At 40.9% G+C, this 60,948-nt stretch overlaps 5 protein-coding genes and 1 long non-coding RNA gene across 11 annotated transcripts; 2 read left to right on the forward strand and 4 right to left on the reverse strand.

The window, feature by feature from the left end:
• Positions 1 to 7,582: 7,582 nt before the first annotated feature.
• LOC144703055 (Cytochrome b561/ferric reductase transmembrane protein family) lies at positions 7,583 to 11,267 on the reverse strand. Of its 2 annotated transcripts, none has more exons than XM_078575136.1 (4): positions 10,969 to 11,267; positions 10,401 to 10,468; positions 10,139 to 10,322; positions 7,583 to 8,049 (listed from the first exon to the last, which is right to left on the reverse strand). In XM_078575136.1, exons 1-4 carry the CDS (start codon positions 11,125 to 11,127, stop codon positions 7,726 to 7,728), a joined length of 735 nt encoding a protein of 244 aa, XP_078431262.1. In that variant the 5' UTR covers positions 11,128 to 11,267; the 3' UTR covers positions 7,583 to 7,725. The 2 variants fall into 2 exon arrangements, with proteins under 2 accessions (XP_078431262.1, XP_078431261.1); XM_078575135.1 differs by having other exon boundaries at positions 10,139 to 10,338; positions 10,417 to 10,468; positions 10,969 to 11,259.
• Positions 11,268 to 14,157: 2,890 nt separating this feature from the next.
• LOC144703056 (Adenine nucleotide alpha hydrolases-like superfamily protein) lies at positions 14,158 to 16,522 on the reverse strand. The gene is made up of 4 exons (XM_078575137.1): positions 16,248 to 16,522; positions 14,695 to 14,813; positions 14,443 to 14,568; positions 14,158 to 14,362 (listed from the first exon to the last, which is right to left on the reverse strand). Exons 1-4 carry the CDS (start codon positions 16,464 to 16,466, stop codon positions 14,269 to 14,271), a joined length of 558 nt encoding a protein of 185 aa, XP_078431263.1. The 5' UTR covers positions 16,467 to 16,522; the 3' UTR covers positions 14,158 to 14,268.
• Positions 16,523 to 24,490: 7,968 nt separating this feature from the next.
• On the forward strand, positions 24,491 to 30,277 carry CYP38 (cyclophilin 38). Of its 2 annotated transcripts, none has more exons than XM_078574913.1 (7): positions 24,491 to 24,736; positions 25,515 to 25,793; positions 26,329 to 26,528; positions 27,434 to 27,669; positions 28,741 to 28,883; positions 28,970 to 29,041; positions 29,943 to 30,277. In XM_078574913.1, the coding sequence occupies exons 1-7, from the start codon at positions 24,569 to 24,571 to the stop codon at positions 30,156 to 30,158; spliced, it is 1,314 nt and encodes a 437-aa protein (XP_078431039.1). In that variant the 5' UTR covers positions 24,491 to 24,568; the 3' UTR covers positions 30,159 to 30,277. The 2 variants fall into 2 exon arrangements, with proteins under 2 accessions (XP_078431039.1, XP_078431038.1); XM_078574912.1 differs by having other exon boundaries at positions 24,497 to 24,736; positions 25,512 to 25,793.
• Positions 30,278 to 32,198: 1,921 nt separating this feature from the next.
• LOC144702895 (serine/threonine-protein kinase 52-like) lies at positions 32,199 to 36,400 on the reverse strand. The gene is made up of 7 exons (XM_078574905.1): positions 36,259 to 36,400; positions 35,610 to 36,145; positions 34,950 to 35,071; positions 34,687 to 34,883; positions 33,491 to 33,665; positions 33,288 to 33,422; positions 32,199 to 32,614 (listed from the first exon to the last, which is right to left on the reverse strand). The coding sequence occupies exons 2-7, from the start codon at positions 35,908 to 35,910 to the stop codon at positions 32,405 to 32,407; spliced, it is 1,140 nt and encodes a 379-aa protein (XP_078431031.1). The 5' UTR covers positions 35,911 to 36,145; positions 36,259 to 36,400; the 3' UTR covers positions 32,199 to 32,404.
• LOC144702894 (uncharacterized) lies at positions 36,325 to 45,664 on the reverse strand. Of its 4 annotated transcripts, none has more exons than XM_078574903.1 (19): positions 45,489 to 45,627; positions 39,783 to 39,935; positions 39,592 to 39,629; positions 39,460 to 39,482; positions 39,097 to 39,203; positions 38,967 to 39,018; positions 38,594 to 38,678; positions 38,310 to 38,400; positions 38,203 to 38,241; positions 38,057 to 38,124; positions 37,909 to 37,971; positions 37,767 to 37,822; positions 37,527 to 37,693; positions 37,340 to 37,441; positions 37,174 to 37,254; positions 36,995 to 37,086; positions 36,871 to 36,886; positions 36,677 to 36,787; positions 36,325 to 36,538 (listed from the first exon to the last, which is right to left on the reverse strand). In XM_078574903.1, the coding sequence occupies exons 3-19, from the start codon at positions 39,627 to 39,629 to the stop codon at positions 36,437 to 36,439; spliced, it is 1,293 nt and encodes a 430-aa protein (XP_078431029.1). In that variant the 5' UTR covers positions 39,783 to 39,935; positions 45,489 to 45,627; the 3' UTR covers positions 36,325 to 36,436. The 4 variants fall into 4 exon arrangements, with proteins under 4 accessions (XP_078431029.1, XP_078431027.1, XP_078431026.1 ...); XM_078574901.1 differs by having other exon boundaries at positions 39,783 to 39,929; positions 45,489 to 45,617; XM_078574900.1 differs by lacking the exon at positions 39,783 to 39,935 and having other exon boundaries at positions 45,489 to 45,664.
• An 11,721-nt stretch (positions 45,665 to 57,385) lies between these two features.
• On the forward strand, positions 57,386 to 59,124 carry LOC144703730 (uncharacterized). The gene is made up of 3 exons (XR_013581606.1): positions 57,386 to 57,550; positions 57,666 to 57,784; positions 58,935 to 59,124. It is a non-coding gene; the product is annotated as an uncharacterized LOC144703730 (long non-coding RNA).
• The last annotated feature ends 1,824 nt before the right edge of the window (positions 59,125 to 60,948 follow it).

Genomic DNA, 60,948 nt, shown 5'->3' on the forward strand with positions numbered 1-60,948 from the left:
ACAGGGAACGATGATTAAGGATTTACTTTCTTATACTAGTGATGATGGACGAGAGGATCGACGAAAGCAAGATTTGAGGATGTGAGCTAGTGATATAGATAAAAGAGACGTAATTATAAGCTAATTTAACTTAAAGTAAAGAGTAAGTGATTGTGATGGATATGAGGATGAACGATGGGATAGACGAGGATAGTGGTGGGATATGGAGTGATATGATGGCACGGATGGAGAGATGAGAGAATGGGAACGTATGAAGTGATAAATGAAACGGTGATAATAAAAACTAGAACTATGATAACGATGATGTTGGGAGATAAAAAACGTAAGGCGAAGACACTTACCTTAGATCCTTACGTTCCACCAGGATCACGGCGATTTGCGAGTGCCGGTAAGCTCCCCCTCTTCTCTTTTGTCTTTTCCCACACACCCAAGACACCAAGAACACTCTTGATGGATCTCAAAACTCACTCTCTTTCAATCAGCCCACAAAAGTGGGAAGCAAGTTCAAGATGATTTTTACAATGATCCAGGCCTCTATTTATAGATGAGAGGGTATGGATAGAAAGAGGATGGGAATATCAAAAGTTATGGCTGTTGGAAGTTAAGAAGTCAAAGCACTTGGTGTTCTGTGGCTTTTCATATTCCGTGGCTTTTTGTATTCTGTGGCTTTTCGTATTCCATGGCTTTTTGTATTCCGTGGCTTTTCACATTCCATGGCTTTTCGTATTCCGTGGCTTTTCGCATTCCGTGGCTTTTTGTATTCCATGGCTTTTCGCATTCCATGCCACATGTACATGACAAAAAGACAAAGAACAAAGAAAAAAATATCTTTCACGTCACACTATGCCATAAAAAAAACCAAAATACTTAAAATTTCATATTAAATCAAATAAAAGCCCAAAAAATACGTATAAATATATATTTTGAATCAGAAAAATCATATCTTTCCAAATTTAATATCCAAAAATTCCAGAAAAATCATATTATTTCTCAAAAAATTATATTCTTTTAGAATATACTATTAGAAAAATCCTAAAAATAAATAAAATTCAATAATTTGTTCTAAAAATAGATTTAATCATTTTAAGCTTGATAACATGCAAATATGAGTAATTTAATGCATAAAGACGCATAAATATAATAATATAAGGCACTAAAAATGCATGTTATCAGCAAGCATGAACACCATGTGGACCTTGGCTTCAAAGGTCAGGGATGGGTGTCACCTCTTGTGATGAGTGTGGTGTACATGCTACAAGCTCAGTCTCTTATCCCGAGTCCAAGTATGAGGGCATATCCTAAACAATTATCATGTAGGCATCTACGCATGAATCATGCCTACTTGAGTGATATAGCACAAAGGATGGGTCCTTACTCTATGTCGTGGTGATCTATCAAAAGGATTGCCTCGATAAATATGTAAACATAATTCATATTTACTATCTAGCGTGGGTGATGTGGTGTGAGAAATAGTGCATTGATCTTTGAGTTGGATGATCCAAATGGCTTAGTCGATGATAACAGGAATTTTTAACATGTTGATCTGAAAATATTTAGATACTTATTTGCATAAAATGATTTCATTTGTGTGTTATCAAGCCTCAATTGATTAAATCTATTTTTACAATGATTTTTTTATTTTTATGAATTTTTAAGTATCTTTACAGATTTGTCAAACATTACATTCTGGAAAAAATATTTTTGAATGTGATTTTTTCCTATTTATACATCATATTCATGAAAATATGAATTTTGAATTCATAAGAAACTTTTTTGCATTTACACCCACTTATTTAATTAATATGAATTTATTAATTCATTTTCCAGTTTAATCCTCAATCACACCACTTAGCGTGATCTGACCCATCAAACAGTGATGAATCATTGTTTTCAACAATGATTAAGCCATTAATTGTTGCAAAAAATGCCAAAATGGCATATCAAATTGGGATTACATAACAACTAATCATTACTAACGATATGTAGTCATGACTTAACCAAATTAGAAAAAGCTGTGTCTTAATTTGCAATTAATGCAATTTCAGAAATCAAGAGAGAGGAATAAAATAAGATTTATTTCCTCCTTTGACTAGTCAAAAGTTGTGACACTAACCTAACATATCACAAGGCACATGACACCACGTGTACACGTGGTATCGAGGTGTCCAATAACCGCTTGTACTTAACAAAATTGTGTGGATGTGGCGCATAATGACGCGCCACCATGTCACACACCTCCTCCCTTTCTCTCTTCTTTCCATCCATATCATTTGATCTATAAATTGAAAGAGGAAGATTGAAAGAGAGTGAGGTTTTTGAAGGTCCATCAAGGTTTTTTGGTGTCTTGAGCACTCGAAAAAGGTCCATAGAGAAGGTGAGAGACTGATCTATATAAGGAAATCTCCCTGATCCCAGAGAAATGTTAGACTCTAAGGTTAGTCTCTTGTCTTACATTGTTATTCTCCATCACATAAATTAGTTAGATCCATATCACATTCCTCATCACCTCCACTTCAATCGATCCATCATCACCATCACACATCATCGACATCTTCACGGTCTCGTCGCTTGTTATCTCCTCCATTTAAATCATAAACCTTAAACCACTAGCTTCCTCTATCACCCTTCTCACTCGTCTCTTACATCTGGCATCTTCCCCTTATGTCTTTGCCTTACATAATAGTTCTATGTGCGTCATCCTGCCTCTTCTTCTCTTATTGCCCATCAGGTATTCATTCAATACTTAGTACCTCCCCTCTCATCTAACCATTTCCATCACATCACTACCATTTACCGCAAATGTACCATTCTCATCCTACCCAAAGCACTATCTAGAGATAGTTAAGTCCCTAAGATCCATTCCTTGTGGACATGACCCATAATCATTCACTAGCTAGAATTATTACGTGAGTATTCGTTTAAAAATTTTATTGATTACACTCAAATACAAAGAAATAATTTTAACCCCTAATTTAAGTTTATCAGTCGACTAGTCTAGGCTGAGTTGATAGTGACAAGTCTAAATCTGGCTTGATCGTGTTGCTATGATGTCATGTGCTGATTGTATCAAGAAGATTTATGGGCTGGTATTATGGAAGGCTTCGATAAATTTAACTACATGATCATAACTGCTTGTGACTGCTGGCGGCAATGCAGTCAATGATAGTGAAAATTCATTTAAAGGAACTAAGGTTGGTGACATGTCTGACCCATTAGGTTGAAGATATGGTTAGATAAGTGGTGCAAACTGATCCAACAGAGTTTCAGTTCACAATTGGGTATTGATGAGTTTTCATTTAATGCAGCTAGCGAGGATGAAAAAAGAAATATATTGCATCTTTTTCCACCACATATTGGCCTTCATTGAATATGACATGGACACTCGAACAGAGTCAGAGTCTTCAAGTTGTTCTATGAGTCTGAGTACATTAAATGAAACCATACATATGATACATACAGGATTTCACCTTTAATGATCTTGATATATCCTTTTGTTGAATCTAGCACCACATGGAGCACTATCTCGTCGAACAGGCCATGTAGCTACCCACCTGGGCCATGAAACAGAACTACTCTCATCAGATTTGTGGAAGACTATTCTTCCATGAATATGCGAAATCAAAAATGAGTAAAAACCATAACTCAGTAAGCAAAATATTTCAAAATTCTTATTTATGTATTTTCAGGATTCCTAATAAAGGAATTTATATGAAGAAATCAGTTTTAAAATATAATATGATCAGCATCGACTATTTTATGAGTGTTGTCAATTATGAGGAAAATGCAGATAACAGCACCACTTCAAATGAAAGGAAATTGTTTGTGAATTTTCATCATCCTAATATTTGTGCAAGGGACAATGAACTCAAAATTTCTCAATAACCTTTAAATATAAAAATTTCCATGATAATATTTTGGATGGATAGTCATTAATATTTCCAAGTAACTTGTGACTGATAATATTTTAAAATATTTCTTTATGTTTAATGAAGCTCTATCTCCCTGTTCACCATATCTCCCTGTCTTAGCATGTCTCCCAAAAATTTGCCTAAATTATACCTTCCATTATTTATAATATTTTCATACAAATAGTTGTTCGAATGAGTTATTTATCTTGGAAACTCCATGCAATAAATAAATATCAGAATGTCCTAGTAAGTGCATCAATGAGTGACATTTGTGCCCCTTCATGGTTGGAATTACACTCTAGGGGAGTCTCCCATTGTCAGGACAAGTTTTCTTCTAGTTCATCTTTTTATAATAATCCTTCAGGTCCTCATTCCCATCCATTCCAGCTGTCTCCATCATTCCCATCCATTCCAACCATTTTCCCCTCACTCACACTCCCTCTATTTCACCGTTTATACCCCTTCTCTCTCTTCTTGGGGACTAATTTATCTCTTTAGAATTCAAAATTTATCTCTATAAAATACCAACAAAAGTTATCCACTTCCCCCTTTAAAACTTGAGCGGTGCTTGCCTCCTAGAACTGGCACAGCCACATCCATCTCTGCAATTGACCATGGGAAAACCCCATGAGTCTGTTTCCTGCCTTGGCTTGTAGAACATGCCAGTAGCGTGCCGGCCATCAGCCACATGATCTCCAACTACCTGACTATCTCTCCCCTTCCCGCACACCGATTTCTCTGACCACCAATGGAAACCAACCCTGATACTTTGTATTATTTATTTGAATTAAAATATGAAATAATTTATTATGAGTATTTTTAAATATTACAAATCCTAATTCTTCTTGAATAGTCACTCATAAATTTAAATAAAAATCCTTTAAATTCAAAAATATATATCTTTCTCTTTTATGTATTGTTGTTAAATATTTACAAACTTTGACAAATTAAAAAGTTGAAGTCCTACCTCCCTATGGATGGTCCCCTTTATTTCCCACGGTACACATTTGCATTTGTATTGTTGGCTATCAGAATTAAAGGAGAACTTGTCAGTCTCTTAATCACACTTATGAACCTTAGAGTATGCTGTAGAGACAGCTGCACAGCTAAATGTTTATTCCTTTATGTGAGAATGCCTTACACTACATGAACGAATATGTCATTCGAGGCATGATGAGAAGACAAACTCCATATTACCTCATTGACATGAATTCATTTAAAAATATTAATGTAATATCAAAAAAGTTCAAATCAAAGGATTTGATTATTAATCGCATTAAATATTCACCCACGACATATTGGATGCTGGTCTTCAAGATAGATAATCTCAAAATTCATATAAAAACCTTTTCTAGAGTAATCTCTCTCTCTCTCTCTCTTGCTCTTCATCTGCCTCTCTCTCTTTCTTGATTTTCATCTGCCTCTCGCTCTCTCTCTAGCTCTTCATTTGCCTCATTCTGTCTCTCTTTCTTGATCTTCATCTGCCTCTCGCGTAAAGAATCTTCGATAGAGGTAGAAGGAAGAAGACAGAAGAAGTAAGAAGAGAGAAGATGAGAAGAAGGACACCAAGAAAAGAGGTGCGAGGTTGGACCGTTGTTATTCCCCAAGAATTGAAGATCTACATTAGATTAGTTTTTATAATGTGTATAGGTGATAAAGAATAGTAAATTTCCGTTATTGAGATATATCCGTTGTAACGGTTTACAACGGACATATTTCATTTAAATGCAGATTGAATCTGCACCGTTATAATTCAAAAGGGTACACCGATCATGACCGTTGATCAGTGTCGTGGGCCCTTTCCTTATAACGTTGAACAGATTAGATCTGAACCATTATAACTAAATGGGTGCTTTAGACCCATAATAATCCTGACCGTTATAATCCTATCTAGATTTTATCCTGGCCGTCTAGATTTAATCCTGTTCTATATTTGAACCTATATTTAATCCTAACATCTAAACCTCTAACGAGTATAGTATATGTGTTGATTTTTAATATCCAATCTTGATTAGGTCCTAGCTGAAGATCGCCTCGCATGTTCTTTGACTTGGCAAGTTGGCGCACTGTTCGTCTGGTGCTGACTCGTTAACATCTCGCTCTTTCTCTTGCTCTTCATCTCTCTCTCTCTCTCTCTCTCTCTCTCTCTCTCTCTCTCTCTCTCTCTCTCTCTCTCTCTCTCTCTCTCTCTTGATCTTCATCTGCCTCTGACGCAGCCTCTCGCTCTCTCTCTTTCTTGATCTTTATCTGCCTTTCGCTCTCTCTCTTTCTTGATCTTTATCTGCCTTTCGCTCTCTCTCTTTCTTGATCTTTATCTGCCTTTCGCTCTCTCTGTAGCTCTTCATCTCCCTCTCTCTCTCTGTCTATCTTTCTTGATCTCCATCTGCCTCTCTCTCTCTCTCTTGATCTTCATCTACCTCTCTCTCTCTCTTTCTTGATCTTCATCTGCCTCTCGTTCTCTCTCTTGCTCTTCATCTACCTCTCTCTCTCTCTCTCTCTCTCTCTCTCTTCATCTGTCTCTTGCTCTCTCTCTTTCTCTTCATCTGCCTCTTTCTGTCCCCCTCTCTCTTCATCTGTCCCTCTCTCTCCCTCTCTCTCTTGGAGAACATCCTGCAGTGCGGTCCAAACGTCGCACACCTATGTGGGAATTTGCCTTGCACGTCGCACAAATTCTCACGAATGATTGCCAGAGAGAGTGAGTAAGAGAGAAAAGAGCGATAAAGAAGAGAGGCTGAAGAGTGTGTGTGAGAGATAGAGAATAACAACCGAGAGAGAGAGAGAGAGAGGAACGAGCAACATAGAGAGAGAGAGAGAAGCGAGCAAGAGAGAAGAGTGGTAGAGAGAGAGAGAGATGGTGTGAACGAGAGAGAAGAGCGATAGAGAGAGGGAGAGGGAGAGAGAGAGAGAGATGGTGTGAACGAGAGAGAAGAGCGATAGAGAGAGAGAGAGGGAGAGAGAGGAGAATGATAGAGACAGCGTAGAGAGGGATAGAGAGAGAGGGGAGAAATGAACAAGCGAGAGAGAAGACAAATTTTCCCATTCACACAGCACAAGGCTGTGTGCGATGTGTAGCGCAATTTACCTTCGAGGTGTTTGATGTGCAGTCCGAAATTTGAATTAGACCCCACGCACAGTTTATGCACCAGTTACCCTTCTCTCTCTCTCTCTCTCTCTCTCTCTCTCTCTCTCTCTCTCTCTCTCTCTCTCTCTCTCTCTCTCTCTCTCTCTCTCTCTCTCTTTCTTGCTCACTCTCTCTATCTAACTCTCTCTCTCTTTCTTGCTCACTCTCTCTATCTAACTCTCTCTCTCTCTCTTTCTTGCTCACTCTCTCTATCTAACTCTCTCTCTCTTTCTTGCTCACTCTCTCTATCTAACTCTCTCTCTCTCTCTTTCTTGCTCACTCTCTCTATTTACCTCTCTCTCTCTCTCTTTCTTGCTCACTCTCTCTCTCTCCCTCTCTCTCTCTCTCTCTCTTTCTTGCTCACTCTCTCTCTTACTCTCTATCTACCTCTCTCACACTCTTTCTTGCTCTATATCTCTCTCTTTCTTGCTCTCTCTCTCCCTCTTTCTCTCCTCCTATCCCTCTCTCCCTCTCCCTATCACTCTCTCCCTCCCCCGCTCTCTTTCCTCTCTCTCTCTCTCTATCTCAATTTCTTTGATTTCTGAAGCCTAACTTGAGCGAACAGGGAAACGATGAATGAACCCACCAAATGGGAGAGACCAATGAGATAACAAAGAAAGGATAACGGAGTAAGGAGAGCACTTTCTCTCTCGGTCTATTATTTCTCCATGCGGAAAGGCATCTGACGATGATACCTCACCGATTAACCGGCGCAACGGCCGATATCTTCTTCCCTGCTCGGCCGCTCTTCGGCGAGACGGCAGCGAGAACGACGACGCCGCCGAGTAGCGCCAACGCCACGCCAAGAGCGTTAACGAGGACGGGCTCCGTCGAACGGCGCCGGGCCGCCCCGCCGCGCGCCGCTTGTAAGAAGATGAGCTTCTCGAGAAGGCCAGTCTCGGCGGTGGCCACGGCGAGGCCATACGTGTACAGGCCCAAGAAGACGTGCCAGGGGAGCACCCCTGCTCTCGTCGTTCTCCCCTCCCCTCTGTGCCAGAAGTTGACGAAGCCTGCCACCCACTGCCGCCCGAGAGGATGAGAGAGAGAGAGAGAGAGATAGGGATGGGAAAAAAGGATAAATGATGTGTGAGAATGTTTGGGGAGGAGAGACTGAGAGTGGGGTGAAACAGAGGGATGTTTAGAGAGAGAGAGAGAGAGATCAAAATTTGAGTCTTGGTTCCTCCGGAGTTGGGGAGGAGAGATTGAGTGTGGGTGGAACATAGGGATGTTTAGAGAGAGAGGGTGGGAGGGAGGGAGGGATAGAGAGATGGAGATAGATAGTTATATAGTTTTTGAATCGCAGTTCCTTCGGTGTTGGGGAGGAGAGACTGAGAGTGGATGAAACATAGTGATGTTTAGAGAGAGAGATAGATAGATAGATAGATACAGAGACAGAGTTTGAATCTAAGTTCCTCTTGTGTTGGGGACGAGAGACAGAGTGGGTGAAACATATTGATGTTTAAAGAGGATATAGAAATATATTTACATATATATTTATAATATTTTGAATCCCAGTTCCTCCTGTGTTGGGGAGGAGAGACTGAGAGTGGGGTGAAACATAGGGATGTTTAGAGAGAGATATAGAGAAATAGAGATATATATAATTTTGAATCAAGATATATATATAAAGAAAGAGTATCCGTTTATCTAAGTTATTGCAGCATTATAATAAGATAGTGTTGGCCTAATGATCCATCATACTGAGGCGGAAAATTGATAAATAATGTGTGAGAATGAAAGGGGGATATATATATACTTAAAGAAAGAGTATTCGTTTATCTAAGTTATTGCAGCATTATAATAAGATACTGTTGGCCTAATGATCCATCATACTGAGGCGGAAAATTGATAAATAATATGTGAGAATGAGAGGGAGAAAATGATGCATGCTAGGAGGCCAGAGACGGTGATAGAGATCTGGCTATCGGAGGAAAGAAGTGTAATGAAAAATGGAGATAGAGATTGAACATAGATGATTATTGTGTAAGAACGACGGGGACGGCGAGAGTAAGTGGAATAAATAGAGATGTGAGAGCGAGGGATGATTCTGAGACGAAAGGCAGATGTGGAGAGATTGAGATCAAATCAAGAGAGAGAGATGGGCATCATGGGACAGTATGGAGTGAAACTAGGGTATTTGTTGCAACAGGAGCCTGGGATAAAAGTGGAAACATGACAAATCTAGAGGAGCGAGCATATGGTGTGATGAGAAACTCAGAGGTCAAGATATAGGGGGATGTTTAGAGAGAGAGATGCGCTTGCCAGGGAAACTGAGATTAAAAACAGGGACGGAGAGACTGGCATCAGACTGAAGAAGGGAGATGGAGACGGAGGAATAGGGATGGACAGAGAGAAATAGAGAGAGAGAAATACAGATAAACAGATAAAGAGAGAGAGTTTTTTATATAGAGAGAGAGAGAGATAGAGATACAGATAAATAGATAAAGAGAAAGAGTTAAATATATATAGAGAGAGATAGAGAGATATAAATAGAGATGGATAGATATAGAGAGATAAATAGAGAGATAGGGAGAGAGAGATAGATATAGAGAGAGGGGGATAAAGATAGAGAGATGGAGAGAGAGTGATAGAGATAGAGAGATAAATAGAGAGAGATAGGGAGAGAGTGATAGAGATTGAGAGAGAGGGATAAAGATAGATAGAGATATGGAGAGAGTGATAGAGATAGAGAGAGAAATAGAGAGAGATAGGGAGAGTGTGATAGAGATAGAGAGAGGCGGGTAAAGATAGAGAGAGGGATTTAAATAGAGAGAGGGGGGATAAAGATAGAGAGAGGTATATAGAGAGAGAGATAAATAGAGAGAGGGATGGAGATAGAGAGAGAAAGAGCGATAGAGAGAGATAAATAGAGAGAGTGGGATAAAGAGAGATAAATGAGAGATAGAGAGAGGGATATAATAGAGAGAGATAGGAAGAGAGGGATAGAGATAGAGAGAGTGAGATAAATAGAGAGAGAGGGATAGAGATAGAGAGAGAGATAGAGAGAGTGAGATAAATAGAGAGAGAGAGAGAGGGATAGAAAGAGTGAGGTAAATCGAGAGAAATAAATAGAGAGAGATAAAAAGAGAGAGGGCAAGAGAGAGGGAACCTGGGCGCCGAAGAGAGAGAGGCAGAGAAGCCCCATCCAGGAGTGGAGGCTGAGGAAGTTGGCGAGGAGCCCTTCACTGGCTCGAAACTTGGCCCAAATGCCGAACACGCCGAAGCTAAAAGCCGCTGCCTGAAGAGCCAAATGGGCTGCCTTTCGCGTCCCCCTCGACCAACTTTCCATCGTCCTGTGCACCAGAATCGCTGCCGATCACAACCCCCTGCGTAAATCCCCGCCTCCCCCATAACCAGAAATCAACGCTCACGTCGGCCGCCTCTTACCTTCTCCGGTCAGCAGGATGAACCCGATTACCATCAGCAGCGGGTGAAGAACCTGCATTGTACATAGACATCACGCGATTGGCAATACACTTCGAGATTGAGATATCGACATATTGATAAAGATAGATACACAGAGAGATGGACAGTTTAATGGATAGAATGATTGATAGATACATAGATTCAGAGAGAAAGATACATCGATACTAAGAGAGAGAGAGAGATAGGTAGATACATAGATAAATTGAAAGAGACAGATGGATACATGGATACATAGAAAGTGATAGATAGGTAGATACATAGATAAATTGAGAGAGAGATGGATACATGGATACATAGAGATAGAGAGAGATGGATATATAGATACAGAGAGAGAGAGATGGATACATTGGTACATGGAGATAGATAGATAGGTAGATACATAGATAAATTGAGAGAGAGAGAGATAAAGAGAGGGATAGATTGATAGGTACATAGATAGATGGATCGATAGATAGATAGATAGAGAGGTACAAACATAGAGAGAGAGAGAGAGGAAGTTTGGGGGTTTCTTACGGAGTAGATGTAGTCGAGCTGGAGAGTGTATGAAGAGAAGGCAGAGGAGGTGGCAGCGGCGGGGAGGAAGCTGCCGGGGAAGTTGAAGGCCCAAAATAAGACGAGCCCCGCCGCCGACGCCGCGGTAATCCTCGCCGCCCCCACCAGCAGCGCCGCCATTGGAGATCCACCGTCGCCCAATATCTCTCTCTCTCTCTCACTACACTGGTAGTGAGTGCCTTGTAGGTGGGGAAGAGAGAGACCCCATTACGTGGCCGAAGAGGATACAGCCAGGTTTTTCAAGATCGACGGTCTCTCTCTCTCTCTCTCTCTCTCTCTCTCTCTCTCTCTCTCTCTCTCTCTCTCTCTCTCTCTCTCTCTCTCTCTCTCTCTCTCTCTCTCTCTCTTGTTAGATCTCGCGCACAGGCTGTCTGTACCTCTCTAAAGATCTCTTACTGAGTGTTCTTTCTATCGTGCATGTGGGGTCGTATTTACTGTATATTCCGGTGGGGGAAATCTTGGAGAGTTGAACTGGTTTAGCGCTCTTCATCCCAAATACGCAGGACTGTTTCTTAAATGAGGTCAGTTACTTTTTACTCTTTCTCTCTCTCTTGCTCTTCATCTGCCTCTCTCAATCTCTTTCTCTCTCTCTCTCTCGTGTTCTTCATCTGCCTCTCTTTATCTCTTTCTCTCTCTCGTGTTCTTCATCTGCCTCTCTCTATCTCTTTCTCTCTCTCTCTCGTGTTCTTCATCTGCCTCGCTCTATCTCTTTCTCTCTCTCTCTCGTGTTCTTCATCTGCCTCGCTCTATCTCTTTCTCTCTCTCTCTCGTGTTCTTCATCTGCCTCTCTGTCTCTTTCTCTCTCTCTCTCTCGTGTTCTTCATCTGCCTCTCTCTATCTCTTTCTCTCTCTCTCTCTCGTGTTCTTCATCTGTCTCTCTCTCTCCATCTGCCTCTCTCTCTCTCCATCTGCCTCTCTCTCTCTTCATCTGTCTCCCTCCCTCTCTCTTTATCTCTGTTCATCTGCCTCTCTCTCTCTCTCTTCATCTGTCTCCCTCCCTCTCTCTTTATCTCTCTCTTCATTTGCCGCTCTCTCTGTCTCTCTCTGCCTCTGTCTCTCTCTTCATCTCTTTCTCTCGCCCCCTCTCTTTCTTTCTCTCTCACTCCCTCTCTCTCTTTCTCTTTCTCTCTCGCCCCCTCTCTTTCTTTCTCCTCACTCCCTCTCTCTTTTTCTCTTTCTCTCTCGCCCCGCTCTCTCTCTTTCTCTCTCTCTTTCTTTCTCGCCTCCTCTCTTTCTTTCTCTCTCTCTCTCTCTCTCTCTCTCTCTCTCTCTCTCTCTCTCTCTCTCTCTCTCTCTCTCTCTCTCTCTCTCTTTCTCTCTCTTTCTCTCTCGCCTCCTCTCTTTCTTTCTCTCACTCTCTCTCTCTCTTTCTCTTTCTCTCTCGCCTCCTCTCTTTCTTTCTCTCACTCTCTCTCTCTCTTTCTCTTTCTCTCTCGCCCCCTCTCTTTCTTTCTCCTCACTCCCTTTCTCTCTCTCTCTCTCTCTCTCTCTCTCTCTCTCTCTCTCTCTCTCTCTCTCTCTCTCTCTCTCTCTCTCTCTCTCTCTCTCTCTCTCTCTCTCTCTCTCTCTCTCTCTCCCGCCCCCTCTCTTTCTTTCTCTCTCCCTCTCTCCCGCCCCCTCTCTTTCTTTCTCTCTCTCCCTCTCCCCCCCTCTCTCTGTCTCTCTCTCATAATATGTCAGTCTCTCTTTTCATTCGTCTGTATGTTTCTCTTTTTCTCTTCTTCATCTGTCTCTCTTTCTCTCTCTATCTCTCTATCTCTCTCTCCTCTCTCATGGAAAACCAGTTTTTTCCTTGTTCGTTGTGTCTGGTAATATTTTTCTAATTGGAGTGAAGTACAAAGCAGGCTCGAGCGTAAAGAATAACATGGTCCGACCATAATGAATATTTTTTTACAAGTAAAACCAAAATTATATAGAAATTTAAGATCATCGATTCCCTTTTTTTTGGGGAGGGGTTAAGATTTGTGGTCCAACAGAATAGGACTGCATATAAATTTTCCTTTTCTCTCCCTTTTCTCTCTCCTCAGAATTCAGTGTAAAACAAGGAGAACAACCTGTCTCTTTTTGTCCACTTTTACCAGATGTAACCGTTTCTATGACATTTTTTTTCACTGTAAAAAAACAAGAAAAACTCTTCCTAACATTATTTTCTTTATTTTCCTAAAATTTGGATAAACAAAGTGACCAGCTACCCCAGATACACATTCTCATTTCCACTATCATAATATTATCATTCTCTATAAATCTAAATCCCACATGCCATGGCTCAATCTACCTAGTATTCTAATTTGTCTTTTAATGTTCATCTTTCCCAAATTTATCATAATGATATGATTGTTGATGTATCTCGTATCAGGGAAAGGGGCGAGACGATAAGAGTGGGTGTTCTTGGGGTTGAACGAGATGAACGAGAGTGACTCTAGTAAAGGTCAATTTGGGAAACATGGGGACGAGGCAGGGATCAAGCAGGGACGAACCACTTGAAAAGATGGGGAGGTAGAGATGATCACGAGGGACGGGGATTGCAGAGTGAAAGAGGGAACTTAGACATCAAGAGGAGAGACAAGTGACCTTCCTTCATTCTACTTTTCTTGTACCTAGAGGGAGGGTTGCCGTTTTAGATGACTAAAATGCCCTTGAGTGCTAACAGGACAAGACTACCCCTAGATAGGATGAACATCGTATCATAGTAAGAATTTCAATTCATAATAACTCAAATATTGATGACTAATCATAGTTTAATTTTTTTCACACTGATTTACATTACTCTTGCCTCCACCTTGGACTAATTCTCTCACTCCATCTTTCTCTCCAAATTATCATACTCTTTCCTCATTTGCTCCCCATTGATACCCAATTCAGTACCTTGGATCTCCTTATTAATTCACTTTCACTCTCTTTCTACAACACCTTTTCTCTTAATCACTCTTCGTTGCTTCCCAACAATAACTTGAATCTCCTAATTCATTTTCAATCTGTTTCTCTAATCCTCCCTTATTAACCATCTCTCTCCATTAATTCCCAATTGAGTACGTTGAATCATCTGATTCATTGTCAATATACACACAACTATTCTCTCCATTCCATTGAATTAACTTCCCTAATCATCCTTTCACAGTCATCCTCTCATCGCTCTCTCCAATTGATCACTGTGCATTAACTTTCTGACATTTGCATTCTTTTAACTCTAAATTTGACTTTGATTATGACATTGTCGAGTATGATCAAAATTGTAGATGTCGGTCCCAAGGTCTTTTTCTTCTAGCTTCTTCTAGCTATCATCTTCTTCCCCGACTTGCTCTGGAAACAGACTGGCAAGATCCTGAATGGGATCTTCTGTGGTTTAACGTCGCGCCTGCGCAGAGCGACTAAGACGACAATGGAAGGACAGACGACAGATGACGGATGACAGATGATGGATTCTACGAGACTCACCATAGCCTGGTGACCTCCACCTGGGAGAACTCCAGGCCATGAATCTCATCGCTGTTTGCCGTCTGATTCTTGATGGCAAGGATCCGGCAGTCGAGATTCCTCATCACAGATTGTGATGTGGAAATTCTGCAGATAGAAGCAGGACAAAATTTGCAAAATTCGAAATTCTTGGAAAGAGAGGTAGTTCTAGCACTTTTTTTTCTCTGATAGTGATTGCATAGAATTCTGATTTGGAGCAGAAGAGGGAAAAACCTGTACAAGAAGCTGTTGTCATGGAGACCAAGGAGGAGTGTAGAAGCATGGATCTCATCGACCAGTGCCGCTACTGCTATCTCCGTCTCGCCTTCCTTGACAACAATCTCCACTTTCGCCTGCAAGACCGATATCAAAATCAAAAGGGGATTTTGTATTTTCAGTATTTTAGCGCAATAAGTGCTTGATTTTAATAACTTTGTCATCCAAAAGTATTGTCATTGCATGGTGTGGGTGAAAATTTTGAATTGGCCGTCGCATAGCCCGCTGACCATTCCTCCCCCCTATTGAACTGGGCCTGGGTCTGAGCAAATGGACAGTTTTAATTGGTTATTTTTGGAAAAAATTTAATAAATGACTCGTGCAGGTGATTGGTTAACAGGATCAGTTTGCCAAAATCCTGTTCAAATAGTAATTTTGGCCTGAAATTAAGTGCATTTTTTTTCATCAGTGGGAACTCTGACATGGGCACCCACACCCAACTATGTCTTATTGTTTGGTCATCACTCCCAGGCCGGGCACCGGCACCAATAATAGTCCTGTAGTAGGCCGGTTTCGGCCTTAATCACTTTCTAAGATAATTGATTACCTTAATTCACCATCCCGAGAAGAAAGGCACGACTTTAGGAGCGTGGATAAATATCTGTCCATTTGGCCGAATGTTACTCAGGGCATTCAATGCGTTTTCTTCTTAACCCGCTCATAAACTCGCCAATTTACCACACAATAAGTATCAATTCTTCATGACTTAAAGGAAGTCATGACAGATGTTGACGCCACAATCGATTTGGCCGAAGCTTACTCAAGGCATTCAATACATTTTCTTCTTAACCCGCTCGTAAACTCGCCCATTCACCACCCAAAGGGCTTGGGGAGGTGGGACATTTGACCACTTCTCAAATCTCCATAAATAAATTGTTCATCAGTCTCCACCAAGGAATGACAGATGATGATGATGAGAATTACGTCATCATCATCGTCATCGGACGTCTGATGTTAACGACCGTTTGATCTTTAGTGGATGCAGCGTCAACACGGAGGACGGTGGATGACGCTACCGTTGACGCCAGAATCGATCAAACAGCCACTGTTCATCAAGATCACAGAGTTGATGCACTGAACTTCCCCAAAAAAAAGCGTAATTGGGCGTTATTGGGCGTAATAAACATGGAAGAATCGCTAAAATTCGCCAAAAAGAAGCGTAATTGGGAGTCATAAACATGGAAGAATCACTAAAATTCGCCAAAAAAAGCGTAATTGGGCGTAATAAACATGGAAGAATCACTAAAATTCGCCAAAAAAAGCGTAATTGGGAGTATTAAACATGGAAGAATCGCTAAAATTCGCCAAAAAAAGCGTAACTGGGAGTATTAAACATGGAAGAATCACTAAAATTCGCCACAAAAGGCGTAATTGGGCCTAATAAACATGGAAGAATCGCTAAAATTTGCCGGAAAAAAAAGCGGAATTGGGCGGAGGTCAAACCCTCGTTTTCTGAGAAATTCGCCATGAAATAGAAGAAATAATCGATGAATCGAGATAGATGGGGCTACCTCGGGGACGTAATTGCAGAGATCTTTGAAGGAGAGAGCCAATTGAAATCCGCGAAGACGGAGGAGGCGCTTCCTGTTCCGCGATCTCGTGGAGGGAAAGGCGTGGAAGAGAGTGATCCAGTCGCCGCGGCGGAGGAAATTGGTCACGGCCCACCGCAGCGCTTCCATGGCCGCCTCCCCCTCCTCCACCACCACCACCACCACTCTCTGCTCCGCCATCGCTCCTCGCCCCAAGCTTCCCTTCTTCTTCTTCTTCTTCTTCTTCTTCTTCTTCTTCTTCTTCTTCTTCTTCTTCTTACTATCGCGAGTTTTATTTATAGAAGATGACGTGGCGGTCGGTGATTGGCCAGGAAGCGTCTGCGGAACGCATCGCGTGTCTGCCACGTCATCTCATCCCTTGTTCTTCATCTATCTACTGCCTTTGACCTACTCTGGAGTGCTGCTCTCTTATGTTTGTATATTTCTCAATTTTAAAAAAAAATAATGTAAATGATGGTGGTGTTCAAGAATCTTATATGATTGCTTCAATGTTGCTATGAGATGTTGAAGAATTGGATTTTGATCTGCATCCTATCTCTCACATCCCTTCTTTTGTATCTATCTATCTTTGACCTACTCTGGAGTATGCTCTTCCATATTCATATATTTTTCAATAGTTTTTTTCAATAATGTAAATCATGGTGGTGTTCAACAATCTCATTAGAAAGCTTCATTAGTCATATTTTAAAAAAGCTGTATTTGATGTTGAAGAATTGGATTTTGATCTGAATCATACCTCAAATCAGAACATCTTGTCAGGATCTGGTTTCGATTAAATTCCTATTTCCATCAGTTTTAGGTTATGAACAGTTATCTGATCTGATCTGATCAATACTCAACACTGATAGTACTTTTGATCGGGGTCATATTGATATCTGCATTTGATCCAAATCATAGATTTGGATCAGAAGTTGATCATGATCAGTGATCAGATTCTGCTTCTAATCAGTGATAAATTCTAATCGTAATCAAGTTCTTGTAAAATATCCAATTTGATCAGGAACATATTGATATTTGTATTTGATCATGATCATATATATTTAGGTCAAAAGTGGAATCCAATGAATGATCAGGTTCTTATTTCGATTGGAGTCAAGTTTTGATCACATATCTAATTAGATCAGAATCTGATTTTATCGGAATTTGAGCACGATCATAATGAAAATCAGATCAAAATACAACATTTTGGTTACGATCAAATTATGATTAGCATTTGACAAGGATTACTATCATTGATAAGATTTTGAATTCATATCAATATTATGGTCAGATGTACAATATGATGAAAATCCAATTTCTATTTATGATAACATGGAAATAAATATGTTATCCTAATCATTTAACAGATGAAAAATTTGACCAGTATTAAATTCTAATTAAAGTCCACTTTGTTCAGACATCCAATCCAAACAAAGTCTCATCACCAATAGAACGCAGGCAGATGTATTAATTGTCTATCTTCTGTTCACTACACAAATATTCATCATAATTTAATATTTGTCAGTTTTAATGAGTATTGATGTCTATTAAAACTTGTTTCATTCCAATAGTTGCATACTTTTAGTTTTTAATTAATTTGTTCCATCTTAACCTGAATTATTTTAACATTAATCATTTGAGGAATAGAAATCGGATCTCAAGTTGATGTTGATCTATAGTATGTCTACATAAGCGAGTATGTCCCACCCTAAACAATGCTTGGGGTGACCCTCGCTCCAAACGAGAAATCCAATAATAAAAAAAACCAATTAGAGAATAGCCTAGCTGTGGTAAAAAAAAATATTTTATTACCTTACTTCACACCCACATGTAGTGCGTAGTACACACTTGCTGTTTGTCACTTAAAGAGCACATACACAAAAGAGCATAAATGTCTTATGGAGACATGTCAAGGCTTTTCATTGTAAAACAAACTATGAACTGAAGGGTATTATTGATAGTGAGTATCCTTCATCAGTTGTTTCCTACATAGTATGCCGTTGGGAGTGGCAACACAATGTGGTGCTTTGGGGGCCATGCTCGAGGGGTGACAAAATATGTCATTACACATTCTGTGTGCATTACAGACTCTCTCTAATGTATCATTGAGAAAATCATTTAGAATGTGGCATTTAAGGAGCTGTGACAACATGTGATATAGGTTGATTTAGTCCCTCCTACCGCAAAGGTTATTAAGTGGTTGAAAATACTAATGCATGGTAATGAAAGGGATATGATGAAGTGTCAATCACTAGAGATGAGTGGCGTATGTCGTATAGTATGTGCATGTTCCACGTATCTTCCATTGAGTGGACATGAAGTGGGAGTTTTTTGAGTGAGTGCTTGTCATTCGGGAGATTTTTGGCAATCACAGAGGCAGAAAATGGCAGCACTCATACTCCAGATGTTAGATGATTTGCTCTAGGGTAAAATGCTTATTTCATGCTATATTGGGATGAATCATTTGTAGCTAGAAATTTGGTGTAAGAATCATCTTTTTGGTAGGTCATGCCATGGTGACAAATAATGTCACAAAAAATGGGAGGATGTTGGTAGTATTTGTGAAGGAATTACAAAGTGTAATCCCATTATTTATCACCTAGTGACATGTGACTAGACTGACTGATTAGTACATAATTGATGAAGAGAATACCAATGGCGAAGTATAAGTATGACCAATTATAATGGCTCAATAGGGCACTCCATGTGCCCAAGTAATATCATGCATGACAAAGGCATGGGCAGAGATCAGTGACAGCTGGAGCTCCACATAATGATGACAAGAGTTTATGAAGGTGTGCATGAACAGCCCCAAAGTTGACATTAAAGCTAATATTAAAATACTTTTCTACCCAAATGGACACCATGAAGAAAAAATTAATATTTTTCTTTAAATTTAATATTTCATTCATATTGATGCATATGTTAAAACATTAATTTTATTATGGTTAAATTTTATTATGTTATGCATGACTTGGAATTTCCATAATGATACGATGAGATTATGATACGATGATCACTAAACCTTAAACATGTGTAGTAAATATTCATATTTAAAGAATATTCAAGATGGACATAAAAAAATCCAGATAGAGTGCCATTCTTCAGACCAGATAATATGATGAGTACAACCGATCCCATAGCTATTAGTGTGTAGATACGTAGGATAGATGGTGGGTGCCATTGATAACACATAATAAGAATAGGTTAATATATTTACTTATATTTGCATTAAATTAGTTATATATGTGTATTATTAAGCCTAAAATGATTACTTGTTCTTCAAGCCAACCAACCAGTTATTATGGTAAATGATTGGCCTCGGCCAATCATTAAAAGCAAACTGTTATGGCATCACGATTAGAGATTACATAATGGCATTTAGTACTAACAGGTATCTTTGTCTCATTCACCACTTAACTCTTACTTCCACCACCTTCATCAACATGTCTCATCCCATTTTCTTTATCCCGTCTCGCTTTCAAACCCTCCTATCTTTTGTTAAAACCTAATTTGTTAAACCCTAAATCAAATATTTCTTATTATCATTTCCCTTAATCATTATCTCATCTTAGTGTTACCTCTTTACATCTCCCTTCATCCTACTCCCTTGGTTTCACTCGCTTCATTCACGATCCACTATTTTCCACTCATGTTATTCTTATTGGATTGGTGTTATCCCTTATTCTGATCACTACCTACAAAATACTGCAACCTCTTATGCTATATGTATTCCTTCTCATCATCCCAAATGACCCCTTATGGATGAATGTTTGTTTTTTAATTATGACTTAAGAGTCTCTAACCATGAGATTCTAAACAATCCTAGCTCGGATGTAACAATAAGTTGGTGAAGGTGATTATGTGGTCAAGATGAGCTCATTCACCCTTAGCGTTAGAGGAGATTGACCCAAGGAATATGATGCAATTAAATTTCTTGCCCAGGTAGTGTAAATGTCACAGAAGGTGTTCTCCAATGATTTTTTCATGCTTCAATACTGTCCAAAATGATTGAATAGGTTTTTGATGGATATTATGTGTTAGTCAAGCCAAATCACATCACCATGTTTTTATTTAAGTTAATGGAATAAAATATTAGTTTCATATTATTCTAGCGTGATGTTTATAATGAAGTCCATGAATATAAGTGATGACCTAGTGAATTATGATGCAATCATAATACAATGATTGCTAGTCTTTAAATATGTATTATAAATATTCCTATTCGATGGATAGTCGAGATGGACATAGAATTATCCTGATAGAATAACACTATATGATCCTACTTATAAGATAAGTATGGTTGATCATGTGACTATTAGTGTAGTGACACTAAGGACATCTATTGGGTGTTCTTTGGAGAAAGAGTTCCCTGAATTGATCTGAGGAATCCTTGAATGATATTATATCTAAACATCAGTCAGGTTGATTCATGTCACAGTTGTATAAGTGATCCATTTACCTGAGACACCAAGGACATCTTGTCGACGAACAACTATATTTTTTCTATGACTTACAAGCCTCTAGTCATGAGATTCAAACAAGTCATTGCTCGGATGTACTAAGAATCTCACGGAGATGATTGAGTGGTCAAGACGGATCCTTGGCCAGGGTGGTGAGGATATTGGAGAACATTGACTCAAGGAAGATGATGCAACAAATCCTTGGCCAGGGTAGTGAGGATATTGGAGAAGGTGTTCTCCAATTATCCCTGTTACCCATCAGTTCTAATTAAATGATGGAGTAAGGTTTAAGGATCAATCATACCCAAAGTCATTCGAGAGTCTCACACAGATGATTGATTTATTCATATACTGCAACCGATAACGACAAAGGTTCCATGTGAGAGTTCAAACACTGCTCGGTATGATAGGGGACCATCCACACCGAGCTGCTCACACCGATGCTCGCCAACCGGAGTTCATTTTAGTTTGCGCTTTATTTTGTTGGGTTGTATTTTCGTTTATGGACCTTACGGACCGGGCCGGTGTTTGGGCCTCGTCCATGTTGTTTCTCACTTTTCTTGTAACCGTTGAATAGAGGGTGAACCACGTCTCGCAACGGTTCCCCCTCTAAACGACGTCACTTGGCACCTATCCTCACTATATAAGGGGACAGCATGCCCAAGTGAAAAAAAAGAGGCTTTTGGTGAATTGAATTTGTGTTTCTTTCTATCTTAGTGTTAGAGAGATTTAGATAGAAGTTAGAGAGAGTAGAGGGAACGTGGTTGTTCCTGTTCTCATGTCGAGATCACTCCGTGAGTCACCACCACACGTCCTCACGTCGAGATCACTCCATGAGTCGTCACCCAACGTCTCCGTCAAGATCACTCTGGAACATTTTCTTGAAGAATCAAGATCTACAGCCCTTGGGCATTTCTGCCGTCGTCTCTTCCTCGTCGAGATCACTCCGAGGAAGTGTTGACGTCGCTCGCCATCATCAGCCATTCCCTCTGGAAGCCAGTCGCCGGACCTCAAGATTTTCCAAGATTCAAGAATCAGCCCTCTACTCTTGGGCTTCTTTATCGGTTAATCCTCAAGAAAGTCCAGGTTTCTTGATCTGCTGCCGCCGCCATCCACGCCATCATCTCCATCGCCTCGCTCGTCGTCCAAGCTCCAACGCCTGGCCGCGCCCCCGCCATGCACGATCCGGAATCGCTCTAGCGCCCGTGCAGCAACGCACGCCCATCCCCCACCTGAGCGTTGTGCGCCGCACGCCGCACGCCCTCACGCTGCTCGCTTGCGCCGCGCGCCCTCGTGCCGCTCGCCCGCACGGCGCTCGCCCTTGCGGCGCCGTCTGCACGTCGCTCGCCCGTGTGCCGCCCACCAGCGCGCCGCATGCCAACGCACCCAGGCCAGGGCGCTCGTCCGCCTGTGCCCGCGCACCCGCAGTCCTGTGTGCCACAGGCCGGCACTCACGCCCGCTCGTGCCGCGCGCCATTGCGCAGCCCACCCGTGTGCTGCCTGCCCTCGCTCATGCGCCCGACCTCGTGCCCACCCCGAGTCTTCCACCTCTCGAGCATCATGGTCTCACTATCCTCCTCCGACTCTTCTCCGCCGGCGTTTCGCCATCGTCGGTGCCTCGTCGTTGTCCCGATATCACCATACCGGATTATTCCTCAGTGGACTCCCGTCGAACAGGTATCTTCTCGTCTTCCCCCCCCCCCCCATTACATTTCAGTATTATTACATGTTGCAGTGCCGTCTTCCTCTATCAATTCCTCTGCCTAGGACTACGATGATAACTGCTATAGGTTAGCCACTTGTCGAGAGATAGGACTTCTTGTGGTAGACGATTAATCGCTAATTCTTAGACTTGGAACAATTCAGGGCCGTTAGACGCCCCTTCCACCGTGATCAATAGTCTCAAGGGTCATTGGGAGTCTAAGAGTGATCAATATCTCCATCATTGAAGTTCATTGACCGTTCACCCTAGTCGTAGACGTCCTATATTGCTCATCTGGGTTTTTCTATCGACATTCATTTCACCTAAACAGACTTATCGACTCAATTCATCATCTTTATTGTGACGTAATACGAACCGTCGATCCTGGTAGAATCGTATTACATCACGGTATCTTCTAGATCACGAGGTGTAGCTTGACACCCCACGGGCTAGAAACTTAACCTATCGATTGGGTTAAATCGATCCTTAGTTAATTAATCTATATGTTGATATATTTAATTAATAAGATTGATCAATAATTGTTATTGCACCACTAAAGTTATTAACTAGAATAATACATAGGCCTAGAGGGTTACACACATAAGATCATAGGGGCATTGGTGAATATATTTTACTTAATGGATTTTTGAGAAAACCTTAAGTAAAATATAAATAGGAAAAGGGCACTCATTTAAAGCAACCAGGTTAGCTAGAATTAAGGGCCCGCCCGCACCCCCCCCCCTTCTCCACTATCCTCTATTTTCTACTCAATCAAGCTGATGGTCTTCAAGGATAGTTGGAGAACAAGAAGTGGAGATCCAAGAGCAATGTGATCACGGAAACTTTTAGAGGTCGAGCACCTGAACAACTTCAGAACGATCTCAAAGTAAGCATGTCAAGGGTGGAGTAAGTTCCCCATAAGGTACATTTGATGTATTGTTTCATATATCGATTGAGAATTAATTAATGCTTCCGCACCCATGAAAAACATGTTTTTCATGGTTGAACCAAGTCACAGAATCCAACAGCTTGTAATTTACGTATTATACATTTTTTATTTTTCACCATGGACCATAGGACTTCAGATTCTGTTTCTATCCATATAATGGTAATGCCAGATTGGTCTCAAATTTCTAAGCCATCTAATAAGGCCTAGCACGCTGCTTATGTGTTTGTGGCATTTATGTAAGACTAGGAAAAAGCAAATATAATTGTGTGGTTATAATTTTGCATAATACCTCCTCTTGATGATTTCTAAAGGTTCCCCTTGGAAGCGCCATCGATACTTAATCCACATAGGGACTAATCAAGTGGTTTTCATTTGAATAGTTGAACCATGTAGAGAATTTCATCTTTTGATGTGATTTTGAAGGGTTGAATACTCTGATCCAAAATTTTGATCCACATAGTCTGTTATTGCATAACAGACCAATCTATCTATCTATCATCTATTATCTATCTATCCATATATATATCTACTTATCCAACTATCCATCTATATATTTATCTATCCATCTAGCCATCTACTATCTATATATCTATATATCTGTATGTCTGTCTTTATATCTATCCATCCATCCATTCATCTATCTATGTAATATATATATATATATATATATATATATATATATATATATATATATATAATCTAATCTAGTATATATAATATATCTATCTATCCAATCTAATCTATATATTTATATAACTATTGTCTATCTAATCTAAATATCTATCGACCATCTATCTAATCTAATCTATATATTTATCTATCTATCATCTACCTAATATAATGTAATCTGATCTATCTGTCAATCTTTCTAATCTAATATCATCTAATCTAAATATCTATCTATCATCTATCTAATCTAAATATCTCTCTATCATATATCTATTCTAATCTATTCAATCTATCTATCTATCTCTCTAACTTCAATCTATCATCTACATCTCTATCTCACATCTATATCATCTATCCAATCTAATATAATCTATCTACCAATCGGCCTCGTCGAGGTGGCAGCTGGGCAGGATCATGTCTGTGGAGCCGAGTAAGCCTTATCCGGACAACGGCCCTGTCTTTGATCTCCCTCTTTATCTCTCTGACCAATCCCCCTCCGTCTTCCTTCTCAGCAGCAGCCATGGCGGCTCTCTTCTCTACCCATCTCCATCCCCACATCGCCTCTCCCCGCCTTGCCCTCTTCCCAGGAAGAAGCACGCCCACCAACCGTTCGATCCGCGTCGTCTGCCGATCATCACCCTCTTCCTCTTCGAGATCTCCACGCCCGCTTGGATCGGATGATTCTCCTGTAAGTCTATCACATTGCGGAATTCCCTTCATTGTTCATGTAGGCGCGGTGAGAAACTGACAGAAGGGGAAGTTTCCGGCGTTTAAAATACTTGATTCTAAGAATGATACGTAGAGCCTCTAATTCTTCAATAGTAGGAGTTTTTTCAGCATGTTAGGGGCAAAAAAACTGGGTTTTTTGTTCTGGGTAGACTGAATCAAGTGCCTCAGCTGTTGCAGTTTTCAATTACATGTCCGTTTTCCGGCGTTTAAAATACTTGATTCTAAGAATGATACGTAGAGCCTCTAATTCTTCAATAGTAGGAGTTTTTCAGCATGTTAGGGCAAAAACTGGGTTTTTTGTTCTGGGTAGACTGAATCAAGTGCCTCAGCTGTTGCAGTTTTCAATTACATGTCCGTTTTCCGGCGTTTAAAATACTTGATTCTAAGAATGATACGTAGAGCCTGTAATTCTTCAAAAGTAGGAGTTTTTTCAGCATGTTAGGGGCCAAAAAAACTGGGTTTTTTGTTCTGGGTAGACTGAATCAAGTGCCTCAGCTGTTGCAGTTTTCAATTACATGTCCGTTTTCCGGCGTTTAAAATACTTGATTCTAAGAATGATACGTAGAGCCTGTAATTCTTCAAAAGTAGGAGTTTTTTCAGCATGTTAGGGGCCAAAAAAACTGGGTTTTTTGTTCTGGGTAGATTAAATCAAGTGCTTCAGCAGTTGCAGTTTTCAATTACATGTCCTTTTTTGCTGAATTTCATTGGAATGTTTATCCTGCATTTTTGTGCAGAAGGGTATCTCTAGATTTGTAAGAGAGGGTGTGATATCCTTGGCTCTCACCGCCGGGCTGCTCGTCGGGATGCCGGCTTTCGACTCGGCGGCGTGGGCTGGGCCGGCTGTGCCTGACCTTGCTGTGCTCATCTCTGGGCCTCCAATCAAGGACCCAAGAACTCTGCTCAGAAATGCACTCCCCATAGACAACAAGGCCATAAGAGAGGTCCAGAAGCCTCTTGAGGACATCACCGAGAGCCTCAAAGTCGCCGGTGTCAAGGCCCTGGACTCTGTAGAGCGGGTATGCATCTTGGTTTTCTTGGGTTATCAGCTATAGCTTTTAGCACAGTGGTAGACATCTAAATTGCGCAATTCTCCTTGATGGGACAACCAATGGTTCAGGACAGGCATCCCGACATCGTCCTGGATGAGACTTTGATTGATTTTTAGTTCACAAGATCACCATCCATACCTCTCTGGATGGTATGTTGAGCTTAAATTGTTGACTTGCATAGAATTTGGGTAGAATTTTTCAGTAAAGGTCAATTGACCTGCCTATTGTCTGGGATTGGGACACGATGAATTTTTCATTTTGGGATGAATCAACTCTTCTGTCCTCATCCGTACAATTTAATGGTATTAGACCCAGGTTGGGGTGTTTGAATCTAAGGCACAGCACTCTAAGCCTTAGCATCAGGTGTGGAGAGGGAATGCTGAAGTCAACGTCCCTCTGACAATAGTTTAAGAGGAAAAGTTGTGGCCCAACTATCAGCTATAGCTTTTAGCATAGTTGTAGGTGCTTGAATCCTCATGGTTTCTAATTGTGGGTTGCTCAGAATGCTAGGCAAGCATCTCGTGCTCTGAGCCAGGGGAGATCTCAGATCTTGTCTGGGCTCGCTGAGTCCAAACGAGCTGATGGGGAGGCAAACCTGGACAAGCTGGCTGCTGGCTTGGGGGAGCTCCTTGCCATTGTGGAGCAGAAGGACCGAGACGGAGTGGCCCCAAAACAGCAGGAGCTTCTCCTATACGTTGGAAAGTGAGCAGAGTGGATCTCTCTCTCTCTCTCTCTCTCTCTCTCTCTCTCTCTCTCTCTCTCTCTCTCTACATATATATATGCACACATATCAATCTGTCTCTATCTATCTATTTATCTTTATTTCTTTCTCTCAATCTCTATCCATCTATCTATCTTTATCTTTTTTTCTCAATCTCTGTTATCTATCTATCTATCTTTATCTATCCACCCATCTCTCTCTCTCTCTCTCTCTCTCTCTCTCTCTCTCTCTCTCTCTCTCTCTATCTATCTATCTATCTATCTATCTATCTCTATCTATCTTGATATCTGTCTATATAACTATCTCTCCCTCCTTGTGTAGTATCCTTCGGTTGTCCTCTTTTTGTCTCTCTTTCCTGAAATCTCTCTGTCTCTATCTATCTATTGTCTATTGTTTCTCTTCCCCTTTATCTGCATCTATCAATGTATTATTTATCTCTTCCTCTCTCTCATTATCCATCTCTCTCCCTCTCCTTGTGGTTGTCTTTCCCTCTCTTTGTATCTCTCTTTCTAAATCTCTTTGCTCTCTCTCTCTTTATTTCTCTCTCCTCACTCTCTTAGTCTCCGTCTCTCTCTCTCTCTCTGGCCTTCACCTGATGGCTCACTTTCCCTCGATCTGTCTCCACCTTTCAATCTCTTTGGTACTCTCCATATTTTTCTCCCTCTTGCTTTGGCTTGCTCATTCTATATTTCTCTCCCTCTGCCGTTGAGTTCTCTTTATCTTATCTCTTCATCTCCTTATATATCTATGGATGTACCTATATATGTATCAATTTCTATCCACCTATCTATCCCTCTCAATCTTCTATCTCTCGATATTCTCATGCAGACCATTGTGACCAAGAGTGATGCAGCTGAGATGTTCCTGGGCCGTTGGATTTCTGCAGTGTGGAAGAGGATATGGTGGACAGGTTCCCGTTTGAGGTGCCGGAGGAGTACCGGAGCATGCCACTGCTCTTGGGCAGGGCCACCGTCGACATGAAGGTCAGGGTCAAGGACAACCCCAACCTCGATGAATGCGTCTTCCGCATGGTCCTCGACGGCTACAATGCACCTGTCACTGCTGGCAACTATCTCGATCTCATCCAAAGGCACTTCTACGATGGCATGGAGATCCAGCGAGGTGACTGATCTCACTCTCACCATATAAATACCTCTCCTATCTATCTCTCTCCATGTCTCTATTTCTCTCTCTTCTCTATCTCACACACTGACTCTCTCCATCACTCTTTTTATCTCTCTCCTCTCTCTCTCTCACTCTCTCCATCACTCTATTTCTCTCTCTCCATCACTCTATTCTCTCTTTCTCTCTCACTCTCTCCATCACTCTATTTCTCTCTCTCTCTCCATCACTCTATTCTCTCTTTCTCTCTCACTCTCTCCATCACTCTATTTCTCTCTCTCTCACTCTCTCCATCACTCTATTTTTCTCTCTCTCTCTCTCCCTCTCTCCATCACTCTATTTCTCTCTCTCTCACTCTCTCCATCACTCTTTTTCTCTCTCTCTCTCTCACTCTCTCCATCACTCTCTCTTTCTCTCTCTCTCTCCCTCTCTCCCTCCCTCTCTCTCTCTCTCTCTCTCACTCTCTCCATCACTCTATTTTTCTCTCTCTCTCTCCCTCTCTCCATCACTCTATTTCTATCTCTCTCTCACTCTCTCCATCACTCTATTTCTCTCTCTTTCTCACTCTCTCCATCACTCTATTTCTCTATTTTTCTCTCTCTCTCTCTCCATCACTCTATTTCTCTATTTTTCTCTCTCTCTCTCTCCATCACTCTCTTTCTCACACACACCACTCCGTCTCTCCATCACTCTATTTCTCTCTCTCTCCATCACTCTCTTTCACACACACACACACTCCCTCTTTCCATCACTCTATTTCTCTTTGTCTCTCTGTCGCGCACTCTCACTCTCTCGACTCTACTTCTCTCTCACACGCTCTGTCATTCTCTCCATCACTCTATTTCTTTCCCTCCCCCCTATTCAATCCATTCTCCATTCCTCAATCTTTCTGTTTGTCCATCTTTCTCGCCCTTTGATGTATTTACCTATCTATCTCTCTATATTTCTCATGTGTTAATCTATCTATCTATCTATCTATCTATCTATCTTCATGTCACTCCATGAGATTTCTGCTGTATTTGATCGATTTATCTTGGTCTCTCTCTCTAAGATCTGTGGTGGTGGTGGCAGCGGATGGGTTTGTGGTTCAGACAGGAGACCCTGAGGGGCCAGCAGAGGGATTCATCGACCCGAGTACGGGGAAGATGAGGACAATCCCACTCGAGCTCATGGCCATTGGAGACAAGGCCCCCGTCTACGGCGATACGCTGGAGGTGAGGCCCTGGAAGGAACATGACAGCGCCATTGACATTTCTGGGAAAGTTATTTGGACCCATTAAAACCATTTTCTTGTTTGCAGGAGTTGGGCCGGTACAAGGACCAGACCCGGCTCCCCTTCAATGCTTTTGGCACCCTTGCTATGGCTAGAGAGGTCATCTCTCTCTCTCTCTCTCTCTTGCCCCTATCTATACACATCTACATAACATAAAATGTAAAAATGTGGGGCACTTCCTTTATCTTACTCCATTTTTTTTGTCCCTGTCTCTCCCTCCATTTTCTCTCCCTATCACTATTTCTATCTCCATCTCTGCCTCCATTTGTCTAGCATCTTCACTTCCACACTACCTCAGTCATCATCTGTACTTCTTTCTCTCCATCTCACTCTCTCTCTCAATCTTACTCTCTCTCTATCACTATTTCTAACACTTTCTCTTCCTCCATCTATGCCTCCATTTGTATCCCATCTTCTCCTCCACCCTACGTCTGTAATCATCTGTACTTATTACTCTCTCCATCTCAATTTCTCTCTCTCTCTCTCTCACTCTTCTTATCACTATTTCTATCACCATCGCTGTCTCCATTTGTATCACATCTTCATCTTCACTCAACGTCTGTCTTGAAATGTACTTCTTTCTCTCTTCATCTCAATATCTCTCTCTCTTTCGCTCTCTCTCTCTATCACTATTTCTATCTCCATCTCTATCACATCTTTGTCTCCACCCAACCCCTATCATCTCTATTTCTTTCTCTCTTTCTCACTGTCTATCAATACTATCTCCATCACTTTCTCCGTCTCTATCATATCTTCGTCTCCACCCTATAATTAGAACTCCGGAGTTAAGTGTGCTTGCACAAGAGCAGTACTAGGATGGGTGACTTCCTGTGAAGTCCTTGTGTTGCAACCCTTTAAAAAATTCCTTTAGAAAAAACTATTTCTATCTGCCTCTCTGCCTCCATTTAACACATTTTCACCTCCACCCTACCCATATCTGATACTCCTCTCTTTATATATACATGTCAATCTCTATCTCTATCTCTATCTGATTGAACAGGAGTTCGACAACAACTCGGGGTCTAGCCAGGTCTTCTGGCTCCTCAAGGAGAGTGAGCTGACGCCGAGCAACGCCAACATTCTGGATGGCAGATACGCCGTCTTCGGCTACATCACCGAGAACGAAGATCTGATGGCTGACGTCAAGGTCGGTGACGTCATCGAATCCATCGAAGTTGTCTCCGGACTAGACAATCTGGTCAACCCCACTGCTTGACCGCCCTCTTCCCAGCCACACGTGTGAATACGAGGGTCTCTTCTTCTTCATCTCTTCGCCACGGCATTGACTGTGTCCGAATAATTAGATCAGAGAGTTGACCGACCGCTTTGTGAGCAGTGTCATCCAAATTAGAGATGGTTGTGTGGTGCGGTACAAGTTTTGGGCAGATAAGGAGAGAAGGAGAGATGTGTGGAGGTATGTGTGAGAGAGAGAAGACCAAGACCGAGCAAGATTAGGAGAGAGAGAGAGGAGTGAGATAGAAAGCCAGATATAGAGGCAAGAGAGAGAAGAGCAAGCAAGAGAGAAAGTGAGAGAGAGAGAGAGGTGGCAAGCATTCACGAACGGACTATATTTGGAAAGACCCGTATTATTAGAGAGGGAGAGGGAGAGAGAGAGATATGGTGGGGAGAGAGGACAAGAAGGGGGGGAAGGGTGCCACAGGAGATGGGCGGGTGGGGGGTGGGGGGAGAGAGAGTGAGTGAGGGAGGGAGGGGAGGGGGCAGTTAGAGAGAGGGAGATAGAGAGAGAGAGGGGGCGGGGAGAGAGAGGGAGATAGAGAGATAGAGAGATAGAGAGAGAGGGAGATAGAGAGATAGAGAGAGAGAGGGAGATAGAGAGATAGAGAGAGAGAGGGAGAGAGAGAGAGAGGGAGATAGAGAGAGATAGAGAGAGAGAGAGAGAGAGAGGGAGATAGAGAGAGAGGGAGATAGAGAGGTAGAGAGAGAGGGAGATAGAGAGAGAGGGAGATAGAGAGAGAGGGAGAGAGAGAGAGAGGGAGATAGAGAGAGGGAGATAGAGAGATAGAGAGAGAGGGAGATAGAGAGAGAGGAAGATAGATAAAAATTCATCAGGAATGCACCAACAAAACGTTTTTCCCATCCCTAGATCCAAAGAAACAACTCGTCATAGTTAAAATCAAAGAAAGCCTTCACAAATTATCTTTGTAATAGTTTTGCTTCATTTCCCTTTTTACGCAAAGCTGCATAGAAAGAAATTGATGCAGCTCGTGAGAGATTCCTGAATAAACTGCTATATAACCTGTTGCTAGGCCCCTAACTAGTCGGCATTCCTTGCCCAGAGGCCTGCGTGCTTATTGGGAAGGTTTATCTGCACCTTTGGCTCACGACATTCTAAGGAACTGAGTCATAATGGATAGCGATATCCAAATACATGATCTATTAGGCCATTGCCACTGTCGGCGGTGATTCCCGGCAGACTGCGCACGTGCCCGTCCGCGCCCAAGGCGGGACGGATCAGGTACGGTCCGTGCTGGGCGAGCGGGCTGAACGGCACAGGCGCGCGCGCGCAAGCGCCGCGCACCAACGCCAAGCGCCACGCGCGGGCACCAGCGCTACCCGCGCAGGTCGGGCGGCATGCCGCGGGCGCAGAGCACGAGGCTATACGGGATGCCGCGCGGGTGGTGCGCGCATTGCGTGTGCGGGGCGCGCGGCGGGGAGACATCCCCGCCAGGAGACTAGGCATGTGACGCACAGAGAGCGCCGAGACGGCACAGCGGGCGCGTGGCGCTCTTGCGGGTAGTGCTGGGCGCACAACGCCCAGCTCGGGGGCGTCAAATGCAGCGGCATTGCACAGACTGCGCGCTAGAGCGTCGATATGGGTGTCGGTGGCGTGTGTGATCGCCAGGCCCGCGGGCGCATGGCACCCGGCCCGGCGAGCTTGGGTAGCGGCAGAGCGGGTGCGCGCGCGCGGAGCGGCGACCCTAAGGCGATGTGGCGACATTACCTCGGCACAAGGCGCCTCGTCTCGTTCCTTGTAACACCCCTCGTCTTCCCCCATGTAATCTACGATGTATTCTTGATGATATTAATGTAATGACCCTGTTCACTGACGGTGCCTAGCACCACCATCTCTCCTAACCCCTTCTAAGCGATCTTAAGTAATCCCAAGAGCTTCCGCTGCAAGCGATCAAGGTTACTCAGTGTTCTGCCCAAGCACTGAGGCCGGCACACGTCAATTCCGAGCAAAGAGGCCTAGCTCGAGATTTGACCGTGTGAGACCTGTCTATACATACAGATAGAGACACAGAAGATAAGAAATAGATAGACAAACACAGAGAGACACAGTAGATAAGAAATAGACAGAGAGACAAATACAGAGATAGACGCAGAGGATAAGAAATAGACAGAGAGACAAAGGATAAGAAATAGGCGAAGAGAGATGCGAGATTAAAAAAAAGATGTGAAAAATATTATAATTAGAAAGCGGAGAGAAGTAATGCTCGGTTAGGGGCCTCTTCGTCGGAGAAAGGGGAAGAAACAGCTGCGGCGTTGGTCATCGGGGATCATCCCGCCGCCCTTGCTGGTGTCTATTGCCTCGAGGATCCTCACCACCTCGTCCATCTCCAGACGCCGGTCCGGGTTTGCATCCCAGCACTTCTTCATCACACTGGCCAGCGCGCTCGGGCAGCACCGCGGAATCTCCGGCCTCAAATTCTAGCAAAGTATGTCAAAGTCAATTCTTCAGGATAGGTCAAACATCAATGTCAACGATCAAGAGTACTAGGGAACGGCAGCCATCATCCGTCACGTCACACGTCACGGTGATGGCAACGTGACGGATGACGTGACGGTGGCCGTGACGAAATTAGGGACTCGTGACGGTGATGGCGATGGATGACCAATGGGGCATGACGGTGGGGGGGGCCTTGGACGGGTGACGTGATGCGACGGCCGTCACGGATGACGGCCGTGACGAATTTTTAAAAATTACCAAAAAAACTTTAAAATCGTTAGATTTAAGCTCTTCAACCGCCTAGATTTCGCCGCCAATTTCATGGTATTTTGCAGAAAAGTCCCTTCAATAATTCAGGCGCACAAAAGGGCACCGTCCAAAAATAATTGGAGATATGCCCCTCTGATTCTCTCTCCTCTGCAGGGTTGTTTTTCCCGTCACACGTGACGATGATGTCATCCGGTGACAAGGACGTGACGGGGACGCCACAAACCGTGATGGTGATGTGAACGTAATGGATTTTTCTGAAATCCTGGGACGTGTGATGGGACGGTGACGTGTCGAAACTTTCGTCATGTAACCGTCCGTCCCGTCACGTCCGGGGCGTCACGTCCCAGACGTGCTATTCCCTAATCAAGACTAGGGTCAACGCACCTGGCGGACGACGGCAGAGGAGACTTCGGCAAAGGAGAGGTCGGGGTAAGGCATATCACAGCAGTAAATCTCCCAGAGACAGATGCCGAAGCTGTACACATCACACTTTCGGTTGTAGGGGTTCCCATTGAGCACCTGGTAGAATATACGACCGGTAAGTCAACGGTCAATTAGTCAACGGTGCGAGAGTACGGGGCGTTGACCTCTGGGGCCATGTAGCCGAGGGTTCCGGTCTCGCCGGTCATGTCGCTGGGGTTCTGGGCTTCGAGCCGGGCCACACCAAAGTCGGCGATCTTCACGACCCTTGCCTTGTCCATGAGCATGTTCTCCGTCTTTACGTCCCTGTGGACGATTTTCTTCGAGTGCAGGTAACTTAACCTTCACCAATGACAATCGATGATGATGATGACAGTGATGGTAATCATGATAATGATGATGATCATGGTGGTGGCGGTGGTGATGGCGATAATAGAGATGATAATAGTGATGGCAGCGGTGGTGGTTGCAATGATGATGATGACAAGGATAGTTGTGGCAGCGATGATGATGACAATAATAATAGTGGTGGTGGTGGGGTGATGTTGATGACAATTTTGGCAGTTAGGACCATGATAATGAAATGCTAATGATGGTGCTGGTAGTGGTGATGGTGAGGAAGATGACGATGGATCCATGTTGATATGCATTATATCAACAATGATGATGATAAGGATGGTGATGGTGATGTTGATGGTCAAGGTGATGATGAAGGCCCTGATGGTGACAGTGAAGGTAATATGGTGCTGACATTGAAGATGAAGGTGATGACGATGGTGATGATGGTGATGGTGAAGTTGATGATGGTCATGATAGTGACGGTGAAGGCGATATGGCGATGATAGTGATGACGATGATGTTAATGATGATAATGATGATAATGATGATGGTGAAGTCGATGATGAAGATCATGATGGTGACAGCAATGGTAATATTGTGATGATAAGGATGAAGATGACGATGAAGGTGATGATAAGGACGAAGATGATGATGATGATGATGATGATGATGATGATGATGATGATGATGATGAAGGTGCTGATGATGATGATGATGAAGGTGATGATGATGATGATATTGATGATGGTGATGAAGATGATGATGATGGTGATGGTGAAGTTTGACGGTAAAGGTGATATTGAGATGACAGTGCTGAAGATGATGGCGACAATGAAGAAACAGTGACGAGGATGAAGGTGGTGATGATGATGATGGTGATGGTGAAGTTGATGATGAAGGTCATGATGGCGAAGATAAGTGATAAACATGATGATGATAAAGGTGATGACGATGATGATAATGACAATGATGATGATAATGGTAATGATGGGTCAGTGGGGGAGGGAGAGCTAAGACAACCTACCCTCTGGCAAGGTCAATGGCGATCTGCATCACGACCTTGAAAGGCAGCTTCTTGCAGCTGTTCCTGATGAGGAAAGACTTGAGCGTGCCACCGGGTAGGTACTCCAGCACGACACAGTAAACGTTGGCGGGCATCCCCAGCTGCCCGGCTTCCGTCCGAATTTCAAGCCCCGAAAACCCCATAATTGCCCCCACAAACTGCCCCACAAGTCAACTCAACCCGAAACCCAAAAGTCAACTACCCGGCCAAAAGTCAACGAGTACCTTGGTAACGTTGGGGTGGTCAAGCTTATGCCAGACGGCCACTTCCTGAGTGAAGGCAGCCCGCAGAGACGCGATCTCGGCCTCACTCCTCCCCCCTTCCTCTCCCCACTCCAGCAGCTTCACTGCCAAACCCACAAAAACCCAATTAAAAAAGGAGAAAAAATCAAAACCCACAAAAACCCAATAAAAAAATTTTAAAAAATCAAAACTCACAAAATGCAATTAATAAAGGAGAAAAAATCAAAACCCACAAAAACCCAATTAAACAACGAGAAAAAATCAACCCCAATTTAAAAGGCGAAAAAAAATCAAAACCCACAAAAACCCAGATTAGAAAACGAGAAAAAAAAAATCATAACCACAAAAACCCAATTAGAAAACGAGAAACAAAATCAAAACCCACAAAAACCAAGTTAAAAAACGAGAAAAAATCAAAACCCACAAAAACCCAATTAGAAAACGAGAAAAAAAAAGATTAAAACCACAAGAACCAATTAAAAATAGAAAAAATCAAAACCCACAAAAACCCAGTTAAAAAACGAGAAAAAAATCAAAACCCACAAAAACCCAGTTAAAAAACGAGAAAAAAATCAAAACCCACAAAAATCCAATTAAGACAAGAGAAAACCAAAGCATAGAATAATCAGAAAAAGAACTTACCGGCAACGTCGACGCCGTCGTAGACGCCGCGATGGACGGCTCCGAAGGTGCCTCTGGCGATGGCGCCCTTGACGGTGAGCTTGAACGGGTCGATCTCCCACTCGGGCTTCTCCCGTTGCCCCCCGCCATCCTCCTTTCTGACCTTCTCCAACGTCCAGACCCTGCTAAGGTGGCGCTCCAGCTGCTCGTCAAGCCGCTTCAGATCGATCGAGTCGGCCCTCAGCAGCCCCCCGCTTTTACTCCTCTCCATCCCCCCTTCTTCTCTTCTCTCTCTAGAATCTACAGAGAGAGTCCCCGGCATCTTCTGCTTCCGCCATGGACGACTTCTCCGGCTTTCTCTCTCTAAGTCTCTTTATCACTTCTCTTTGTAGCGGAGCAGCACATGGATATTCTCTCTCTCCGGAAGGCATGTCCGGGGTGGGTTTTCTCTCTTCACAGGACGTGGGATTAATCGGACGGCTAGCTTCATGACAGGTGGATGCCACGGTCAAATCAGCAACGCAGGTCGTATCAGAAGAAGAAGACTGCGTGCGCCGCTGCATTGAAAGATAATGACCAGATTAAGGCAGTTTATTTAAATCTAGGAATATTCGATGTGTATCTCTCTCTCCTCCATGGGAGGAGAGAGAGATGAGAAGGAAGGATGTACCTCGATGGCGATGTGGTGGGCCGCGGTCCCTAGAAGCTGCCGAGAGTGTCGAGAAGTGAAGTATGATTAAATGGAAGCCCGGGCCCATTTATATTGATAATAAATAATACAGGATATATATCCGTATGTAAGCATAAAGAAAAGGTAAAAAATAGGAGTATGGGTATGGTTTTTCGGGTTATCTGCGGCGCTTCTTCTTCTCCGGCGTGTCGTGGACTTGGGCTTTGGTCCCGTACATTTTCAGCTGCAGATTCTCGAACGCCTCTGACACCGCTTCCACCTGGAACCCGTTTTCATGAGATCGATGGAGAGATAGATCGTTATTATCATATCGAGAATAAGAGAGAGAGATGGATGGATGGATGGATGGATGGATGGATGGATGGATGGATGGATGGATAGGAAGAGAGAGACCGACCAGCTCTGGTTTTTTGGAGTAGACGCGGACGATTCGATCCTGGTAAGACGTCGGAAGAAGATGGCTGATGCGGTCATCGGAGACGGAGAACTTGGCGTCGCTCTCATAATCCTGAAAAATAATGATGATGATAATGGTGACGATGATGATGATGTCAATGTAAACGAGGATGATAATGATGATGACGACTTTACCTTAAAGAAACTGATGCTGTTCGTTCGATCACGCATGCCCAAGCAGGAATGGAAAAAAAAAATCAGAAATAGAGAGAGAGAGAGAGAGAATTGATTAAATCAAGAAATGTGCTTAAAGTTAAACCTCTGGAGTGGATTCTCGATACCGCAAGTCAAATCAATCGTCACATTGCTCACCGCGACGTCCTCCTCTCTTAGCGTTATCCCAGCATTTCTCTATACGCCCATGAAGTCGCCAGGCACAAAAATCAGAGAGAAATAAATAAATAAATAAAATTATGAAAATATGAGACGCCTGAAAACCTGAGAGCAAACAATATCCTGCGGGGTAATGTCCTTAAAATGCTCCAGTTTTTCCTTCGGAACAGCAAACTCGTTGCAGAACTGCCCCACAAACGCGAAATTATTTCACGATTTGTAGAGCTAACGACATCCATTATTAGAAGTATAATTACAGATTGGTGCGCACCTGGTACAGTTGTCTGCGGCGGATGCGAAGAATCAAATCGCGCGATTCTTTCAGCTCGGGGTTCTGAGCTGTTTCGATCGTTTTGATTATTGTGTCGTCCAGCTGCAGAAAAGTTTGGAGCCACAAAATTAAAGCCTTCCTGTATCTTGTCTTTACACGATTGTCGTTGAGTAAGAGAACACGATACCTTCCAGTACTCCGCGGGATCATAAATGCATGAAGACATCTCAAGAAAGCAGTTGGCTTTTATAAGAGCATCCACCAGCATGAGTTCTATTGCCTTTACTTTGGCGTGAGTGTAAACCGTCCGATGAAGATCGGCGCGCGTGGCAAATAGCTTGTGGACAGTTAGATCTAATGAGATAAATAAGCCGTATTAGGAATGAATTATTCATAGAATTGGGGTTTACGGTATGCGGATACTGACATTCTTTGGAAGGGTAACAGATTTCATCATCAATTACTCGCATGCTCTCCAATAACCTACAGAGAGAGAGAGAGAAAGATGGTGAGATTGAAAATGATCAGCTTTAGGCAAAAGTATAATTATGTTAAACCTAGAGGCATACCTTCTGAACTGAAAATTGCATCCGAGGCCACAAGCGCGCGTATCACGACCAATATAGTCAAACCTATAGCACATTTGGATTGCTCTTCAGATTTATTTTCTGGAATATTACCTAATTTATGCTAGTTAAAAAAGAATTGACTTCATACTTGTCAACATCGATCCCATTGCGGCCATTAGCAACAATGTCAAACAAGAACTGTTTCTCGTTGGCTTTCTGGAGAAAAGAATAGAAATAACAATTGAGAATCCACCCGATGAGGGAGAAAAGAATCATGAGGAGAGCGTGTGTCACCTTTTGTGATGAAACTTTACAGCTGGCAATAATCATTTCCTGTGGCAACAGGCAAAGATGCGTCATTGTCAGATTCTCAAATTATTTAAAAAGGATAATCATCTTACTTTCACTCGTCTGACAATATCAGGATCAATGTCGATATGATGTTCGTCAACCATATAATCGACCATCCTTCCGGACATGTGCTCATGAGACCTGATCATAATTCAGTGGGGTCGTTGAATCAGATGATCAAAATGAAAATGAAGTATTTCATAAAAAACATCACTTCAGAAGGTAGAGTTTCTAATATTTTGATTCAGATTATTCTCAGTAACAAAATGAATTACTGAGTATTTCTTATTGTCTCATTATAGTCGGTTTGATGAAATAGGAAAGCTGAAATCACCATTTTGGGCCTGGAAGTACCCGAGGAAGAAATTGCTTCTCGAAAAGATGGCTAAATGGGCCATGACCAACATCATGCAGCAGACCTGTTGACAAATTTAGTTCAAAGTTGGAAGCAAGAATAATCAACAAGGGTTCATGGACGGATGACGAGAGCCGGTAAGGGACAGATGGGATGGGAATGAACGGAAAGCCTTACCAGCCCCATCCTGAACCAGTCCATCCCAAATGATACCATTTGGGTTCTGGACTCTATCGTCCAGGGCCGTGGGTAGAGGCCAGATGACGGTTTGGGTACAGGACAGATTTATCATTTGTCCACAAACCTTATGGCCAATGTTTAACAGAGAGGGAAGTACAGTGCAATAAGTCACCTGCAAGTTTCACCGTTTGTATGTCAAAGCGATCGATGTCGAGTTCTGAACCCTATAAAACACAAAGTATTATCAAAATAGAAAGAAATCTCAGATAAGGAAAAGGCACCTTGGGTTACAGATTCGAAACCTGGTAGGTCTGGAGGCACTCTATAGCTTCATTAGCAAGCCAATATACACCCAATGAGTGCTCGAATCGAGTGTGCACAGCTCCCGGGTAAACCAAATATGTAAGGCCTAAATCATCCTTAACTTTAGTCATTAGCAATATCATCCTTAACATTAGTTATTGGCAAGTATTTAAAGAACCGCCCTTATTTGAAAAAGAGATAAAGTAAGAAAAATAAATATTTGCGATATTAATGGTAAATTAGGGTACTTAAATATATTATGAGCAGTAATGTTATTCAAGATGTTCATCCAAGTAACAATCTCACTGACTCCGCAATTGAAATAGAAAATATGAGGACAAAATTTGATCCGAGATGCTCACCAAGCTGTTTCATATCTCGTAGCCTGTGAATATCAAACAAGGGCCAAGTAAGGACTTAAAAGATGCATGAAAAAATATATTAGTATCAAAAGTCAAAATAGTCAGAGAAATACAGGAGATAATTCAACTCACCTCTGAAATTGCTCTGTGTCAATAAACTTCAGGCACATCTGCATCAGATGTACGTAATTATTAGAGTCAACCACAAAAAAGGAATATAAGCTGATAAATAAAGGTAAGCAATTTTAGTTTTGAGTAAGATTTATGCGATTACAAATTTATAGGCCCTCTAAGATTAAAACTTGTTAGATTCAAGCGCTTACCAACTGTGCTAAAAGCTATAGCTGATAGCAAGGGCGCTACTTTTCATCTTTAAGCAGTATGTTGTACTTCAACACTCCCCACAACACCTGCAGCTGGCCTATTTATGGCCCATGCAGTGTGTTGCTTCTGGGGTTTGAACCTGCCACCTGGTTCTGATAGCATATTAGATTCAAGCGCTTACCAGCTATGCTAAAAGCAATCACTGATAACACCGGCACTACTTTTCGTCTTAAAGCAGTATGTTGTGCTTCAGCAAAACTAAAAGCTCAATCATGTTAAATAATACACAAATTCACCCACAGTCTATTTGCATTTGGTAAATAAGCATAGTTTTTCCACATTGCCCTGCTAGAAAGGAAAAAGAAACCATACGAATCATATAATGTTCATAAATAGTCAGAGAAATCAAACAACATCTAGTTAACAAGATGGCTGAAGATATTTGAAGAGGGGGAAGTTTAGTTATTTCACAACTAAAACAGTTGTGAAATCAATGAGTGGAAGAGAAACTGATTGTCACTCTAGTTTCAATATCAATAAGGCTTTCAAATATACTTCCTGTATACAACGAAACACATGAGAGAAAAACATCGCATTCATAACAAAAGGGCGGAGAGAAGACATCCAGATGAAGATAGATCTAGAGAGAAAAAAACTAGGCCCTCTCACACAGGAGCATAGAGGTCGTTTGTTAAAAGCATGGAACACAGGAATGCCACACACAAATTGGGAAGACTTAAAACGTAATCTACAAACTAATTCTTTGACAAAATTGCTGAAGGAGCAATAAGCTGAGGTTATATCTTCTCACAGCTCACGTGACAAGATATCTCGATGTGCTCTGTCTTATCGTGAAATACTAGGTTTTTGCAGCATGAATAACCTCGTAATTATAACAATAAAGAGACACTGATTGTGGTGGCAGATACCCAGTTTCGAGAAGAAACTATCAGACCCACAGTAAAAATTCACTATTCACTTAAGCATTATTGATATTTGGATTCTGCACTGGATCTTTGTGTTTTCCCATACCAGAATACAAATGGGCTAAGGATCTAACTGTTGTCAACGGGCCCTTCAGGAGACTCTCATACTTGGATCTCGTAATTGTGTCTTACAAAAGAAAGAAACAAATAGAGTGGCCAAATACATGAAATTAAATAAAGTAGAATTCTGGGCTGACACATGATACAATCCCACTCGGGACTGTATTGTCTCCAATGTAATTTGACAATAAAAAAGTTCCCCAGATGAAGAGGAACGGTGGAGGAGAAGCCAAGCAGAGGGGATAGGGATCGGCCGAGGATTAGCTGCCTTAAGGCGCTGTGAAGAGAAAAGCGATCACAAGGGATGGGGACCGCAGGGGAATGGACGAGGTTTAAACGTAGAGGGGAGAAAGGACAGGTACTACCAATAGCAAACACTTCTCTGGCTGCCCTCCTAAAGGGAGGGCACCCTATTTAAAGGGAAACACGCATAAGGGAAAAGACACGACTACCCCTAAGAGGAGGTTAGGGGATTAGTGATCTTATCAACACACAGGACCACTAATGAAAGGCACTCTTAAATGGAATTGGTAAGAAAATTATTGGGGTCAGTTTGTAGCTGATGGACAAAACATCCACGTCAAAATATGCTGGGAGGTGATGAAAAACAGACTGTCTGCCAGAAAGAGTTGAATAAGGAATATAATCAGATGGAATGTAGGACGACGTACGACCAATTAGATAGGCACCAGTAACGATAGTATTACTCCAAAGATATGATGGGAAACATATGTATCAAGAAGGGATGGACAGTTTCCAACAAGATAGCATATCTTCATTCTTCTGTCCCATTTTTCTGAGTACATGGATATGATGATTGATGAATAATACCTTTCTGGAAAGGAAATGCATCCAATGAAGAGCTAAGCATCCTTCAGCATCATCAGTATCTAAGATGTACTGATAAACAATAAAACACCAAAGAACAAAACACTAAATCGAGCCACGCCAAGATAGGACTAAATATTGGCATGTGGAGAACAAAATAGAGGAAACAGTCCAGACTGATCCTTCATGAAATAGACCCATGTGACAAAAGAACAACCATGAACAAAGATACCAATGTAACAAAATCTCAATCTGGGCCAGATATGGCTCACTCTCCACAGATGCAAATGAAGAAGAGCAAATGGAGATTTCGTTAGGCTACAATGACAGAAAATATTGAATCTGTATGTTTGCCTATTTGACACAACTCAGAATTGAACAATGTAAAACAGTGAGATTAGGGACAACGAGGAATGGCCAAGGAGACTGTGAACATGGAAAGGAGAAATGGTTGAACAAGCAACAGGTGGTGACCAACTGAGGTAGTTCAGCCCTATCTCTCATATCCTATTCCCATCACTCATATCCTATTCCGTATGAAAGATAATGGATACAAGATGATTGCGACCAAAGTGGATAACAGCGATAATCTTAAATAGAAACTAAGAAACGTGAAGAATAAGACAGACAAATGAGGGGATACAGGAAAGTTCAAAGACCAACGCAGTGGTCTAGGAACCATCGATAAGAGTATTTTAAGGACGACTCTTTTGAGAAACATACGATGTGAACATAAGGAACCGGAAAAATGATGACCAGCCCCAGAGATTAAAATCCAATAGGGTGTGCTGGAGGGTGTAAAGCATTACGAAAGCCGGGACCCTGTGAGGCAAATCATACATCTTGAGTGAGCCAGGGTAGCAGTGGAAGTGGTGACAGACAGCAGTGCGTAATGGGACAGATCAGACTCAAGGAAACGATGGAGCCCCACATCTGTTAATGTCATCCACTAGGAAGCGCAATAGTTTATCTCATCAGTCATGGCTGCATGAGCACAAGGAGGATACCAACGAAGGTCATAATAAGTATCTTGACTTGTGCCCTTTGCATCCTGATACAGACCCTGACACCTCCCAGGGGCATTTGCTCTTTTGTCTTCAGGTTAGTACTCTATCAATAAATGGCGCTCCATAAATGAGGAGCATGCAGAAAAATGTAGTCATCAGGCCTGATTCGCCGAGAATGATGATGGAGGGAGGAAGCAGGTGAGATGTCAGAAGCGATGTGAGCACTCGGGTTTTGCAAGACTTGAACCATGATGCCTCCCTCTACATGATTGCTTTCTATGACCACTACCGCGAGAAGTGAAACCATTTCCAAAGCCCAACTTTCCCACAGCCAGGATAATGACCACAGTCAACACGGGATAGAATTAAACTGGAAAGAAATGGAGAGACGTCGGAGCAGCTCAGCCAACTCAAGGAGTTAGCCCATTGCCTACAGCCAACTTTGAAGTGAGTCATTCAGATGGGAGACCTCAGAGGAAATTCAATATTCTCAGCTGACTTCTCTATGTATGTATCGTTCTGATGTCAGTTGAGATTGAAAACATGGCAAACGACTCTTCTTCAACATGAGTAGAATCACCAAAGTAATCCACTAAGTAGAAATCTCCTTTGTTCATGCCATAGAGCTCCACTGTCAAATCACAAATTCATGAGATGTTGCTTGCATAAATCAGTTCAAGATGCCCTTATGTCTGCTTACATGAACGCAAATGTGAAACTTGGGCGCCTGGGTAAGGAGAAAGTCTTTTTGATGTCATGCACAGGAAGCCACTGGATCAGTGACATGATCTGCAAAAGGATCTATGAACATCGCAAGGTCAGAGGCAATGCCCAGCCCATTATCGATGCCTACAGCCCACTCTCGGGTCTTCTTAAGCCTTCCCTCAATATTTTCGAGAGGCAGCCAGAATTTCAGACGTGATTTACCATCTTTCTCTATCTCCTTCCATACCCTTGAACCAGTCGTGACTCTCTCCTTCTCTATCTTTCTGCAGTCGGCAACGCCCACTGAGGAGCAGGGACCCTCCTTTTGGCGATCCTTCGCCATCCCCTTACTATTCCCGTTCTTCTTCTCCAACTCTGGGAATATCAATTATTCTTCCTCCCTAGAACTCCCATTGCCCTTGGGTCTTTGAACGTTTGGTTACAAACTAAGGTAGTAATTCAGAAATTGCGGTGTGAAGGATTACATGTGATCAATATACTTAACGGTTTGTACCAATCAGAGGAACAATCATTTAGAGCATTTTTTCACGCACCGTGATGAAGAGATACACTGCTGAACCACATTTAGAATAATTCTTCAAATAGGTAAGTCTCAAAGTGGTGATCACCACATGCAGAAGACATCAGTGAAAACAATGCCTCAGCAGAGGTAGTAAGCAATGGTGAGGGACTACTGGAGTAGACTTCATAGACTTGGATGCCAAACAGCTTGGACATTTTTCACTGAATGTAGACGAGTCAATGGAAAATAATAGAGAATAATGGCTCTGATACCATGTGGACAAGGAAACAGAACAGAGAAGAAAATATCATTCACAACAAAGGGGTGTGTAGAATAAATATACCTGAAGAGAGATGGGGGAGAGGGAGAAAGAGTGAAACTATGTCAAATGGACTATATCACAAGATAGCATGACACAAAAAGGGTCACCATAGCCCACCGATAAATTATTTAAGAGTGTCTTTATTAGAAAATTCCCCTATTCCGAAAATCTAAGCGACAGAAAATGTCTGAATATGAGCAACATTTGGCATACTGCTGCATTTCTATAAAGGTACCACCATGTGTCATATCAAAGGGAACCGATAACCAGTCATATCCAAGAAGTCCAGCAACGCAGCCTGTTAGTGTTGAAAAATAAATCACCGAAGAATTGCATATGATGGGATGTAAAGCAAAGCGAACAGATAAATGCACAATATATAATCCAAATGTACGCTAAAAGTTTTAAGCTTAAGATCATGCCCATATATATTTACCTAACACCACAAAGTGAACGGAACATTCTGCATTTAGAAGTGCACTCCCGATGCTATCACAGAAAACGATTCATTGGACTCAAGTCCATTATCGTTTAAATTGTTGTAGCAAGGTCAAAATGGAATCTGTAGTATACGAGTACACCCAGAACAATCCGCACACATGCAATAATGCTGATGGCTCTCTTAATCAAGCACCAGGTGTCATTATCATGACACTTTCAGTCCAGTGGTCAAGGTAACCACCATCAAACTGCCCTGATCCATCGCTATTTCACATAATTGGCATACTCAACAACAACACATCTCTAACGATTTCCTTCAACAAATACATAAGTATCCCAGATTTGTCGAGAAATATATCCCGATAAATTTAAAATACCAAAATATTCAAATTAAATTTCAGAAAAATCATGCCAGTCCATTTAAATCTCATAAGCGCAGGAAGCCACCAAATAATTGGCATACTCAACAATAACACATCTCTAACGATTTCCTTCAACAAATACACAAGTATCCCAGATTTGTCGGGAAATATTTCCCGGTAAATTTAAGAGACCAAACTATTCAAATTACATTTCAGAAAAATGATGCCAGTCCTTTCAAATCTCATAAGCGCACGAAGCCACCAAATATGCCACCCTAGGGAGAACCTTTTCCAGTACAAATAGTAAGTGTAAAATAGAAGAACAACACAACAGCGCCAAAACAAAATTACTCAGCCGAAAAAGCAACAAAAGAAACAAAAGATCCAGCAAAGAATTAAAAAACTACGAAGCAGTATAATTCAAAGGAAGATGAAATTCCGCGACAGAGAACAGAGAGAGATGGAGCTCACGGAATCGAGGTAGATGTTGCCATGGACGTTGTCGTAGACGTGCTTCATGAACCTGCGATCTCGCTTGGTACTGCCATGGCCGAGGATCTGACGCGGAGGAGAAGGCGACAGCTCGCCATTGTCGCACTCTCCCATCTCCAGAGAAACGAGATAGCGGAAGAGGCCACTGTAGGCGGGAACATACCAGAACCTTGAGTTCATCTATATTTATACTGACCGGACTTTTCGGAATACCCAAACTACCCTTTTCGGTTTTTTTTTTGTGAGTTGTCCTTAGGCGTATTTTTTACCATTAAAATAGCTGTGGAGTTTGTTTTTATCTTTTTTATAAAAATTATTTTGTGGAATTTGTTTGTGGACCGCCACGCTCCAGCCTAGTCTCTATACTTCCGGGACGCGGACGGAACGATTTTTCTGTCCCGGGACGAAAAATCGTCCCGTCCGAGGTCTCCGGACGACTTATGGGACGAAAATTCGTCCGCTGGCCACCGGACGGGACGGTTTTTGTCCCGTGAGACGAAAAAATCGTCCGTCTGAGACCCCCGGACGAGGGACGAACGAATCTGGGCATACAACCGCCGGATTCACATCTGACGGTTGAGATGTTGCCACGTGGCATCTGGGGGAGGCGAGGGAGGGGAGGAGCGGGAAGAGGGCGGCGGAGGAGAGGCGGAGGCCATGGCAGAGGAGGCGGCGGAGGAGGAGGAGGGCACAGCGGAGAAGAGGGGGAGGCCATGGCGGAGGAGGCGGCAGAGGAGGAGGAGGGCGCGGCGGTGGTGGCCGACGGAGGAGCTAAGATACATCTTTTGCCACATTGACACAAGATCGTGAGATTATGTCGGACGTAGATCGGGACGAAGTCCGTCCCGTTCCGTCCTTCATCCCCGTCCGGGACGATCCGGAAGTATACTAGACTCTTGCGTTTTGGAGTGTATTGTGTGAATAATAACGATTTTTTAGTGTTTTACTCTCTCTCCCTCACTCACTCTCTCTCACTTTCTCTCTCTCTCTCTCATTTCTCCCACTCTCTCTCACTAACTTTCTCTCTCATTAAACCACTCTCTCTCGGAGTCTCACTCACTCACTCTCTCTCACTAACTTTCTCTCTCATTAGACCACTCTCTCTCGGAGTCTCACTCACTCACTCTCTCTCACTAACTTTCTCTCTCATTAGACCACTCTCTCTCGGAGTCTCACTCACTCTCACTCACTTGTTCAGACTCTCTCTCACTTTCTCTCTCTCACTCACTCTGTGTATCTCGCTAACTCTCTCTCTCTCTCTCATTTCTCCTCACTCACTCTCTCTCACTAACTTTCTCTCTCATTCGACCACTCTCTCTCGGAGTCTCACTCATTCAGTCTCTCTCACTAACTTTCTCTCTCTCTCATTTCTTCTCACTCACTCTCTCTCTCTCATTCTACCACTCTATCTCAGAGTCTCACTCATTCAGTCTCTCTCGCTAACTCTCTCTGATGCGGGACACAAAAATAGATTTGTGAATTTAGTAAAACAATACAAATTTATTGTTAATTTTGTGTCCTTGAGGGTGATCTGAATTTGGTTTAATCCTATAGGACGGACTACGTAAATGGAGCAGGGGTTCTACGAGGCACTTTGGTAATACTATAATGTAATAACTAATGGAACTATGTTATTTGAAATGGTCGTCTAAAGCTTAACACCGGAAATTCTAAAATAACTTTCACTAGAACAAATTAATAATTATCATGAACCATAAATATCTCAAAAGTTAAGGTGTCTCGAGGTATCTGAGAGATGGGAGCCAATAGCTTGAATATATTGATGTTGAATGGCCTTGATTTACATTGATATGCAGCTCCACGAGTGATGCGAATGAAGATAGGGGAAGGTGTGGGAAGACGGATAAATGGTAGTGTATCATTTGATCAGCATTGGAGAGTGTTGATGGGTAAAGTGAAAGGAGTGGAAGCGAAGTGTGAAGTTGGATGAATTGGATGGGATAAGGTGTGGGAATTGGTGAAGTGAATGAGGACAAGTTGAAATAGATGAAGATGATGGGTTAATTTGAACGAAATTATTCAATGATGGGGATGGTGGAGATAAATGATAGGTAAATTATGGAGGGGTTAAAGAATGGAGAAAGAGAAAGGAGAAACCCAAGAGGAGTTGACAATGTTGAAGAAAACAATCCACGTATTGGTTCCGTTGTCGATCCGTTATCCGTTGCCGTTATCGCTAGAAGAAATCACCAAGAAATCACTCTTTTCTCACAAAAAAATTTCACATTAATTCTCAAGAAAAAGTGTTTATACAAGGTGTGGGATTTGGTGAGAGAAAGGGGAGAAAAGTCATAGAAGAGAGAGAGGAGAGAGAAGGAAAGTCGTTAACCATTTCCCATCACTCTCTCTCTCTCATTTCTTCTCACTCACTCTCACTCTTACTAACTTTCTCTCTCATTCGACCACTCTCTCTCAGAGTTTCACTCATTCAGTCTCTCTCACTAACTTTCTCTCTCTCTCTCATTTCTCCTCGCTCACTCTCTCTCTCACTAACTTTCTCTCTCATTCAACCACTCTCTCTGTCTCACTCTCTCACTAGCTTTTTATCTCATTCGCCCACTCTCTCTCTCACACTCCCTCTCTCACTAACTTTCTCTCTCATTTCTCCTCCATCTATCTCTCTCGCATTTCTCCTCTGTCCCTCTCTTTCTCCTCTCTAAACTTAAGTTAAGGTATGGCGAATGTTTAAGTTTAGATTTCATGACTGCACAAAATGATATTTAATTTGGTGCAAGAAATTATAAGCATTCCCATATAATATCTACAAAATTAGTGACCGGGTCCATGACAGATTGATGAAAATTTTGTGGTAAAGTAGGTGAAATATCAAAACTAGGTCCGCTTGATTGAAATTTTACAATGAACCTATATTTTGTATGTATTAAAAATACTAGGTTATTGATTATATTTACGTTTTTCCAGTGTGATGAAAACTTTCCATATGACCATTAATGGGATAAGCTAAGTGCTGAAAAATGATCTCAAGCGATAGGAAAATAAGTTATTTTACAAATACTGAGACTTTCCATTTTTTCGAAAAAGTTAGCTTTGTGACTTTTCTACCTGAAAAGTGGGAATCTCTTTCATTTTCTAGATAAATATTAATGGCAAATTCACGACCATTTTATCAAAATTTTGGTGCATGAACTAATTCTTATTAATTATCATAAATCAATTTACATAACATCCCATAGCCATTTATTGTTGTCAATATAATTTATTGTCAAGTGTTGTGAATTAAAATAAATCTAAATCAATAGTAATAAATTAAATATTTATATCCATTCATAAATTTGACTCACTAAATACTGAATTAGCATGTCATATGAACAACGAAGATCAAATCTCCAGGTCAGTTCAACCACAAATCGCCGTCTTTAGTAACTAGGGCATCAAATTTCATGGCGTTGATCTGTTGGAAAGTTTCACTGGAAATCATCTAAACAAATCTGTATTGTTGAGCATCTTAGTCTATCGTGGTTCATTAAATCTAAACTTAAACATTCGCCAAACCTTCCCTTTCTTCAATGTGACCTTGAACTAAATTGAGAAGGGTGACAACATTCTTGATTGATTATGAAGCTGGTTGACTAACATCAATGCTGATAATAACAATGATGACATGTCTGTTTATATTCATGATTATGAGCTGAATTCCCAAATGCATGATAATGCCAAGTTGTATCACAGAACCACTAAAATTTCATTACATCATTTCAGATGTTAAAAACGTTTGAATATGGGCACATGAGATTTGAATGAAAAATCCTCCAGAAGTTAGACTTGCCTACAGGAGTTGTTCAGCCCTCAAAATTCATAGAAAGCTACATGTGATTAGAAAATGAGCTAGCTGACATGTTCTTTTAACTAAAGCAAAGAGGACTACTATTTCTCATTATTTAGGAAAGTATGTGACTTTTCTATTGTGTGAGCCATTATACTACGAAGAGAGAGAGAGAGGAGAGAGCGAAGAGAGAGAAGAAAGAAGACAGAAAGAGAGAGAGAGGAGAAATGAAAGTGAGGGGAGAGAGAGGAGAAAGAAGACAGACAGAGAGAGAGGAGAAATGAGAGTGAAAGGAGAGAGAGGAGAAAGAATACACAGAGAGAGAAGAGAGAGAGAAAAAAGAGAAGAAAGAGAGAGAGAACATGTGATATGTTTATCTTCTATTTTGATGTTCTTTTACATATATGTTGAGAGCATCACTGTTCCTAGATAGTTGAATTTTGAGGATGTGACTAAAATGAAGCTGTCAAGATTCATGCAACATCATTGGAATTTTCACTTATAATAAGGACATCCCACTTAGTATTGTTGCATTGGAAAATCATTGGAGAACTTCTATGTTACTTTGTCACATTGTCTTCCTTGAGTTGTCTCCTCTTATTATAAGGGTGGACAAATAATTGATAGGAAAAGTCTCTAGTAGTTAATATGAGATTGATAGGTCATGAAAATGTATAGACCTATTCTAATTACATGACATAATCATCACCAGCTTCATTGTGATCCTTAAGTTTAGATTTCATGAATAATCTCATACTAGACATCCAAGTACCTTGTGAAGTTCTAAGAGACCAATCCATTTCTCAGCTTATGAATCTGATATTTCAAGATCTAGCATAAGACAAATAGCATAAGAATAATTATTTTTTAATGAAGTTTTTTGTTTTCATATAACTGTGTTCATGCTAAAGTTTTATTCTGTAACAAAAATAACAAATCATGTCAATATTTTACAAAGGACACATACAATTTGATGTACATAGCGAATGCTGATGGTACAAAATTTTCCGCCTGATAAATGTCTTCTCAATAAACTATGAAACAAAATTTCAGTCAAATTTTGAGCCATTTAAAAACGTTTCTCATTCTCATTGGTTTTCGCCTTTGAATGTGCATTTCACATTATTACAAAAAGTACATTATTCTAGTGTGTTATAGGATTTCTGTTACATAATTTTGCATTGATTGCGTATTGAAAATGTTTTGGATAATCTTGATCATCCCTTATTCATTCAATCACATTTGAGAAATAAAGGTCATAGTGTTTCTTAGATTATCAATTTGAGACACCAAGGACATATTGTGGATGGAAAGCTGTATTTTGACTAAAATGTACAAGTCTCTCATCATGGAATTCAAATAGTCTAGCTTCGATAGAACAAAAAGTACATAAAAATGATTGAGTGGTCAATATGGGATCATCCGCTTGGTATATGAGGAGTTTGAGTCAAGGAATAAGATGATTCGATCTATGGCTCGAGTAGTGGGTATATTGGCGAAGATGTTATCTAATGGTCTCCATTACCAATCAATACTAATTCGAATGAGAGATTAAGGTTTAGCGATTAACAAAATCCTAAATCTTTTTGGAGTCTTGCATGGATGAAGGATTAATAATGGTGAAGGTTCCATGAGAGAGTTCAATTATTACTTTGTATCTTCTAGACCAAAAGATGTATCTTAGCACACCACAGGCTCAAAACTTAACGTGTCATTTGGGTTAATAAATCCTTGGTTACTTTGTCTTTATGCCAATATCGTTAATTAAAAAGTTCTCCCAATAAATATTATTGGGTCATTAATGTTATTGACCAGAATGATACATGGGCCTAGCAAGTTATGCGCATATAAGATCTATGGACATTTCCAAATATACTTAAGCTACAATAAATTTTGTAAAAAGTTTCAAATTTAAGTATAAATAGAGGGAGGCACCCATTTTAGGCGTACATGCCTGCTAGACTTATGCACCCCCTTATATTCCCTTCTTCTCAGACAACTCCCTCCACAAATGAGATTTCATGATGATCAAATCTACAAAATCTTGAAGGGGATTTGGACAAGTTGAAGTGATATCAATCGCGTAGAGACATCTAAAGGATAGGCACGTGAACAACATGAGGAGAATATTTCAATGAGCAAATTGAGAGTATAACAAGTTCCACACAAGGTGATATGATTTCCTTTCAATTTTTTCTTCAATAAGATATGATTTACATCGATTATTCTTAATTTATTTCAAAAATTATCAACGAAGCTTGAGAAAAACCCTATAGGCTGATGTGATCAGATAAAATAATAATATACGGGGTTACGAGGAACAAGATGGAAGGACATGTATCAACTCTAAAAAATTAGCAATTTATCTTAATTAAATGATTTGAAAGTCAAAAGGTGGCCAGCTAGGTGGTATTGTGCTATTGGTTCAAAAGCAAAAACGCATGTGGCCCCTCACAAAATGTGTAGCCATGTCACACCTTTATTCTCAATCATTACTTTCCAATAATTAGGCACACTGATTTTAGGGCAACAAGGACACATGGCCTTGTTTCATTGGTCAGAAGTGGAAATGTGTCAATGTGGCACACAGCAACATGTCACCCCATCACACATTCAATCATTTTTAATCTATTTTTTATTTTTTGTATTGTTCTGTCCGGAGACATGTCATTCTCGAAGTTGTTGATCTAGGACGACGTAGAAATTCATAGCCTATCGTTGCAAAGAGTATTTTGAGAACTTTAATGATGGGAAATCCTATTGAGTTGTTCATTCGTCCCTTCTCTAAACAATGAAAATATATGTGGACGGCAAGCCAATCACACATTCTATGTCGTATTCACTATTTATTAATAGAACATATTCATTATAGTGCATGTGTGATGCATAGAATGAAGTCCATGAATACATGATCGGGCTTAGTAAATTATGATGAGATCATAATATAGAGACCATTTGTCTTTAAGCATGTGTTCTAAATATTCTTATTCGAAGGATACTCAAGAAGGATATCGAACCATCCGGATAGAATGGCACTATCTAGGCTCACTCATATAATTGAGTATGGACGTTCCTGCAGCCATTAGTGTAGAAACACTAAGGATATATAATGGGTGATGTGAAGTGGAAAGAGTTCACTGAATTGATCTGTATGAATCCCTGAATGGTATCATACTAAGTTGTCAATCAGGTTGATTCACGGCATGGGTGTGTAAGTGGTCCTTAGACTTGAGACACCAAAGACCTTTTGTGGTTGGACAGTTGTACTTTGGTTATGACATATGAATTTCTAATCATGGGATTCTAAATATTCTTAGTTCGGGTGCATCACGAAGTTCACGAAGACAATTGAGTGGTCATGATAGGATCGTCCACCCTCAGTATAAGAGGTGATAACTCAATGAAGACGATGCAATGAAGTCCTTGGCCAAGGTAGTAAAATACAGGAGAATAGTACTCCGATGATTTTTGAGTGCATCAATACTAGCTCGGACGACTGACCATACCCTCAGTCATCCTATGAGCATCAAGTGGACAAAGGACTATGCATACATTGTAACCAATGATGAATAGGCTCCATGAGTGAGTCGATACACACTTCTTTGTATCTTCTAGAGCACAAGGTGTAGGTTGGCACCACGTGTTGGAGACTCAACCTATCAATTGGGTTAAATCAATGTGACATTAATTAATCTAAATGATTATATAGTTAATTAATTTGAAAGGCCAATAAAAGGTTATTGGGCCATTGGAGTCATTAACTAAACTGATACATAGGCCTAGCGGGTCACACGCAAATGATCTTTTGGAAGTCAAAAGATATATTCAATTTTTCAAGATTTTTATGAAACATATCCACTTAATATAAATAGGGGAAGGCATTGAACAAAATTTACCCAGGCCATAATTGTCTAGGGGCCTTCCCCTTATTCTCCCTTCTCCCCACACCTCCTCTCCACTCCCGATGCGATCAGGACATCGTAACAACAACGATGGAGGTTGAACGGAGCTTGTCAAGGTGGAGGAGGAGATTCAATGTGCCAAGGATTGTCTGGACATGTATAGAGCCTGCACACATGAGCAGCTCAACTCGTCTCACTCTGGGATCCAACAAAATCACGGATGCGATCTGTGCACAAATTCTTTGTTTTATTATTTTAATGGTGCCATTCGATTTTGTTTAAGTCTTCTACTGCATATCATTTAGAATTCTTCATCCATATCAAGGCCTCTATAACCCAACACTAAATGCATCGAAAATCTTTAGCATGTTAAATATCCTCCTCCATTTTGATGATTTCCATCGCATTAATAGTGGAGTGGAGCCAAAGGGATGAGCGAGAAGAAGGGTAGGCACTTGAAGAATTGTAGTCAAGGTTAATTTCATTCAAAGCCTTCTCCTATTTAAACTTCTTATCATTTTCGATAACACCCCTTTTAGTATAACTTAAAAGATCCAACATACCATTTATGTGTGACTCTTTAGGCCCATGTATCAATCTAGTTAAAAACTAGATTAATTATCTAATGGCCCGATAACCCTTATTGGCCAACCTAATTAATTATCTATATTACCATATGGATTAATTAATCATCGTTCAATTTAACTCAATCAACAGGTGGAGTTTTCAGCTTATGAGCTTCCAAGCTACACCTCGCATTGTAGAAGATGTAATGGAGTATATCGGCTCTCTGATTTAACCTTTCTATCATCGATTACAATGAACATATAGTCCAAGGATGACTAAGGTTATGCTCAACTATCGAACCCTAATATGTCGTCCAAGTCAGTACTAATACATTAAAAATGCATCTGAAAACTCTTCTAAAATATTCCACTACCTTGTCCAAGGACTTCATTACATTCTTTTAGTTTTCTCCCCTAATATCAAAGGTGGGTGATTCCATCTTGACCACTTAATCATCTTCATGAACTTCGTGTTGCACCCGAGCTAAGACTATTTGGAATTCCGTAATTAGGAACTCATAGATCATAATAAAAATGCAACCATCCATTCATACACAAGTTGTGAAAATAAAAATGTTTTGCATGTTAATAGATAACTAAATTTAACTTCTATCATTCATAAATCTAAAAAAATTACCATCTAAAAATATTTTGGTGTAATCATGCCTCCCTATTGAGCTTTCACCCTATGATCTGGAGGAGTGTGATATTTTCAGATTATGTAACATTATGGGTGCGGCAGCACTTCGTAAGGCTTTTTTGAGCATTAGCTTTTTAGAAAATGTGATCAATAGAGCTTTTAAATATATTGATGATGACTTAGAGGTGGAGCCAACACCTCTGATGGATTTCATTTACCCTATAGTGATGTCGTGATAGAGACTAATTAAGTTGATATTGTAGAGAATGTTTATTAATTTTTTATCCCAAATCAATGGTTATGAGGAATTCATCATAACCTTAATGAAATTGCATGGTTTTTTTATCTTATGCTCTTTCTTGATGTGTAAATGATACATGTTTTACTTCATTATTTCTAAAGAAAATATAGAAAATAACATTTAATAACCCATTGTATCATTTAACAGTCTGGCCTTTATGAGACTTCCCTTGTTGTTTGTTAGATTTTTTGTAACTTTCTTATCAAACAATCCATGTTTGGATAGTTCCATTTTTACTGCTCCATTACAAATTCAGTTATTTTTATTTTTTTATTTAAATAATATTGATCACCAACACCTTATCAGGAAAAAAATAAATCTGGAAAAGGGACATACATCTAATGTAATAGAAAACCTGAAAACACTCCTGGAAGAAAACATATTTAATTCCTATTTTACCCAAGCTTCCACGACCAGAGTTAACTTCTATGCTCATAGGCAATCCATTAAGCCTTATCAAAGTCTTAAAAGTCTTTAAAACAAGTTGATAAAAAAATTAAGAATTTTTAATCAAGTAAATATACATCCAAGTATATTGTTGAATAATTTAATAGTTGAATGATCCACTGTTCCCAAATACCTTGTTTTTTCCTCAACTTAAAACTTGATATATATAATTTTAAATCTTTCTATATCTTCCCTTTGACTCAATCTATCTAAGTTCCCTTATACACGTCCCAAATAGTGAAAATTTTTTTTAAGTTAATTTATAAATACCTCAAACCCAAAAAATAAAATTTCATTTCAGTCTCTCGAAGCCTTTCTTGAATGAATAATTTATGGTTACTCTCCAATCTCTATTCAAGTGAGATACATGATCTAAATCAAAATATGCAGATTTATCATTAAAACCTGAAATAAATTACATATTTTTTCACAACATTACAAAAGTTTGTCTTCCTATTTTCTTCATAAAATCTTCTTGTCTCATTCTTGAACTCGTTTGGTAGAAATCTCATTTTGATACCTATAACATTATTTTTTAGCTTTCTATTACGAGAATCTATATTTTAATCCAGAATAAACTCAAAATATAAAAATATAAGAGTATAAGGATTTGGAGAATAAAGTGTCAAATTACTGATTATTGAATTCTTTTATGTCCAACAGAAAATAACTAAGCCTTCCTGTTAATAACAAAAAATATTATGGAATTGATCCATGTTTAATCCAATTTCTTTTACAGGAGTCCAGCAAAAAAATTAGCTTTTCTTAATACCCAAGGCAATTTTCTAGATTCAAAAAAGTTTTGAGGCTCCTTGAACATACATCACTCTAGCAGTATCCTATTTTTCTTTTCTATACATTAAAATAAGGGATTCTTCTTTAGTAATCCTAAATCTAGCATGAAATAACCATTCCCCAACATAATCCCCCAATTTTAATCCACCAATTTTCAAATGAACTCAGTGATGATATCCTGTTGGCGGATTTATAAGAGGAATATTAAAACTTCCAGTGCTTGAAACATTGAAATCTTAAAGTTTCCATGAAAGTAAACATCAGCGATATTTATTGCAACTAAATTACATAATTTCAGATGTTCTTCTACTTCCACCCATGAAATGCTAAACAAATTTAATGATCATTCTCTTCAAAGACTTCTAATAATCAATGAAGGCCCTGAAAAGCTCAGCGTTTTCATAATACCCACATCAGTTTTCTAGATTCAAAACTCTAACATTACCCTAGCTTTCTATCCTATACAAAAAAACCTACGATTCTTCCTTACTAATCTTAAAAATAGGATGAAAGAACCATCCCCCATCATAGTCCCCCAATTTTCATCCACTAACTGTCAAATGAACTCAGTGATGATATAAATGTAAGGGGAGTTTTGAAACTATTCATGAATAGGGAACGACACGTCCTGGACATGACGCCCAGACGTGACGAGACGGACCGTCCGCGTCACCTTCGCGTCACCGTCAAGGTTTGCGGCGTCCCCGTCACGTCTCCGTCATCAGACGGCATCACCATCATGTGTGACGGAAAAACAACCATGCGGAGGAGAGAGAATTGGAGGGGCATATCTCCAATTATCTTTGGACGGCAGCTTTCTGTGCGCACGAATTAATGCAGGGACTTTTCTGCAAAATGCCAAGAAATCGAGTTAGCGACGCTACGTGGCAAAATCTCGGCCATCGAAAAGCTTAAATCTAACAATATTTAAGCTTTTTGGCCATTTTTGAAAATCCGTCACGGCCATCATCAGTGACGGCCGTTCCGTCACATCACTCATCCGAGGCCCCCTATCACCGTCACGTCACCGTCACGCCCAGTTTGTCATCCGTCATCGTCACTGTCACGGCCGCCCTGTCACATCACTCGTCCGAGGCCCCCTGTCACCATCACATCACCGTCACACCGAGTTCGTCATCCGCCACCGTCACTGTCACGGCCGTCCTCTCACATCACTCGTCCGAGGCCCCCTGTCATCGTCACGTCACCGTCACGCCCAGTTCGTCATCCGTCATCGTCACCGGTTGCCACCATCACCGTCACGTCATCCATCACGTTGCCGTCACTGTGACGTGTGACGTGTGACGTGACGGATGACGGTTGCGGTCCCCTAATTTAATAATATTCGTGAATTCCCTTGAAAAAATTGGGCTTTTGTAGTGGGTTTTTTAAAGCCCATATAGGGCTTTCCCCCGTCCTTAGAAAAATTCCTTCAGCGGCAGATTCGAACCAGCTCGAGGAGAATGGCAGCTGGCGGCTGCGTTCGGCGGGCAATGGCGCGGCTGGCCGTCGCCGGCGGTAGAACGCCGCCGCCATCCTGCTCGAGAAGCTTCTCCAAGCGTCGAATCGCGCCCGAGATTTGCCGGTATGATCTTGTTCTTGTTTGGGAACAATCACGACGAACTATCCTAGTTTTTTAGGTCTCAATGTGAGAATTTTATTGGGTTTTGGGTATTTATCCTTTTTTTCTGATCGTTCAGGACGCCGGCAGTGCTCAGCTCTCTCCAGTCGTTGATGCCCGTTCATAGTGCCTCTGCTTCTGCTCTGCTTGTTTCCATGCTTTCTGGGGAAAACGGGAGATGGTCTTGGCTTTCCGAAGGTACTTTTAAAATCTAAGCTTTTGGTTTTAGAAGGCAAATTGGATCTGGGGTTTGCTGAATTTCAGAATCTTCTCTTGTTTATTTTTAGATATATCGATGGAATGGAGTGATATGCACATCTATTTATGAGATTATTGCTTCAACTTTGATGGAAGTTGAGATTTTTTCTGCTCGAATTTTTCATCTTTTTGGTCACCAAGTCTTAGGAAATCAAGTGATTCGATCTGGGAGCCGATTTTAATTTATTTTATGAGACTGATCATTGGCTGATCTCTTTTTAATCATCTGTCAAGGAGATAGTCTCCAAATGAACTCCAATCTGAGGTCATCGACGTATTTAAGTTCCGATAACGTTACTAAATTATGAAATTATGTCTCAGTGGCTAAAACTTCTGAAAGAATGCTTGCTGTTTAGGGGTTGAAAATCTGATATTTAATCATTTGTCAAGGAGATAGTCCCCAAATGAACTCCCATCTGCGGTCATCGACGTATTTAAGTTCCAATAACGTTACTAAATTATGAAATTATGTCTCAGTGGCTAAAACTTCTGAAAGAATGCTTGCTGTTTAGGGGTTGAAAATCTGATATTTAATCATCTGTCAAGGAGATAGTCCCCAAATGAACTCCCATCTGAGGTCATTGACGTATTTAAGTTCCGATAACGTTACTAAATTATGAAATTATGTCTCAGTGGCTAAAAATTCTGCAAGAAGGCTTGCTCTTTAGGGGTTAAAACTCTGATATTTAATCATCTGTCAAGGAGATAGTCCCCAAATGAACTCCAATCTGAGGTCATCGACGTATTTAAGTTCCAAAAACGTTGTTAAATTATGCATTTACGTCTCAGGGGCTAAAAATTTTGCAAGAAAGATTGCTTCTTAGGGTTGAAACCCTGATATTTAATTATCTGTCAAAGGCATAGTTCCAAGTGAACTCCAATCTGAGGTCGTCAGGAAATTTAAATTCCAAAAACGTTACTAAATTATGAATTTACGTCTCAGTGGCTAAAAATTCTGCAAGAAGGCTCGCTTCTTATGGGTTGAAACTCTGATATTTAGTTATTCAATTATCTATTTGTTTCATGCTGTCATTATCTGGGCATTGATCGTCTTTTGGTGATTTCTGTTGACTTTTTACTCCTTTTACAGGATTTGCCACGCCTCTATAACGATAGCTGCAAGCTGGCTTCATGCGGATGCGTTGTGCCAATAATGTTCTGCTCTCTCCTCTATTTTTCCATGCTTTCTATTATCACTTTTCCTCTCTACCCAGCAGTTGTAGAATCATGATGCTATAAACCCCTGAATTTGCATTATGAGCTTTGGGTCCTTTTGGTCCTCCCTGGAATCAAGACTTGGGATCTAAACCAGGCCAACAGTATTGATTGATCAAACTCTATCTGACCTATTATGAACTGCTGATCTGATCAAGAAGAGCATTTTAGGATCTATTTTCCTACCTGACTGATAGAATAAGCTGACTCGATCAGATTAGCCTAGTAAGTGAATTTCATTAAACCCATTTATGTGTACTTATGAAATATATATACTATGTTATTTAAAGTTTACTCTTGATTCTGACAGTACAATTTTACCTCAGATATCAGACAATTTTGTTAGTTAATTTTGAATAGCAATTTTGACAAAGTAAATAATATTTGGATTAAATGGTAATTTTATTTGATTGTTTTAGGAATAAAATTTGAATGGTATGACCGTGACTGATGTTGGATAAACTCACCAATACTTATAAATCATTATTTAAATTTGATTATCTTGAGCTGTAAATATTTGATTAGAGGTATCTGAAATAACTAATTACATAGAAGTATATATATTATATATGTAACATCTACTGCACAAATTGAATCTGTTTTGCTATCTCAGAGAGAGATAGAGTCAGAGAAGAGACAAGAGGTGGGGATTGAGCAGGTGATCAGATCCTTCATGCACACTGTGACAGATCAAATTTTGGATTAGATCATAGACAGATGCGATTGATCAGGTATGTCGCTGAATGATCGATTGGTAGGATCATTTATAAACCTGAAGAATATCAAGAAATTATCAGAATGAGTTATTTTCTTGGGTGCAAAAAAGGGGAGAGAGAGAGAGTAACTGGGTCTGCCATGTAGCTGCATCAGGTAGGATAGGTCAGATTCAATCGATCTAAACTCCCGAATAGGACTTTCTGATTAGATTGAGTGATTTGATCAGAACTGATAATTTCTGACCCTTCAATTAGATAGGGATGAAGACTTATGGAAGAGAGAAAGATATGTTCTCCGAAAAGATGAGATGTTATCCTTATGAATCAAGTCGAACGTCAACCAAGTTTATGAGGATTGGGAAAATTGTGAGCATCTTATTGATAGATCGAGTTAGGAATGTGAAGTTCTGCTTTCGTTAATGAACAAACAACTAAAAAGTTTCATTTGTGTCTGTGCTTGGTTCATTTGTGTATGTTTGGCTTTTTAGTGAGAGATTTTGACGTAATAAATGAAATATATACTTCTTGGAGATCACCATCCAGAAACTCATCTTTAAAATCAAGTTCGAGGAGATCTCAACCTTAATTAACAGCACATGAAATTAGAAATGGTATAGAACTCATCTTGCACATATGTCTTTCCTCTAACCAAGATTTATATTGACCGATAATCGGATCTTTTTGTCATTGTAAATGGCCATTTGCGTCCCACATACTTACCTTCTGACACAATAGTAAATTAATAAGTTTTCTTTTCTTTAAGAGACCCATATCTTCAGGAATCACTTGTACCCTCTTAGGGTATTGCATTATAATTTCTAGCTACTTTCAACATTAATTGATCACAGAGATGCAATAACAATTTTTAGATGAGGTAAGGACTTAATGAGATAAAAATTTAATATCATGTTTGTCTCCATTACCATCACAAAATTATTTAGGAAGCTGTGTTTGGACTGGACCTTTCTACAATCCAATCAGACAATCCAGAGATCTAATTGAAATAGTAACATGCATATCTGAGAGGTAGCATTGGAACGTCTAATATCCAAAATCAGACAACCGATATCCGATATCCGATAGGAATTGGGGGGGTTTCTCATACTGTATATTGGATATCGGATGGATATCTAATATCCATCTGATACTAGAGATTGGACGGATATTGTACAC

The sequence above is a fragment of the Wolffia australiana genome, chromosome 5, assembly GCF_029677425.1.
Source record: "Wolffia australiana isolate 7733 chromosome 5, ASM2967742v1".
Taxonomy (NCBI): domain Eukaryota; kingdom Viridiplantae; phylum Streptophyta; class Magnoliopsida; order Alismatales; family Araceae; genus Wolffia; species Wolffia australiana.

What these genes read in the sequence shown, in the direction of transcription:
- LOC144702894 (XM_078574900.1), bottom strand. Translation starts at nt 45,623, where the DNA reads ATGGGAGAGTGCGACAATGGCGAGCTGTCGCCTTCTCCTCCGCGTCAG. An exon ending in GCAACATCTACCTCGATTCC is followed by an intron (nt 39,630 to 45,488) that starts GTGAGCTCCATC and finishes CATCTGATGCAG; the next exon opens with ATGTGCCTGAAGTTTATTGA. An exon ending in AGTGCCTCCAGACCTACCAG is followed by an intron (nt 39,019 to 39,096) that starts GTTTCGAATCTG and finishes TGTGTTTTATAG; the next exon opens with GGTTCAGAACTCGACATCGA.
- CYP38 (XM_078574912.1), top strand. Translation starts at nt 24,569, where the DNA reads ATGGCGGCTCTCTTCTCTACCCATCTCCATCCCCACATCGCCTCTCCC. An exon ending in TGGCATGGAGATCCAGCGAG is followed by an intron (nt 27,670 to 28,740) that starts GTGACTGATCTC and finishes TGGTGGTGGCAG; the next exon opens with CGGATGGGTTTGTGGTTCAG. An exon ending in TCTACGGCGATACGCTGGAG is followed by an intron (nt 28,884 to 28,969) that starts GTGAGGCCCTGG and finishes TCTTGTTTGCAG; the next exon opens with GAGTTGGGCCGGTACAAGGA.
- LOC144703056 (XM_078575137.1), bottom strand. Translation starts at nt 16,466, where the DNA reads ATGGCGGAGCAGAGAGTGGTGGTGGTGGTGGTGGAGGAGGGGGAGGCG. An exon ending in TCTGCAATTACGTCCCCGAG is followed by an intron (nt 14,814 to 16,247) that starts GTAGCCCCATCT and finishes TCGGTCTTGCAG; the next exon opens with GCGAAAGTGGAGATTGTTGT. An exon ending in GTGGAGGTCACCAGGCTATG is followed by an intron (nt 14,363 to 14,442) that starts GTGAGTCTCGTA and finishes CGCTCTGCGCAG; the next exon opens with GCGCGACGTTAAACCACAGA.
- LOC144703055 (XM_078575136.1), bottom strand. Translation starts at nt 11,127, where the DNA reads ATGGCGGCGCTGCTGGTGGGGGCGGCGAGGATTACCGCGGCGTCGGCG. An exon ending in AGCTCGACTACATCTACTCC is followed by an intron (nt 10,469 to 10,968) that starts GTAAGAAACCCC and finishes TGTACAATGCAG; the next exon opens with GTTCTTCACCCGCTGCTGAT. An exon ending in TCTCTCTCTTCGGCGCCCAG is followed by an intron (nt 8,050 to 10,138) that starts GTTCCCTCTCTC and finishes CTCGGGCGGCAG; the next exon opens with TGGGTGGCAGGCTTCGTCAA.
- LOC144702895 (XM_078574905.1), bottom strand. Translation starts at nt 35,910, where the DNA reads ATGCCGGGGACTCTCTCTGTAGATTCTAGAGAGAGAAGAGAAGAAGGG. An exon ending in TCGGCTACATGGCCCCAGAG is followed by an intron (nt 33,423 to 33,490) that starts GTCAACGCCCCG and finishes ATATTCTACCAG; the next exon opens with GTGCTCAATGGGAACCCCTA. An exon ending in CCTCTGCCGTCGTCCGCCAG is followed by an intron (nt 32,615 to 33,287) that starts GTGCGTTGACCC and finishes ATACTTTGCTAG; the next exon opens with AATTTGAGGCCGGAGATTCC.